At 34.1% G+C, this 72,089-nt stretch overlaps 2 protein-coding genes and 3 pseudogenes across 6 annotated transcripts; all 5 read right to left on the reverse strand.

Moving 5' to 3' along the window:
* Positions 1-4,878: 4,878 nt before the first annotated feature.
* On the reverse strand, positions 4,879-14,673 carry LOC120143822. 3 transcript variants are annotated; one of them, XM_039158052.1, is made up of 7 exons: positions 14,554-14,673; positions 14,198-14,276; positions 7,431-7,492; positions 7,180-7,322; positions 6,411-6,621; positions 5,471-5,643; positions 4,879-4,989 (listed from the first exon to the last, which is right to left on the reverse strand). In XM_039158052.1, exons 1-6 carry the CDS (start codon positions 14,566-14,568, stop codon positions 5,476-5,478), a joined length of 678 nt encoding a protein of 225 aa, XP_039013983.1. In that variant the 5' UTR covers positions 14,569-14,673; the 3' UTR covers positions 4,879-4,989; positions 5,471-5,475. The 3 variants fall into 3 exon arrangements, with proteins under 3 accessions (XP_039013983.1, XP_039013984.1, XP_039013982.1); XM_039158053.1 differs by lacking the exon at positions 4,879-4,989 and having other exon boundaries at positions 5,365-5,643; positions 7,431-7,480; XM_039158051.1 differs by lacking the exon at positions 4,879-4,989 and having other exon boundaries at positions 5,365-5,643.
* A 2,170-nt stretch (positions 14,674-16,843) lies between these two features.
* LOC120143873 lies at positions 16,844-17,296 on the reverse strand (annotated as a pseudogene).
* Positions 17,297-23,229: 5,933 nt separating this feature from the next.
* Positions 23,230-25,206, reverse strand: LOC120143875 (annotated as a pseudogene).
* A 696-nt stretch (positions 25,207-25,902) lies between these two features.
* On the reverse strand, positions 25,903-29,614 carry LOC120143852 (lipid phosphate phosphatase 2-like). 3 transcript variants are annotated; one of them, XM_039158077.1, is made up of 8 exons: positions 29,511-29,614; positions 27,896-28,116; positions 27,682-27,769; positions 27,480-27,589; positions 27,283-27,376; positions 26,555-26,743; positions 26,315-26,374; positions 25,903-26,142 (listed from the first exon to the last, which is right to left on the reverse strand). In XM_039158077.1, exons 2-8 carry the CDS (start codon positions 28,109-28,111, stop codon positions 25,952-25,954), a joined length of 948 nt encoding a protein of 315 aa, XP_039014008.1. In that variant the 5' UTR covers positions 28,112-28,116; positions 29,511-29,614; the 3' UTR covers positions 25,903-25,951. The 3 variants fall into 3 exon arrangements, with proteins under 3 accessions (XP_039014008.1, XP_039014007.1, XP_039014006.1); XM_039158076.1 differs by lacking the exon at positions 29,511-29,614 and adding an exon at positions 29,384-29,494; XM_039158075.1 differs by lacking the exon at positions 29,511-29,614 and adding an exon at positions 28,837-29,171.
* A 26,171-nt stretch (positions 29,615-55,785) lies between these two features.
* Positions 55,786-72,089, reverse strand: part of LOC120143876 — an 18,500-nt pseudogene continuing 2,196 nt past the window's right edge.

Below are 72,089 nucleotides of genomic sequence, written 5' to 3' on the forward strand. Positions count from 1 at the left end.
TAATAAAATAGTGGTTGTTAGTACTATACTTTGAAACTGGCAACTAGATATATTTTCAAATGTTAAGGCATGTATTAGTAGTTTTCGAAGGAAAGTTAATAACGACCTCTCTAGACGTCTCAACATGAATAATATGGCTCGTTTCTTTGTTGCGAAGCATGAAATTCAACAATTTCTCAATACATAAGAGAAATATTGGGCCCAACCATCGCGTGTCAATTGGTTATCTTATGGTGATCGGAATACGGGATTCTTTCATGCCCGAACTAGTCAATGACGGAAGAGAAACAAGATTCACGATCTATTTGATAAATCAAGACATTGGATTACTAAAGATGACAAATTTAAAGAGATTGTAGTAGATTATTTTCAAGAATTATTTACTACTTTCAATCCTGATTAAGAAGATAGTATCCTTGATGCCATTGATATGGTGATAACAGTTGACGAGGTCATTGTTGCCTTTAGGGATATTAATCCCATCAATGCCCTTAGCCCTAATGGCTTACCAAGAAATTTCTTTCGTTTCATTGGGATATTGTGGGATAAGATATCATTGACCTATTCATATAACTTCTTCATGGACATCTGGATATGGCTACAGTTAACAAGACAATTCTCATTTTGATCCTAAAATTCGATGAGCCGGAACACATGAAACAGATAAGGCCCATAAGCCTCTGTAATGTTATCTACAAGATTGTGTTTAAGGTTTCGCTTAACCATCTAAAACCATCTATATCACTCTGTATAAGTGATAACTAGGCAGTATTTATACCTGGCATGCAAATTGCAAATACCATATTAGTTGCTCATGAGTTATTACATTATATGAACTCCTCTAAAAATGGAATTAATAAGGGTGCAACACTTAAGCTAAATATTGAAAAGGCTTATGATCAGGTTGAATAGGGATTATTAAGAGCCATTATATTGAAACTTGGTTTTGCACTGGGTTTTGTGGAGATAATTATACATTGCGTTACATTAGTTACATTTTTAGTGAGGGTCAATGGGTCATTTACTAGTGAATTCTCCCCATCTCGAGGATTTCGTCAAGGGGACCCCATGTCACCATTCATGTTCCTCTTTGCAACACGGGTTATATGCTATGTTTTATAAAACGTTGCGAAACAATAAGATTAAGGGTATTCGTACGAGCCAATCGAGCCCTTGGGTTTCTTTATTACTTTTTGCAGACGATAGTTTGGTTTTCCTAAAAAAAAATCTCTGAGGCCACTGAAATAAAACGAATACTAAATGTATATGTTCGTTCATCAGGACAACGTGTGAATCTTGAAAAATGTCATTTACTTTAGTCCCAACACAATTAATGAACACCATCAACAATTGACTAATGTGTTTGGTATACATGCATTAGACTTTCTAGGGAACTATTTGGGATTGCCACTTTACATTGATAAGAATAAGACTCGTACATTTGGCTATTTGAGCAAAAAGGTCGTCACGAGGGTCACAAGATGGACTAAACGCCTCTTATCCTATATAGGGCGAGAGGTCTTCATAAAGTCGGTAGCTAAGACCTTACCACAATATGCAATGTCATGTTATCTTCTTCCAGAATAGATGCTTGATAAGATGACCTCCGTCATGCGTCGGTTTTGGTGGATGGGGAAAATATCATAACGTGGATGGCCTCTTATAGATTGGTCGACTATTTACAAACCGAAGAGACAATGAGGACTAAGATTACGAGACCTACAAATTTTCAATCTGGCTATGGTTGGCAAATAAATTTGGCATCTTATCACAAATCCTCATTGTTTATAGTCTAGAGTGTTACGGGCAAAATTCTTCTCTACTGGTGACCTTTTTAATGCACCCATTGGTAATATGAGCTCATATGCATAAAAAGGTATTCATAAGACACTTCAGGCGTTTAAAGGAGCTTTTAATTAGAGGATAGGGATGGATATCAATCTAAACTTACTCCGGGAAAGATTGGGTGGTTCAAAAGTCGAGACAGTTTTAGGTGATTATTCTGCACTTCCTATTCAATGTTTTAAGGCTTCTTTGTTTCATAACACAGGGTAAGCAAGATGGGATGAGTCGAAAGTTCGAGAGACTTTTGAAGCTGCTGAAGCAGATACGATCCTAGCCACATCGATTTCTCCTAGTCAAGACGAGGTTCTTGTGAGGGCTAATCATGATTCAGATACCTATTATGTATGTTCAGGGTATTTTTAGCTCCAACAACCGATACACTCAACCGAGCTGACTTTAAAGACTTAGCAAACCAAAACAAAATTGCAGATACTCCCAAAAATATGGGTTTTTTTTGGAGATTAGCCCATGGAGGTCTCCCTGTAGGGGGTCGACTTCAAGCCCAATGTGTAATTTACACAAGAAGACAGTGTTACACGCCTTGCGAGATTGTTCATCTGCACAAGAATCGTTTGCATTGGCTGGCTTACAAGGTACGTTCCTATCTAGTCAAACCACTACTCCTTTACAATGGTTGAAATCTGTGATATCTACACTTGTTATGGAATGTTTTGCAGGATTTATGATTCTTCTTTGGAATATTTAGAATGGTCGTAATACAAAGATCCATGACAATAAAGTTCAACCACCTTGGATCCTAGTTCTTAATGCTCGGATATTACACCAGGAGTTCTTAGCGGCCAAGAAGCAAGCTCTAGGGTGAATGTCTCCTGTGCCCCCCTCCCAGTGCATTCGTTGCACGGATGGGCTGCTCGTTGGCTTCCCTTCTATCCAGGTTATGTCAAAATTAATGTAGATGGGGCCTTCAACCCTCAGCAAAAATTGATTGTCATTTGTGTTATAGCTCGGGACTCTACAGGTTTAGCATTGGGCAGTCTGGCTTTATCGTCATCCATTTGCATCGAAGCGGGTCTTGCAGATATCCATGCTATGATTAAATATTTAAAGTTTGGTCAAGAGAACCATTGGCACCAAGTTGTGTTTGAGACTGATTCGGCAATGGTGGCTAATAAACTGTCACGTGATGTGGTAGATTTGTCCACTTTAGGATTTCATTTGGCTGAAGCTTGATCCATTTTGCAAACCAATGTATCTTTCAAATTAATTTTTGTCTCGTGTATTTGTAATAAGGTGGCTCATGAGTTATCCTCGTGGGCATTTAGATCAGGGAATGCGTTGTTTTTTGACTCGGTTTGTCCCGAGCTAGTTAATATATTTCATGGGCACTCTTTTCCCCTTGTAGGTCCTAGAAGGGGTTTTTAATGAGACTCTTTTCTTCAAGAAGAAGAAGGAGAAGAAGAAGAAGGAGGAGAAGGAGAAGAAGAAGAAGGAGAAGGAGAAGAAGGAGAAGAAGAAAGAGAAGGAGAAGGAGAAGGAGAAGGAGAAGAAGAAGAAGGAGGAGAAGGAGAAGGAGAAGGAGAAGGAGAAGGAGAAGGAGAAGAAGAAGAAGAAGAAGAAGAAGAAGAAGAAGAAGAAGGAGAAGGAAGAAGGAGAAGAAAAGAAGAAGAAGGAGAAGAAGGAGGAAGAAGAAGAAGAGAGAGAGAAGAAGAAGAGAGAGAAGAAGAAGAGAAGAGAAGAAGAAGAAGGAGAGAAGAAGAAGAAGAAGAAGAGAGGAGGAGGAGAAGAAGAGGAGGAGGAGAGAAGAGAGAGAGAGAGAGGAGAAGAAGAAGAAGAAGAAGAGAAGAAGAAGAAGGAGAGAGAGGAGAGAAGAAGAGAGGAGAAGAAGAAGAATGAGAAGAAGAAGAAGAAGAAGAAGAAGAAGAAGAGAAGAAGAAGAAGGAGAAGAAGAAGGAGAAGAAGAAGAAGGAGAAGAAGAAGAAGAAGAAGGAGAAGAAGAAGGAGGAGAAGAAGGAGGAGAGAAGAAGAATTGGGTGACCATTTTATAACTTTTGATAGTCGGGGACTCAACAAAATAACATCAAATAATCAGATAATTATTTTGTAATTTTTAATAATCGAATGACTCAACAAAGCAACGTCCCATAATCGATGGACCATTTGTGTGCTTTCCCTGTTACTTATTAGAATTAAACAAAATCACTCGAAATTTATATTGATCTCAACACCTATAAATGTTGAGGTTCATTTAAAATCTTTAATGAAACTATAACCCTAAATTCTATAAATATTTTATTTTTTTAATCTCGAATTGTGAGTCAGTGTTGCAATAATATGAAAGTACATAGGCCGGGGTGGACCAGCGAATTCATACTCATTTATAGGAGACTGATTTTTTTTTCATTTTAATGAAATTCACAACATGAATTTCGTGTTGATATTTTTTGTCCATTTTGTTGAATGACAGACCAAAGAAGAAAGATAAGTTGGAGAACTAATTCCAAGGTTTATACAAAAGAGATATTGTAAAAGAAAACCACATGACCTCCTAGTCTCATACATTAATGGAATCAGCCCTAAAATACATATCCATGGAAATCATGTCAAACCCAATTATAATTTGAAATTGTAAATATTCCAAAAGAATGTTGATCTTTCTATAATGAAACTTTGTTTTTTTTAAGAAAAGGAGAGATAAAAAGTAATTACGAGAGGAAAAATAATATATATGTAGTAAAATATATCATATATATGCAATCATTAAATTCGTAAAAAATGCCATTATTATTTATTAAGTTTTTTTTTATAATAAAAGCATAATAAAAAAATTAGAAAACTTTGAAGAACTTCCCGTTTTAATATAATTTGAATAAAGATTTAAATTAATTCTTTCCTTTTGTAATCCATTTTATTTGTAAAAATCATCCAATAATTTTCCTTAAAGAAGTTAACTCGATTTTAGAATTTTAAAATTTTAAACTAAAATAAATCTCCCTTTTCTATGTCACTCGTCCAAACACACCCTTAATTTGTATTTAATCGGGCAAAGCTTCACAAAAACAAATTCATTATAGTAGTCGTACACATATCCAATAAGTCATTTAAGCTATGCTAGTCAAATTCATGCCTAATGTACATCAATAATCCTTAGAAGTACCATCTTATATCCAATTCGAATATGAACACCTGAAAAATAAAATAAACGGTCACAAATATCGAATATGAAGACCTGAAAATTAAAATAAAGAGTCGGAGTATCATCTTTAGCTATTCATGCCTTCACAAGTAATTTATCGAAGCAGTCATCAGTTACATTTGTGAGTCTATCAATCATTTCATCACGTCAAGGCTGTGGGAAAGCTTTGATAAAAAGACTATTTATGATCATTTTCAAAACATCATCCCACTACAATTGTGAAATGTGAAACATAAACTTCGGTAAAAGACCCTACAAAGATGATCATTGAAAGAGTGGACATCTTCAAATTTTTATTCAGTATCTGGAAACCTTTCGGATCTTAAGACGGAATACATCAATTCATACAAAATCTCTGCACAGGTTTAATTTTGTAACATGCCATTTTGCTCACCACAGTATTACTCAATTCAGAATTTCAACTTCTTTTTGGTCTAAATGCTTTCATATAATACTATAGAAGAAACATACCTCGATCAGCACTTCTTCACATGCACCTCGATTATGTCATCATCTTCCATTTCTAGACTTGCAGGAGTTGCATCCACATTAATTTTATCACCATCAAAAGAGAACGCTAGGCTTTGCAGGTCAAGCTTAGCTTTATTGGCATACAACCTGAAGAGCTTCTCAAACTTATCATCCTATTAAAATGAAGAAAAAAATATCTTCAACTTATATTGTAAAACAAATTTACAATACAGCACATCCTGTACATCACATGAAAGATAATAGCATTCAAACGGGGGAAATACATGAAAAATACAAAACAAAAAACCTAAGCCATTAAATCAAACATGAAAATCCAGCAAAAAAATTCCAGAAAATGGAGTTACCCTAAGAAGCCAGTTCAATCACAGAATAATCATGAGATTCTATTCTATGTTAGTAAAGGTAGAAATGACTCATTTGAAAGATTCCACAATCAAGAAATGAGAAGTGCATAGAGTAAACCTTGAAAATAAGGCAAATATGAACATGAGCCATGTATGAATGACAAGATACTGAATTAAATTGCTTTTCTAACTACATTTTCATAAACACAACAGATATTTGCCTTTTCAGATGTCCATAATACATACAAGATTTGTTTATTTTGTAAATCTAGCACTGGTTTGCATCTTTATTTTCCCCAGCATAAAGAGGATATGAAACTAGAGCAGATTTCATTGCAAGGCAAAATTTTAACTTGGAAGGTTGAGTCAGTCTTTCATCATATGAATGCAACATGCAATTATTTTATTTCCTCCACTGCTTGTAACTAGGGACTTAGCTAGACTTATTTCTATTCCCACATCTGGAATCAGGCAGCTGCAAAGCAGAGTACTAAACTTTTTCATTCACCTATTCCATAGCCCAGACTGTATGCAATTACCGACATAAAAGATCTAAGTGCAGCAGAAAGCTATACCGTGTATACACGAAATTGCTTCACTTCATCCTTGTTCTGGATCGAAATAACTATTTTGGCCCTTTCAGAGGCAGGAATTGTTGGTTGCTCAGCTACAGCATCTGAAGAAGGTTTCAACGAATCACTCGGTTCTCGTTTTGTAGATTCCTCTGCTTCTAGCAACATGGTTTTTGCAGATTGTGCTAGTGAAAGCAATTCCTGCTTCCTTCTCCTGCATGAATCATTTCACATTAAAATGAGTAAAACAGGTTCCATAGGAAAAAGAGATTACATTAAAGCATTAAGCCAGAAAATAGGAAACATATTGTTTGTTTCAGATCCCACAAAGTTCCAAGATCCTTTGATTTTTTATTATCTCATAGCTCTTAAATCATGTGACTGGAAACTAACATTTTTTACACTATGTTACTCGGACTCGTGTATTAAACAAACGGGTATGTTCAGTTTCTTTTAAGATTTTCCATTATTTTGAGGATTCTTGGAATGTCATATCCATGTATCCATATCTTGGTATGTATTGGACACGGGAATTTCAAGAAAAATGAGGAGTTGAAGCAATGCAAATATTACAATTATGGTTAACAAGCAATAGCAACAATTCTATGCAGAAAACATCATCTCCTGAATCATAAATTACCAGTCCATGTCTAATAATCAGAAATTTTAAACACAATTGAAACACCAGAAACAGGTATGACAAAATTACATGTCTGTGAAGTTGGAAGTAGATTCAAGCTTAAAAAGAGACTCAAACTGCCAAGTACAATACCTTAACTCTTTTATGGTTGAATCCTCACCAATCTTGCTATGAGCATTACTTGAAACCATTGGAGGGGGAGCCAACCAATCCTCCTCTTCAACATTCACAACCTTTATCAGTTCAACATCTTTATCCGAATCTACTTCTGCAACCTAATCCATTTCCAATTCCATAATAATAAAAATAATTAATAAAAGAAAAAAATTATTATGCAAATTTACTTTCATATGTAATATAAGCAAATAGAGCAGAAATCTTACACCGGGTTTAGGGCATTTCCTCCGTTTTGGAGACGGAATTGGTGAAGTATCTGCACAGTCATCTACAATGGAACTCGTAATGATTACTATAACAATTTGAGTACAAAAATTATGATAGAGATAGGTTACACAACCTAAATGCGAACTGTATGCTATTATTGAAATTCAAGAACACCATATGAAAACAAGGCATAACATACGTATATTAATCATGGAAACAGTATAATAAACAGAATAGAACTTTTTTAATTATGATTGAGCTCAATTTTGAAACCTAAATGAAAGTTTTTGTTATAGATTGAAAGAAAAGAAAAGGTTTAGGAGAAGAATTTAGACGAAAGAGAGAGTTGATAGAGAAGAAAAATGCATCATTCATTTCATAAGGAAAATATTGTTTACACAGCAGTTTTATTTTCATACAGGCTGTTACAGGAATCTAACAAATGCCAGCTGCCATTCTTCAATAACAGATTGCCTAACAAACTGATTCTTTGTTATCACAGGTACTGGGCCATCCGGTTGGGCTTATCCTCCTTGTTCTGGCTGACTTTAGCCTGCTTCAACCCATCAGGTAATTTTAATTCTTTTTCCCCTCTTGCTTCATTTCTCTCTTTCAATTCAATTCCCAATTTACTTCCCAGAATCCCTAACCCTCATTCCTCCTCCATCCCCAATTCATGCTCATTCGAATCCCGCTCACTTCCTCGATCTTCCCTTTCTTCTCCAACTACAACAATACCCACCCCACGAGACGAGCCTTGTCCCCAAGGATCAAACGTAGGAAACTGCCCTCGTAAGACCGAATAATCTTCCCAAGTATCATTTGCTTCATCCAGATTTTGCCATCGAACCAAAAGTTGAGTGATTGGTTTTCCATTTCTGTTTACGATTCGTCTCCCAACAACTTTTAAGGGTTTGATTCGGAACTGACCATCATCTTCTATGGCAGGAGGATCTGTTGCAGCACGCGAGGAGTCTCCGATGAATTTCTTCAAGAGACTGACATGAAATACTGGGTGGAGTCTTGATGAGGCTGGTAAGCCTAATTTATAAGCAACTTCCCCTATCTTTTTCAATACCTTGTAGGGGCCATAATATTTAGCTGCTAATTTCAAATTTTTTCGTAGGGCAATTGAAGACTGCCTATATGGCTGCAATTTGAGGTAAACCAAATCTCCAACAGAAAAATTTCTTTCTGATCTACTTTTATCTGCTTGCTGCTTCATTCTGTTGCTAGCTAATTCCAATTGATTTTTAACCAATTGCCTCATATGTTCTCTACTATGCATGATTTCACTGACTGACTATAGAGTAGTATCTGTAGGCCAAACCATAATAGGTGGTTTGTACCCATATAAAGCCTGAAATGGAGTCAGTTTTAAAGCAGTATGGTAAGTGGTGTTGACCACCACTCTGCCTGGGGTAACCATTTAGCCCACTGTCTAGGTTGATATAAACAAATACCCCTTAAATATTGTTCCAAGCATTGATTCACCCTTTCTGTTTGTCCATCTGTTTCAGGATGATAAGCAGTGCTGAAAAGGGTCTTAGTACCCAATTGCTTCATCAATTCCTTCCAAAACAAACTAGTAAAGGTCTTGTCTCTATCAGAGATGGCCATTTGAGGTTGACCATGTAATTTATAGACATTGTCTAAGTAGAGTTTAGCTACCTCTACTGCAGAATAAGGATGTGATAAGGGCAGAAAATGACTGTATTTTGTAAACTTATCCACAATAACCAAAATACAGTTTTTCTTAAAAGAAGTAGGCAACCCTTCAATGAAATCCATAGTTATAATCTGCCAAGCTTAATTAGGAACAGGCAGGGGCTGTAGCAAACCAGGTTTTGCTACATGTTCAACCTTAGTTTGCTGGCAAACTTCACAACATCTCACATAAGTAGCAACCATAGATTTTAGGTTTGGCCAATAAAAATTTGCCCTGATTCTGTAATATGTAGCTTGTGCCCCAGAATGTCCCCCCTGAGCAGAATCATGTAGAGATTGTATAATCTTCACTCTAAGGCTCCCATTAGCTCTAACATAAACTCTCCCATCATATCGAAGAACAACCTTAGAATATTTCCACTTACTGTCAGCAGAAGGAGTAATAGTCAGAATTGAAATCCAATTCTGAGCTAAAGAATCACCTTGGTAGCTTTCTTCAATATCTTAAATCCAAGTAGGCACCAAAACTGTCACTCCCATAGCCAAATACTGAGCTTGCTCCTCCCATCTCCTAGATAAAGCATCAGCAGCTACATTCAATTTTCCTTTTCTATAATGAATAGTATAGTCTAATCCCAACAGCTTTGTCAACCCTTTTTTCTGAATACTGGTAGTCAGTTTCTATTCTAGAAGAAACTTTAAAAGCTCATGGTCAGTCTTAATCACAAAAGGTTTACTTTCCAAGTAGTGTCTCCATTTAGAAACAGCCAAGAGAATAGCTAGATATTCTCTTTCATAGATAGATAAAGCTGAATGTCTAGGACTTAAAGCTTTACTCAAATAAGCAATAGGCCTACCTTCTTGTGACAGAACAACCCCCACACCTCCAGAACTAGCATCTGTTTCTAGATAAAAGGGCTTAGAAAAATCTGGTAGAGCTAATACTGGAGCAGAACTCATAGCCCTTTTAAGTTCTTCAAAAGCAGAACAAGCAGCAGAAGTCCATTGAACCCATCCTTCTTTAACATCTGTGTCAATGGTCTGCTAATAATGCCATAATTTCTTATAAATCTTCTATAATAACCTGTCAACCCCAAAAATCCTCTAAGAGCTTTAAGGGATTTAGGCTTGGGCCAAGTATGCATAGCTTCCACCTTACTAGGGTCTGTAGACACTCCTGCAGCAGAAATAATATGACCCAGATATTCCACCTTAGTCTGTCCAAAAAAACACTTGGACATTTTTGCAAATAACTGATTCACTGCCAAAACTTCCAAAACAAGCTGTAAATGTTCAACATGTTGTTTCATACTGCCACTGTACACCAGAATATCATCAAAGAAAACTAAAACGAATTTTCTAAGAAAAGAACTGAATAATTCATTCATGAGAGCTTGAAATGTAGCAGGTGCATTAGTAAGGCCAAAAGGCATTACCTTAAACTCATAATGCCCCTGATGAGTTCTAAAGGCTGTCTTATAGATATCATCTGGTTGAATTCTGATCTGCCAATATCCTGACCTCAAATCAATCTTTGAAAAATAAACTGCCCCATGTAACTCATCCAACAAGTCTTCCACTATAGGAATAGGAAATTTATCTTTGATTGTCAAACTGTTCAGTTTTCTATAGTCCACAAAAAACCTCCAAGTATCATCCTTCTTTTTAATAAGAAGGCAAGGAGAGGCAAAAGGACTCCTGCTAGGTTGAATAATAGAAGAAGAAAGCATATTAGCTATTTGCTTTTCAACTTCAGTCTTCTGATTGTGAGGAAATCTATAAGGCCTTAGATTAACTGGTGTGGCAGTAGATTCCAGTGGAATTGTATGGTCATGTGTCCTCTGAGGAGGTAGTCCTTTAGGTTCAGCAAAAACCTTGCTGTATTTATCCAAGATAGGTTGCAATTCACTAGGAACAGAGGAAGAGTTTCCTGCCATAGTTAATAGGACAATATGGCCCATAACATCAGAATCCCTTGCAGTCATTTTAAGTAATGTAGCTCCTGATATTTGATGTAATTCAGTTTAAGGCTGTTGACCTTGAATACAAATTTGTTCTCCTCCATGATCAAAACTTAAGGTCATATTATTGAAATCCATCAAAATTGGACTGAATAATTTCATCCAATCAACTCCCAAGACCATGTCACTTCCTCCCAATTTAAGCAACCTAAAATCATGTAAAAAAATATGGCCCTGCATTTCCCGTTGGACCTTGTTACATCTAGCAGAACTGAACAATTGTTGGCCATTAGCCACAGTAATGGCCAAAGGATAAGCATTATTAACCTGTATGCCAGCATCAGCCCATTTAGGAGTCAAGAAACTGTGTGTATTGCCACTGTCAATTAAGATACTCAATGATTTTCCTTGAATAGTGCCCTGGATTCTTAATGTATTATGGCCAATGCAGCCAGTAATAGCATTCATAGAGATTTCCAAATTCTCCCCTTCTTGTTGTTGAAACTGCTCTGCCTCAGTAGGACATACTTCTACTAGAGAAGTATCAATTTCCTCAGTATTCATATTTAACTGCCTGGTTTTACACTGATGACCTGGAATGTATTTTTCACCACATTTAAAACAGAGACTGTTTTGCCTTCTATAATCCATCAGATTTTGTTTTGGATTTGACATAGAAGTAGGTTTTGTGGCTACTGGTAAGGCATTTGTCTTGGATGTAGGTATGGGGTTTGGGTAGGGTGGGACCTTAAAAGAAGGCCTGAATCTTCTACTTTCAAATTATACTGACAGTTCATATAGCTTGGCTTGTTTACATGCTTCACACAAGCTCTTAGGGTCTAAGGCCTTAACCTTATGCTTAATATCATCTCGGAGTCCACTAATAAAAAGTGGCACAAAAGATTCTTCAGTCAAAGTAGGATTCTGTAAAAGCATATAAGGTTGTAGCTCTTCAAACTTCTCCTGATAATCCTCTATAGACCCCTTCTGTATCAACTTAGTAAACTCCTCTACAATATCAGAAAATGATCTATCACTAAATCTGTGACAGATATCAGCTTCAAATTCATGCCAATTGACATGGTGTTTCTGCATTATATACCCATCAAACCATATTTCTGCTTTTCCAGTTAAATACATAGTGGCTACCTCCACTCTCTGTTTCATAGGCACACTGCAAATAGAAAAATACTTCAAACATTTCTGGATCCACCCTCTAGGATTAACTCCCTCAAAGAAAGGAAGTTCTATTTTTGGTCTGTGCCACATACTTCCTGAACTGTTAAATGAGCCCCCTGTACCCCTTTTTTCAGCTTCCAATCCCCACATAACAGGTCTAGTGTTACTGTTTTCCCCCATTTGATTCTCAGACCTACAACTATTCTTAAGGGCTAAACAAGCATCAGGCTTATCCTTCAAAATTCCAGGTTCATCAGTTTTATAGTTGAATCGTGATTTATCCTTTACTACCGTCACCAAAACAGGATTTTTCTCCCCATTTTTAGAGCTATTAGGAGTGTATACTTGATCACCTACAGATTGCTCTTGTTCACCATTTCTGCCCGTTAAGATCTTCAAAATATCCTCCACATAGCCATGATTCGAGTTCATCCTTGCCTCCAGTGCAGTAATCCTATTTTCCTGAGTCTCCCACCATTTAGGTAGATTTGTCTCATTTTGGCCTTGTTTCACCAACGCAGCTAGATCCTCAATCTGTTTCTGAATCCCAGCTAAATCAGTTTCCGCCATAGATTGATTCTTCTTTGGCATGCCCTTAAAAAAATTTCTCTTGCCAGAATCGTAGCTCTGATTACCAATTGTTATAGATTGAAAGAAAAGAAAAGGTTTAGGAGAAGAATTTAGACGAAAGAGAGAGTTGATAGAGAAGAAAAATGCATCATTCATTTCATAAGGAAAATATTGTTTACACAGCAGTTTTATTTTCATACAGGCTGTTACAGGAATCTAACAAATGTCAGCTGGCATTCTTCACTAACAGATTGCCTAACAAACTGATTCTTTGTTATCACAGGTACTGGGCCATCCGGTTGAGCTTATCCTCCTTGTTCTGGCTGACTTTAGCCTGCTTCAACCCATCAGGTAATTTTAATTCTTTTTCCCCTCGTGCTTCATTTCTCTCTTTCAATTCAATTCCCAATTTACTTCCCAGAATCCCTAACCCTCGTTCCTCCTCCATCCCCAATTCATACTCATTCGAATCTCGCTCACTTCCTCGATCTTCCCTTTCTTCTCCAACTACAACAGTTTTATATGCTATTGTCGAAATTCATGAACATGTGAAAACAAGTCAAAACGCAGGTTTATTAAACACAAAGAAGCAGGCATTATAAACATGACAAAAAAAATAGTTGGCCATATTCCCATGTGTAATGGGATAAGGAGGAGGTAAGATAGTAAGCTGCCCCCAATGCCAAGTTGAGAGCAGCTTCCGTGGGAGACCTCCGGCAGTCAGAATTATGAATTGCCCACCGTGAGACTCGATCCCACGACCACAAGGTTAAGAGCCTTGTGCTCTACCAACTGAGCTGGACGGGCAATTCATAAACACGACAAAGTATGTTCTAATAACAAATGAGTCAAATTTCAAATCCTAAGTGTAAATTCTATATGCCATTTTTAAAATTTATGAACACCATATGAAAACAAGACACGACCCGTGTTTATTAAGCATATAAACAGTACAATAAACACAATTTCTATGCTACTATTGAAATTTACAAACACCACATGAAAACAAATTGTTTACCAAACAAGACACGGCATGTTTATTAAATACAAACATAGCATAATAAACAATACAATACAATACAATACAATACAATACAATACAATACAATACAATATAATATAATATAATACAATACATTTGTTGAGATTCATGAACACCGTATGAAAACATGAAATCACGAGTTAACAAACCATGAAAACAGTATAAGAAACACAACAAATAATGTTTAAACACGAGTAATACAACTACCATAATTTAGATACAAGTATTTAATCTCTCAAGGAAGTTAATAATTTAATTTGTATAAATGTCAACACAATTGAAACATAAAAAAGACATACAAAAGAACACAACTCCACGAAAGAAATTTTTAAAATGTTCTTTTTACCGTCGATGCAAACGATATTTAGGGGTTGAACACGGCGGTAATCGAATAGAGGCTCAAGGTCATCCGTAGTTGAATCGGCCTGCAAAAACAAATCGTATTTTCCGTGAAAACAAACAGAAGTTAAGAAAAACGAAACCAGGGTTTCAAATACCACAATAGCGGGGGTGAAGAAATTTCATATCAACAGCGGCGCCTTTTAACAAGATTCTCATTCTCAATAGAGTACGAGAGAGAGAAAGTTCGAGAAGAGGAAGTGTAACAAGCAGTCGAAACGAAATATAACGGAGTGATGAAGATGCAAAAGCAAAGGCAGGGAGTAGAAATCTTCAAGTTAAATTTCGTGTTTCAAAAATTACCTCGTTCACCTTCATGGTCTGTCGGAAACTTGAATGCAAGAGAGTGGATCAGGCACTCGAGATAGAAAAAAGAGAAAGAAGGCTTGTTCGGCTAACAGAGATAAGAGAAGTTTGGGAATTTCAAACTTTTTCAATCTAGAATTATTTATAAAAAAAACACTATTTTTAAATATATATATATATATATGGATAAATTACACTAATCATCACTAAAGTTTAATATTTCTCTTATTTCACTCATTATACTATAAATCCGTCCCGTTTACTCACTCAACTTAATATAATTAATTATTTTGTCACTCTACCGTTAAATAGTTAATGGCTCTAAAAAAATACCGTTTAGAAATATAAAATTTTCACCAAAACAATATCGTTTTGTATCTATATAACAATCAATTTATAACGTCGTTAGTGAGAAAACAGTGGAGTGACCAAAAAACTAAATGTATTAAGTTTAGTGAGAAAATTGAATGAATTTAAAATACAATGAGTGAAATATGAAAAAGAATAAAGTTCAGTGATGATTGATATAATTTACTCTCTATATATAATTATTGGATAAATTACAAGTTTAGTATCCCAATTATCATTTTTATAAAGTATCAATAAAAAAATTACTTCACTTTTGTAGTTTTGTTACTTTTAACGTGTCGCGACCGTCTTTCAGGTGGGCCCGGAAATTGAGCTTTGACTTGAATTAAACGAATTGGAGTCGCCACCAATCATTTATTTTAAAACAAATGGGTTGATCGGATACCCTATTTCTTACCTGATCTGCGTCTTTCCAAATATGTGTCGAGCTCGGGAGTCGGTTACGATCAAGGAAGGATTAGCATCCTTGAACCGTCCTTTCGATACCAATTAATTTATCGGTTGCCTTTATTGCGAAAAAATCAAAATTAAAATTAAAATTTAAAAATTCGATTTTTATACTTACCTTTGATTAATTGAAATTCTTTTAAAAAAATACCGAAAATGTTAGCAAAAAATAAATAAATAAATACTAGATAAATAAAAAGAAAAAAATAAAAACATAAAAAAGATAATAAATCGAAGGGGAAAAAATAAAATGAAATAAAAAATAGAAATAAATAGAAATAAATCAAAGAAACATATTTCTGATAATCATGTTTAAGTTCGTATTGATTTTACCAATGTTATTAAAACCGGACCGGATCGGCCGGATCGGCCGGTTCGACCGGTTGAACCGTGAACCGATGGCCTGTCCGGTCCGGTTAACTTCCAAAACCGGATTAGCACAGAACCGGTAAAGAACCGGAAGAATCGGCTGAAAACCGAGAAAATCGGGGTGAACCGGCTGAAAACCGGCAAAACCGGTTTGAACCGTCGGTTCACTTTTTTTCTTTAAAAAAAATTCGAGTATTGCTGAGCTCGACTCGAACTTGAAAACTTTAAAAGTAAACTCGACTCGACTCAAAAACTCACGAGCTAAAAATTATCAACTCGAAATATAATATTAAAACTTGAAATCGAAAAGGCTCAAACTCAAAAAAAAATTTAGAAGTTCGATTGAAGCCTAAAATTTGAGCTCAATTGAAGCGAAAGAATAGTTCGTTTTATGCTCACCAAAAGGCTCAATGATTTTGAATGTCAAATTACTACTATTATTTATAGAAGTAAGTTGGATGTTCTTCTATGTTTCTTAACCATGTGAGATTGTTTTGTTCTCATATTTTTACTCTTTAAACTTTTGGGATACTCTTCTATGTTTCTTAGCCATGTGAGATTATTTTTTTTAAAACAATTAAATTAAATGACATCATTTGTTATGATTTTTTTAAACCCTAATTTTTATTTATTTATTATAGTTATATAATTATATTTATTATTTAATATGTTTTACCTTAAATATTATGTTGTAGTTGATTTGAATCATTTTATTTAACTTGATTTTATGGTTTTTCATTTATACATATTATGACTTGTGATATTTTTATACTTTTTAATATTGTAAACTTAAAAAAAAGTATTACATATATATTAATATTGTTTTGAATATTATGTAAAATTAAAAAAAATATTATTTTATATAAAATTCGGTTCAACCGCGGTTAAATTCGATTGAATCAGTGAACTAATACTTTAATCGATTCAATGTCCGGTCCGATTTTAAAAACATTAGATTTTACAACGATAATCTCTTTAGATATTGGTTCAGCTTTCAACATAGAAATAAATAGAACGATATCTCTTCATAATAGCATCAGCATCCATGCGATAGATGTAAAGGAAGAGCACTAACCAATGAAAATAATTGCAACAGGCACTTTTAGCCCGTGAGAGCTGAGTTGAGTGCACTATGAACATCGGTTCCGATCTCAGCTTCAGCTTTCTCCAAATCACTGGGTGAACTCCAAAAGTCCTTTCTGAACAAGATTAGCATCGATTTGATCGAGTGGGGCAGCCTCGACAGCAATTAAATCTGTGAATGAGTCGAGATGGATGAAAACAAAACTACTGCTGACGAAATACTTTGTAGTTTCGTTTCCTTTATGCACCGACAGCACACCAGGCTTCAGTTCTGCAATTGTTGCTACATGTCCTGGAAGAGCACCCATCTGTCCGGTTGTGGCTGGTACTTTACCAAATAAATCAGCACTGGAGATGGATGTTGAACGAGAGAATTTCTGCAAAGTAGCTTGAGTTTCTCAACATTTCGCTCAACCACTTCAATGGTTCAGTTGGGTTTTTAACCCCCGTGCTCCCCCAGAACTGATTTCATTCCCTCCTTTTTATATTTAGGAGTAGGCTTTTTTAAAGTGATGAAAGTGGTGAACATGGGAACGGGGTTGAGATAATGGTGGGGTAGTGAGATAATGGTGAGAAAAAGTCAATGAAATGGGGGTTAAAAAACCTGCAAAATTATTAAAAATTATTATTATTAATAATAATAAATAATAATAAAAATAAATAATAAATAATAATTTTTTTAAAACCCGGATAAAAACGGGTGTCTACAATTGCCCCTCTTTGCATATTTTTATGTTAATAAGAATAGGGCAAAGACAAAAAAACACACAATCAGTTTTTGTCCGGTCCTTTAAAATGTGATTGGGCTTCCTGAAATTGGGCCTTTGTATTCTTCTCGGTTTAAATATTTTGGCTTGAAAATTCTTCCAAAAAGTAGTTCCTCAATGTCATCGACCTGAATGAAATCGAACTCTTCAGTTTTTGTTGACATATAGTCCTTCTCGCCTTGAGCTATGTTGTAAATGATGCGCCTTTGAGCTGAATGGAATCGAACTCTAAGGTCTTTGTGTTTTAAGAGAAACGATTTCAAAGGGTTTTTTTGTGTTTCAAGAGAAACTGTCTCCAGGGAGGCAAAATTTTGTTTCAAGATAAATATATTCAAAGATTGGTGTTTCAAGATAAACTGTCTTAAGAGAGGCAAAATTTGTTTCAAGGGAAACTGTCTTAAGAGAGACAAAATTTGTTTCAAGAGAACCTCTCTTAAGAGAGACAACTTGTTTCAAGAGAAACTGTCTCAAGAGAGACAAAGACAAAATTTGTTTCAAGAGAAATTGTCTCAAGAGAGACAAAACTTAGTTCCAAAAGAAGCTGTCTCAAGGGAGACGAAATTTTTTTAATGTACAACATATTCAAAGATTTTGTTTCAAGGAAAACTATCTTAAGAGAGACAAAATTTGTTTCAAGGGAAACTGTCTCAAGAGAGACAAAATTTGCTTGAAGGGAATTAGTCTCAAGCGAGATGACCTCTTGTTTCGAGAGAAACAATCTCAAAGGTGATCGATAATTTTCTTGTTCCTGAAGATGAATGTTGCTGGTGGGTACAATTCCATTCGTCGTGAAGTTGAAACCGCGGATGGACCCTTCGTTGTGAAGTTGAGCCTTGAATTGGATATCCTTCGTCGTGAAGTTGAAATCCAATCTAAAGATGAATGCTGCTGGTGAGCACGATTCCCTTCGTCGTGAAGTTGAAACCGTGGATGGCCCATTCGTTGTGAAGTTGAGCCTTGAATTGGATATCATTCGTCGTAAAGTTGAAATCTAATGTAAGTTGTGCTGTTCCGATGCCAATATCCTTCGTTGTGAAGTTGAAATTGACTCTGAAACTGGAAAGTTTGCTGACAGACACTCCTTCTTGGAGTTAGATATCCTTCTTCATGAAGTTGAAATCCAATCTAGAGATGTATGATGCTTGTGTGCATGATTCCCTTCGTCGTGAAGTTGAAACTGTGGGTGTCCCCTTTGTCGTGAAGTTGAGCCTGGAATTGGATATCCTTCGTCGTGAAGTTGAAATCCAAGTAAGTTGTATTGTTTCGAGTCCAATATCCTCCGCCGTGAAGTTGAAATTGGTTCTGAAACTAGGAAGCCCCTTCGTCGTGAAGTTAAGCCTCAAATGGCACGATATCCTCCGTCGTGGAGTTGAAATCGTAGATGTATGGGTGGACATGATTCCCTTCGTCGTCAAGTTGAAACCGTGGATGACCCCTTTATTGTGAAGTTGGGCTTCGAGCTAGATATCCTTCGTCGTGAAGTTGAAATCTACTCTCGAGCAAATTGTGCCGTTTCGAGTCTAATATCATTCGCTGTGAAGTTGAAATTGACTCTGAATGAAACTGAAAAGTTGTTTGTTGACAGTCAGTCGCCCCTTCGCTGTGAAGTTAAGCTTGTGTTGTCTCGAGTCTAATATCATTCGTTGTGAAGTCGAAATTAACTCTGAATAAAACTGAAAAGTTGTTTGTTGACAGTCGCCCCTTCGCTGTGAAGTTGAGCAACCTCCATCAATTTCTGAATACGCTTTTGAATCGAGTATCTTTCATCTTGAAGTTGAAATTTAACTCTAAAAGCTGTAAAAAATTATGTGTGCTAAAAATTACAAATGTGATGCTCTTAAGTATGTCTAAGATGCATGCAACATGAATGAGTTCTGTTTTTTCTTGGATTGGAGTCTCGTGTTTTGTCTGCTAATCTGGTCCTTGGAATCGATCGTGCCCCATTTGCTTATCGAGCTTTGGCTTTACAGACCTTTCATATTTGAGACTGTTCTGTTTGAAAATCTCATTTTTCTTGTTTTAAGAGGGAAAAAGGATAAAAATTCTGTAAAACATTGTTCGCAATTGAATCAAATTGTAAACATGAGTTCAAAGTATATCAAAGGAATCAATAGCTCTTTTTAATGCTTTCATAGTTATAGCTCTTTGACAAATGTTCAAATGGATGAGTTGACTTCAGGTTGACCTAAGGTTTCAGTCATAAAATGGTCATTTTTTTGTTATTGCAACATGTTTTTCTTTGGCTTGGCATTTTAATTGGATGCGAACAAAATAACGCAACTAGCATGATTAATTACTAGACTTTTTATTTCAGTCCTCTGAAATCTTCCATTTGTTCAAGTTTTGTAAGCTCCTCTAACAAAGGTAGTGCAGAAATATCGGTCTAAAAATGAAATTCCTGAGTGCTCGTGTGAAATTGACTATAACAGGTGTTCCTTAACTCCCTTAGTTCATTATTACCAAAAATTTCTTGTTTAGATAAATTTGATTTAATTTGTGGTTATCTGGCTAGCTGAATCCATAAAGTTGTGGCGTTTAACCAATTTCTTTAGAGGGACAACTTATCATTATAATCAGTTTTATCAACTTAACTGAAGGGTTCATCTCATCACAAAATCTTCGGCCGGATAATAACAGTGGAGCAAACACCGAATTGCCAAGTGTTTGAGCAATGCCATTGTTTGAACGTAATCTACTCATAAGGCCAGGGCTTTCAAGTTTCCTATATAACCAATTGCCTTAGTGGAATAGCTCAGCTTTGTAGATTTAATTTTTTAAGATTGTCAAGAAGAACCTGTTATAGTCTAGGTGTTGTTGAAAGTAAAAAATTTCATCTTTAGAGTTCAATTTTCAAGCAACTGACCTAAACTAGATTCACTTACTCGACTATTCTATCTATAAAGATAATGATAATCATTGAACAAAAAGTATAGTAATTGTCATATGCAAATGATGACACATGTTGTCCGCACCTTATGAAAGGAAAATGTTACATTGGTTTGCAAGAGCAATGTACGGTGTTTGAGTGTATATTCTAGGTAAGGTAAAAAGTCCTTGTTTTAAATCATGTTACTTTGTCAGAGATCTGTAACTTTGAACCATTTACAGAGTTTCTTAATTCAGTTGATATTCAAAGAATTGCAAGTTTGCAAATGTGATTCATTGCTCGTCATCATTAAAGTAACATAAATTTATTCAAATGTTCTTATAAAAACTTGAGAAAAAATGAAAAAACAAACTCAAACAGAATGCCTCAAATAATGAAATGGTCTTCCTCACTTGGATGCCCCCGAGTTGTTGAAGTCGATCCAATTCTTGTTATGTATTTTCTGTACGATTCTCTTGAATAAGGAGTAGTTCTCGATAGGTCACTCTAGGACACCGCTATGATATTCGCAATGAGCGTTCTCATTATACTACATGAGGTACGGAGGCTTCATGGATTTCTCTTGATATGGTGACACCACATGTGCGTCAAACAACTGTTGGTAAAGCTCCTTATATATCATAGGATCGAAATGTTCTCATTTTTTATGAGACATGTGAATGTAATAAAAAATAGAAAAATAATGTGAAATATACAGGAATGCATGATGCATGCAATGTTCGAGGCATTGATCCAAAAATGTGTCTGTTATTAGAAATAATCCTTATTGGGAACAAAAGTGTTTTATCTTTTAAGAGACAAAAATATCCTGACAGCTTCTGACATGTTGACTAGTCTTCTGCCTTCGTCTGTCACTGGTTGAATAACTTTTCGAACCGCTCTGGCTTCTCTGGATGAACAGTGCAAATGTTGAGTTACTTTTTGTACTGACCCAAGAAGTCTCGAATGACTGCATCTCTGACATTTATCTTTTGTTGAACCTATTCTCAACGAATACGTCATTGGAGTCCTCAATTGATAGGAACTATATGAAGTTCATTTGTATGTCTCTTGAATTCGTCAGCAATGGTCTCCAATTTTAGCTATCGTTTTGCCATTGTTGTCTTTGAAGGGATTCCCAAGATCAGTAACCTTCATCTTGCCCCTGCAACCTCTGCCAGTCAGTTCTTCAAAGATAGACTTTCATTGTGCTTGATGTAGACCCGATTCATTCCGAGTCCTTTATAATGCAGCAGAGTGATATACTCTTCAACTGTGGGCACCACGTCTTCTGGATTGAATGTGACACATGGTCGCCTTGTAGACTGTCCTCTGCATTTTCATCTATTGTATTACAACTCATTTGTCCATTAATGCAGATTATTCATGTTTAATAAACACGTTTTTGGTGGATCAACACCTTTTTAAATGATGTGAATGATGAGAACAAAATGAAAGAGAACACAAAATAAAAAGAGTTAGTGAGGTAAATCAAAACAATAAAAAATGAAAAATCCTACCCCACATGATATCTACCCCACATGCTTTAATTCCTATCGGACATGATTTCTATCCCGCATGCTAATTTCAAACAAATCCTAACCGCATATTTGTCTAGTTCACATGCTTTGAACAGAAAATAAAGCAGGAAACGAAGCAACCTAGGGTTTGGAATGAGGTTTTAGGGTGGGCTCTAATTCCTTGTACTCTCCCGGTTTAGGTTCTAAAAAGGTACCCGAGCTCTCCTTGCTGGTGCCCACTTGGGCTTGCCAGACCCTTAGTCCTAAGCCTATTACAAGCTTATGTGGACTAAGTTAAACTCGAGAGGAAACATTCCCTTATGCTATACGGAGAATAAATTCACACGAATGCATCGCTTTCACCCCCACTTAAAAAGGTTCGGAGCTCGGGTATAGAGCGAGAGATGACAATTTTGAAAAATCTGAAATCATTAAAAAACCTCAGTACAACTATTTAATTGAAAAATAATCAAAGGTTAATAATTAGAATCGAATAAATAAATTTAAATTTATAACTTTAGCTAAAAAAGACAACCGAAAATTAATTTCGACCTGACTCACTTACCTGTCCCTAGAGAAGTCGTCAAACTGTCTCGACCGTCTTTCGAGTGGGCCCAGGAATTGGGCTTCGACTTGAATTAAACGAATTGGAGTCGCCACCGTTCATTTATTTTAAAACAAATGGATTGATCGGATACCTTATTTCTTACCTAATCTGCGTCTTCCCAAAGATGTGTCGAGCTCGGGAGTCGGTTATGGTCAATGAAGGATTATCACCCTTGAACCGCCCTTTCGGTACCAATTAATTTATCGGTTGCCTTTGTTGCGAAAAAAATCAAAATTAAAATTAAAATTTAAAAATTCAATTTTTATACTTACCTTTGATTGGTTGAAATTCTTCTATAAAAATATCAAAAATGTTAGCAAAAAATAAATAAATAAATACTAGATAAATCAAAGGAAAAAAATAAAAAAAATAAAAACATAAAAAAGATAATAAATTGAAGAGGAAAAATAAAATGAAATAAAAAATAAAAATAAATAGAAATAGAAATAGAAATAAATCAAAGAAACATATTTCTGATTATCATGTTTAAGTTCGTATTGATTTTACAATGAGAATCTTTAGATATTGGTTCAGCTTTCAACATAGAAATAAATAGAACAATATCTCTTCAGAATAGCATCAGCATCCATGCGATAGATGTAAAGGAAGAGCACTAACCAATGAAAATAATTGCAGCAGGCACTTTTAGCCTGTGAGAGCTGAGTTGAGTGCACTATGAACATCGATTCCGATCTGTGCTTCAGCTTTCTCCAAATCACTGGGTGAACTCCAAAAGTCCTTTCTGAACAAGATTAGCATCGGTTTGATCGAGTGGGGTAGCCTCGACAGCAATTAAATCTGCGAATGAGTCGACATGGATGAAAACAAAACCGCTGCTGACGAAATACTTTGTAGTTTCGTTTCCTTTATGCACCGACAACACACCAGGCTTCAGTTCCGCAATTGTTGCTACATGTCCTGGAAGAGCACCCATCTGTCCGGTTGTGGTTGGTACTTTACCAAATAAATCAGCACTGGAGTTGGATGTTGAACGAGAGAATTTCTGCAAAGTAGCTTGAGTTTCTCAACATTTCGCTCAACCACTTCAATGGTTCAATTGGGATTTTACCCCCGTGCTCCCCCCAGAACTGATTCCATTCCCTCCTTTTTATATTTAGGAGTAGGCTTTTTTAAAGTGATGAAAGTGGTGAACATGGGGCCAAGAATTATGGAGAGGTGGGGTGCTATGAACGGGGTAGTGAGATAATGGTGAGAAAAAGTCAATGAAATGGGGTTAAAAAAAACCTGCAAATTGATTAAAAATTATTATTATTAATAATAATAAATAATAAAAATAATAATAAATAATAATTTTTTTAAAATTCGGACAAAAATAGGTGTCTACATAACGATGAATGACCAAAATAAAATTAAAATATAATATTAAATATAATTTAAAAAAATATAATAATTTAATGAAAAACAAAATAAAAGTGATAATTGAAATACTAAAGGTATAGTTTACCCATAATTTTAATAAGGGTTAGGAACAATTATTAACTAAAGATTTAGAATTTAGTTATTTGTCATTCTACTTGTGGTTTAATTAATATAAATATTTTTTTCAATTAGTTTTATATATTTTATTAGATTAATTTTGTATTCATTATTTTATGACGTAATCAAATAATAATGAAAAACGCTTTACATAATATTTTTTATTTATTATTATATATCAAGTATTATATCTAACGATCATTATTTCACATAAAAATAATTAATTATACTTCAACGTATAAAAAAGTGTCAAATATTTATAATAAATGATAATAATTACATTATTAAAGAATAATAATTTTTATTATTTAATTTATATTTGATGAATAAAAAAATTATTGGTAGTCATTTTAAATCATTCATCTTGATATATATTCTTAGTTATCAATTTAAATGCTATTATTTTATTGACGAAAATTGTCATAGACTATCATAGTTCATCAACAATTATAGTACTAAAATAAAAATTAATTATATTGATGTGATGATCCTTGCCTTGATATAACAGTCTAAATTGAGTTATGATGTAATATAAGAATTTAACTAATTTTTTTATTAAGTTTAAATATTTAATTATTTTTATTAAAATTAAGAAATTATTTAATAAAAATTAAGAATTTAATAATTTTTAAAAAAATATTAAATATTCAAAAAAATATTAAAATTCACTAGAAGTAATTTTTTAAAAAAAAGAAAACGGTCCTCGTTAAAAACTCCTCCTATCCAACACCATAGTGTTGGTCTTACGAGGGGAAAAGAGTGTTCAAGCTAGATTAAATTAAATAAACCGTATCGTTCAAAACCTTTGAAGAGATAATCTCGGGATAAACTGAGTAAAAAAGAACAGCGAATACAAAAAACAAAGAGCTAATTTAGCTAAACAATCAGCAACCACATTACAAGAATGCTAAACTAAAAAAAATGAAAATCAAGAAAAGATTTAAAACAATCTTTGGCTTGCTGGAGATATACCGCTGGTGTAGATATATCTTCCTTGTCGCGAAAAAGCTTATTAACCACAACAGCACAATCAGATTTGAAATAAACATTAACCCAACCTCGTTCTATGGCTAAAGTCATTCCAGTGATGAACGCGTGAACCTCGGCCAAAGTAGGATCAAACATATTAACTTTTCTTCAAAGAAACTTTTAACAATGATAAGAACAACAAAATATGTTACTTTAAAGTTTGAACATACTTAAATTCTATAATTTTCTTGAATTTTTTTAGTATCCTCTATTATTTCTCAAACTACAGTATTCGTGGTTATCAATGTGTTAAAGTGTTTTTTAACATACACATGAAATATTTAAAATTTATTTTTGGAGTAAAATAAAATTTTATTAACACTCTTTTTTGGATAAATCAAAAGTCAAAAATACTCACCTCAATATTTTAAACAAATTAAAAGTGTTCCCAAAATTTAAAAATTTCTACTTGGACAATACGTAGACATATTATTGACATTAGATGTCATATAAATAATAGGACCTTAAACCTGTGATGCTCAACTACATTTTTTGCTTGTACCAACATCAAAATCTATATGGTAAACTGACATTCGCATTCATATAAATATAGAACATTTTGGAAACAAAAACTGAACATAACCATGGCAAACAAGGTTATAACAAAAACATGCAAATTTCTCAAGTACAAGGAAATCGTGAAAATAAATTAACAAATAAACAAAAAGACAGGAATTATAAGGTCCAACATAATATCGGAAACGAATTAACAAATAGGAATGCAGAGAGAAGCAAATCCATATTTCAACATATAATTGTGTGCAAGACCAAAATTACCGTACTTATGACAAACGCTATGTACATCTGATGATTTTATGTAGAGTCTAACAACATTCCATGCTCAATATCTCATCATGCCGTTCGTTCCTTCAAGAATCGGGCTGGAGTCGTGAGTATTGACTCTTGATAACTCCCTCTCATGCTGTGAATCCACATATCCGCCCTCCAGGTCTGATTGTTGTACATTGGCGTTTGATGGATTTGCGTTTTGAGACTCAGCCAACATCTGGAAATACGCATGAGGTCCCCAGCCTGCAGTGTCCATTACGACGAAGACCAAAACAAAGACAAATATATATATCATCCAATGACCTTCTGAATACATGAAAAAACATATATATGAAATAACGGATACCGTATTCCAGACCCAAGTAACATAGTTACATGTAGCCAAAAGAACATAGAGAATGTGGAAGGAACATACCATCCACTTCATATGGCGCTGGAAAGAATTGCAAGTAACAAAATGATGCAACTGTTATCCCTGTAAAAAGAGGTAACAGAACAAAAGGAAACGGACCAGAAGATGTAAGGATCATAAAAGAGAAAATTAATAAGAAAAATGAAGTACAGGAAAGATAACAAAACAAAGGGAGAAGTACTTTTCACAAGACAGAATATGAAGAGAAATTAATAAGAAAAATGAAGTGCCCACGAGACAAACCTAGAAGCCCCCCAGCAAAAACATCTTGCCAGTGATGCCAATAGTCATCAACTCGAGAAATTCCCACTAAAGCAGCAACAAGTAATGGTAAGAAGACGATGCATAGCTTTGCCACATGGCCACTGCGATCAAATACCCGGATTTTTCCAGACAAGTATAACGCAAGAAAACCAAGACCAGCAAAAGACCCTGCATGTTCAAGAAAAAAGTTACTCTAAAGTCATTTTCTAGTTAAAATAAATGCAAGCATAAAAAATTATGACAGAGTTCATATTTAAACCAGCAGGCTTGTATGTATAGTTGTACAAAGAATAAAGTAAAAGATAGAAATAATAATAAAAAGGGGGTTAAAACAAAAAAAGAACAAAAAAAGCCATGTAATAGCACTGAAAACCTCATGTTATGTCCATTTCAAAACATGTAAAGATATGGTCTCCAAGGATCATTCAAATACATGGAAAAATTACGAAAAATCTAGCATATCCATGCTGATTAAATGCTCGTATCTATGTTAATAAGGATACGGTAATGGATGTGTGGGTCTACAAGGGAAGATCAAACTAAATCCATTGAGGAAAATGAAAATGGCGTAAGCACACCAAATGAAAATGAAATGATGAAGACAGATTTGTTGTGGTAAACATATTTAGGGGAAATCCAGTTAGTGCATATATGAAGTGTGACCATGATGAAAATGCTATGAAGCTGGAAATAATTAGATTGCTTACACGAGGTGTGACCACTGGGGAAACTTTTGTGACCTTCCTTGATGACACTCTTTAATCCAGTACACATAACATCCTTTGTCACAGGGTCAAACACCTGCATCATTGATGCAACAATTGCATAATGACAAACTATTGGACTGATTGAGACTTGATTATGCAAACTTAAATTAAAAAAAATCACAGAATAGGATGCTAACCCCTTTTCCATCAGGAAAACAACGCCAGAAGAAGTCTGGACGAGGTCGACCAACAGCATCTTTAATAGCATCAGTTATAACACCAGTGATAAGCACAGAAAAAAGAAGGCCTGAATATACAATAAACACCAATTGTTATTAAATGCAAGTACATTCAGACAAAATATGAACTTTCAGAATCTCAAGGGAAAAGTAATGTTACCCAGTATTGCATGGTGTAGATCATAAACATCCCTTCTGATGAAATAGTATACAAGAATGATAATAAATGGCAGCAGTATTGCAAGCATCTGTTGTAAGGAAGAACATAAGCATTATACTTTAGTATTGTCATTGACTGAATCTGAACAAACTCTTTTGCCAGAAAGTAATTATAGTATGACGGTATATCTCAAAGGCTCAAAGCTAGAACATACAGGAACGGCCCAAAAGGGAACAGTATTGTCTTTCAGTGGGTATCTCAGATCAGTCATCATATCCTCTCCAACAAAGCGATGAAATGGTTCTATAACATTTAAAATGACCTCTATCACAATGAGAAGCAAAAGAATGAGCCAGTCATGCATGTGAATCCTTGCAACTTTCACCCCATGGGACTTAACAGTGTGAGCACCCAACTGGATCTCTGGCATCCTCACTGATTTTAAAACATACGGAAAAGGTTAATACATGACAATAAAAACGATATTTATAGGATACAAAAGAAAAAGAAAAAGGATGATATAAGAATACAGTAAAGATTAAAATTACAAAGACATAAAACAAGAAAACAAGGATCATGGCCATGAACACACCAGTTACAGTAATAGGCTAATAGGACAACACAAACCAGCAACAACAATGAAATAAAATGCTAATTTCGCAGAAAGATGAATTTTCTAGTTAAAAATCATAATTCAGTTCCAGGATGAAACTAATCGCCAGGGACCCAACCTAGACAGCTAATAAATCACTACAGCTTTGCTCCTGTCCATATCAGGCCAAGGACCTCAAGCCACTGTTGAATTGCAGTTGAAAAGAGAAATCAAATGTTCCACAAAAGTCATTGTTGTTTCAGTACAAATAGAACTAAATCTGGCAGACAAACACAAAAGAACTAGATTGCTCCAACTCATCATGTCTTTTTAAGTATTGTACCAACACCCATATCCAAAGTCCAACTCATATGATATGGGTATGGGGATAAACTTAAAAAAGAATAATTGATGACACCCATGTTAGACAAATACTAACATAGCCAAAAATGCGAAGGCAACGTTTATCTAATTGTAGAAGTAGTTTCCGCTACAAGTGGATCAAGGAAATGAAAAGGAAAACAGCAATGGATGGTTGTTCAGCACAATTCAATGTTGGTTACTTTGCTTCAACAAAGGGCACTTCGCTTCAGACATTTCTACAAATCGGCGTTCCTCTCAAGAAAGAAGCTTCACAAATCCAAAGCACAGCTAAGGAGTCAACACCGTTATCCAACGATTGCAATGTTGACTCTACAACAACAAGCATGCCTTTCTCAGCTGTTGAAAATATACATCAAAGCTATCGACTTCATCTAAAACCTTGCCTTATCAATAGAAATGCAAATCGATTAGCCAAACGAAGCTTGTTCAGAAGGGATCATAAAAATTTAAATAAAACATGCCCATCCAATTCCAGAACGAACATCAACAGAATCATTGCTTTAAAACTCATGGATTAAACAAAAATTCTGCGGAAAAAGAAAAAAAAACATAAATAGAAATATTGTGCAAGCAGTTATGTCCTATATTCTTCTTTTTCTAACTCCAAAAAATTAGGAAGGAAAAAAAATCAAAAACAAAGAATCAAGAAAACAAACAAACAGATACTCGCACCAAACTGTCATCAATCCAGAGAAGTAACAAGCAAAACTCCGTTTCGAGTTTTACCTTCGTCTTTCCGTTTATTTGCCTTAGATTTCACAGCAAACAAAAACAAGCAAAAAAAAGCTCAAAAAGAAAAGGAAAGTAAAAGGTTAGTTGATCTAACAGAAACTAAGCGATAGTATGAACCAACCCGTAGGAAAATCTGAACTGTTCTTCAGTGAATAAAGATCCGATCAAAGAGACGAACGAACGTAGTTACAGTCGACAGCAAACTAAAAAGCGCGTTAAAGCTTCTCTAATTCATCTCTCTTTATATCGTCGTTCCACCGCTTTCAGGAAGCTTTAAATTTTAAATCGCGTTGAAAATTTATGGCATGCTGGAAAAAATCATTTTCTTCTTCTTTTTTTTAGAAAGAAGGAAAAAGAAAATTTCAAAATCGCGTCCAACTCGATGTGGTGGAACTGATGGGGACGGACGGACGGGCTTTTTATTTTTTTATATTGGGTAAACTAGACGTTTAGTGCCCCAACTATTTATCTTTATTTTTTTTTGTCACTCAACTATTTTTAAAAATCATTTTTAATGTTATATTTTTGTTCCATTTTAGTACCTGCCTTTAAAAAATTAACAGAATTGATTATATGAAATTTTTAAAATTTTTCAATGATGACATGATGGTGAAAGATCATCATTACCATTAATTTTTTAACGATAAGTGACTAAAATGAAATAAAAATGTAATATTACGTATGATTTTAAAATAAAAAATAGTTAGTTGACCATAATGGAACAAAATGAATAGTTTAGATACTGAATTTGTTGTTTACTCTTTTTTTATTTTGATTTATGTAGTGAAGTTGTTTTTTGGTAAAGCTCTATGTGGTGAGTTGGCGTACCCACGCTATAGTCAAGGGACACGAATACGAGTTTTTATATAAAATAATAATTAAGAGAGGCACATGATAATTTTGAACTGATTAAAAATTTAATATATAAAATTTCCCAAAATAAAAGATTCTACAACAAATAGGATATTAACGCAAGAAAAAATTATATGATATAGAATAAATCGAATACAACAAATAAAATTTTTCAAATTTTATATAATATTATTTTTAATATTTATAATAAATACACATATTATCATATTTAATTTTTATATAAGAAAGGGTAAAAAATTATTTATGATTGAATTTGACACTTAATGTCAAGTAATATTAAGTGATACAAATATTTAGAATTATGTCAAAAAGGGTTTAAAAATAAGTTAAAGAATTAAAAACATGCAAAAAAAAAAAATACTATTACCAACATTGATAGAGTTGAGGAAAAACTATTTTTTTTATTTTTAGGTATAGATTTATATGAGTTGAGTTGAGTTATATTTTTTTATTGATTCGAACTTGATATGATTATTTTTTATTTTTCATTTTTTATTTGATTAAATTTGAATTTAGGAATGTTCTATCTAATTTATTTTTTAAAGAAAAAAATTACAACTTACTTGAGACATAAATATATATTATTAGATAAGTAAAATATAATAAAAATATAAAAAGTTATTATTATAATTATTCTTAAATATATAAAAAAAATAATTATATTTTTATTAAAGTCAATAAAAAAATTATCCTAAACATAAGTTGGATCAAACATTATACTTCAAAAAACTGATACAATATAAATGCAACTTTTTAAGAAAAAAACCAATTGTAATAATCATTTTTGAAAAATTCAAAAAATCAAATTTAAAACAAATATTACTTTATTTTCAAATATTTTGAAATTTTGAATTAATTTGGAATCGTCATCGACCTTTAGGTTTGGTAGGTCGAATATCTAAAAAACGTCTTTTAAAGCATGTTTAAGAAAAATCATTTTTTAAGATAAAAATTAGTTTGCGTTTACCAAAACTTCATTTTAAAGGGTTAGGAGTCGGTTATGCGTGGGAAGGGTAAGCACCCCACAATGCTCAAAATTGGTACCTGGTCACTTGTACGTTGTCGTTACAGTGAAATTTGCAAGTTCGAGATAAAAATTAAAATATGTTCCTTTGTATCGAACATTGATTAATTATTTCAAAACACAAAATTTCACAAAAATGTACTCAATTTATTTCAAGTTCACTTTTTGGTCGAATGTTGTCAAATCACACTACTATTAAGTGGTGTTTTTCATGCCCATTCTACGATAAATGTTCTTGTAACGCCCTGAATCTCGGGTTAGGAGTTTCGGGCTAGTCCGAGAGAGGTTTTAATAAGCCCATTAGTTGCACGAAGACCTTAGTCCAAGAATTTTTGTGTTTGGGCTTGGGTTGAGCCCAATAAACTATAAAAATGAGTGGTTTAACCTTAGCATAAAAGGGGAAGGACCAAATGAGAAATTAACCCATTTGTTTGAAGAAAGTTGAATTCTCATTAATTTGGGATTATATCACATCTGGCAAGCCCCCTTTTTTTCATCCCTTTGTTGTCTCTTCGTCTCCACCCTTCACCTCATTTTTTTCTTCCTCATGAGCCATAGAAAGATTGAAGCTTTAAGAATTCCAAGTATCCCTTGAGAATTTCAAGGTAAGAACTACAATCTACATCTTCCAAGCTTTCATTCAAGCCCCCATTTGTAAGATTTTGGCTTAGTTTTCCTAAGGTGAGTTTTAGTGGGGGTTTATGGAACCTTAGCATTTTAATCCATTTTTGGGAGATTTCTGAGTTGTAGGATCGTTTCTAACATCATCCTAAGTTCCAAAATGAGTTGGTAACTCATTTTCCTTGTTTTGATTAGTTCAAGAGAATGGAGAGAGTTTCAAAGTTGGAGGCAAAGAGAAATTGGTCCTTGGTTGAGCTAAGGAAATTTTCGGTAACTAAGGATCAAGGTAACACGATTCTAACTTGTCCCTACCGCATGTAGATCATTATATGTGCATGAATTGACTAGTTAAGTTCATGAAGTATGTTAGAGTAATCCATGGAAGATTCCATGTTTGATGTTTGAAAGCATGAAATATGACTCGTTTTGACCCCTAAGACCCTAAATAAGACTTTGTTAACATTACTAGCTTTAGGGAAAATGAATGAGTAGGACTTAAATTCAATTTTGTGCCTAAAACAGGGCACTCTAGGTCATCAGTATTGGTATTGGAAGAATAATACCAATATTGTTCTTCATGTAGTGTAAAAACAATGGTAAATTGTGAGGACATTATCGATACTCCCTTAAGGGGTATCGATACTCGTGATTTGGTCTCGATACTCAAGGGGTGGTATCGATTTCGATGGAAAGTTTAGGATTTCAGCAGTCATTTTTTGTACTGATACTCATGGAAGTATCAGGTACTAGAGTATAGTATCGATACTCCCCCACAGGGGGTATCGATACTAAGGCATTTCTCATAACATCGAAACCATTTTTGGTATCGATACTCAGGGTGAATATCGATACCCCAGGGTCAATATCGATACTATTGGGGCAGTATCGATACCATCGTTGATTTTTGGGCAAATTGGTTCATTTGAAATGGTGTTCAAATTTGGGTGTTTTGAGATCATACAAGCTTCAAGTATTTGATACAAGTAAAAACAAGTAAGTTAACTAAAAATACACTTAGAAATCAAGCAAGTTAGGGTGACATAAGATTAGCCTTTGTGTGATACTCGGGAAACAATCAGGACACCCGAGTTACTCTAGCACTTGACGATCGTTCTCTATTTGTAAAATATTTAGAGATTGTCTGATCAGGTACACATCCGATGCATGTAAAATTTTAGATTGCACCTGACTCTCGAGAACATGTATCTATGGGTTTGGGAAGTGAGCGTTCGATGCACGTAAATTCTGGTCGTCACTCCAAAACTCTCAAGAAGGCGGAATAGACGAGGGAGATAAGTTTCGGTGCATGTAAAATTTCAGCTCTTACCCCAAGGTTGTTCCGTCTCTGGATAGGCTGGCGTGTTGTCTGAGTGCACGTAAATTCCTCTGACCATATTGATAGGCCTATCTCATGTTTGTTGTGTGTTTGTCTATGTATATTCATGCGCTCATATGTTCATGTAATGGATGCGATCGATTGGTGGAAGACCGTTGAGTTGGCGATGGAGCCAAAGAGACCCATTTGGGATTTCTTCCTGATTGAGTTTAGAGAGAAGTGCATTGGAGAGTCTCATACTGATGATTTGAGGGATCATTTTCTACACTTGACCCAGGGCGACGTGACCGTAATAGAGTATGAGAAGGAGTTCCTTAGACTGAGCAGATATACGTCAGAGCTTATTTCGATCGAGGCTCACCATTGCAGGAGGTTCAAGGAGAGCCTCCACTTAAACATCCTCACACATTCGTCTAGGGGTAACTCAGAGTTCAGACCATGGAGGTAGATCTAGCTCTCGTATGAGGTCCTTGTCATTAATTGCTGGATCAAGTACCAGTAGGTCTGAGTAGACACCAGGTCACCTAGTGTGCTCGACTTATGGACAGAGGCACCCTGGAGAGTGTTATCAAGTGATAGAAGGTTTCTTTAACTATGTGTCTTTGGACCACTTTATTAGAGACTTTCATCAAGCTTAGAGTTTAGCCCCCATCATCTTAAAGATATGTCTCATCTGTTCAGCGAGGTCGGAGTTCCTCGAGGGGTGACCGATCCGCTTTTGGCAAGTGTCGCTAGATCAGAGACCTGCTAAGAGCCTAGAGTGGCCTCAAGCCAGTATGCCATGTGAGCGTAGGTGGAGTGTGATGTTGTTGATGTGATATCATGTATATTTACAACATTCTCCATTCTTGTTACTACATTAGTAGATTTGGGTTCCACCCACTCCTATGTTTGCTACGATCTAGTTTGAAAAAGAAATATTCTAGCTGAAGATTTAGAGATAGGGGTCCGTGTGTCCAGTCCCCATGGGTTAAATGTATTAGTTTACAAGATTCACTATCGTTGCCCCCATAGAGTTTCAATGTGAGATATTTTTAGCCGACTTGATAGAGCTATCGTTTCAGGAGTTAAATGTGATCTTTGGCATGAATTGGCTTACACAGCACGATACTAGTTTTAAGTATAAGATGGTATAACTTATACTTCGTAAGGATGATGAGACCAAGGTAGTGACGACCTACGAGAGATCAGAGTACACCACCAACGTTGTTTCTGAACTTGGGGCTTAGAGACTTTTGAATCAAGTATGCGAAGCCTTCTTGGATCATGTGGTAGACATTCGAGTTTTTGCTTCAACACCTGAGGATATTCGTACTGTGCGAAAGTTTCCCGATGTATTCCAGATGAATTATCGATACTACCACCTGATCATGAGGTTGAGTTCGGTATTGAGGTATTCTTGGGCTCAACTCCGATTTTTTATTTCACCCTATCGTATGACACTGACGAAATTGAAAGAATTAAAGAACCAAATACAAGAGTTGTTGGAAAGGGGTTTTGTTCAATCGAGCGTTTTGCCCTGTGGATCGTCGGTCCTCTTCGTAAAAAAAAGGATGGGTTGATGTGGCCGTACGTTGACTACCAATAGTTGAATAAATTAACAATCAAGAACTGTTACCTCTCCCCAAGATAGATGATCTCTTCGACCAGCTCAAGGGAGCCTACGTGTTCTCCAAGATAGATTTAAGGTCAAGATATTACCAATTGAAAGTCAAGGATGTCGACATAGCCAAGATAACTTTCAGGATGAGATACGGTCATTACAAGTTCCTAGTGATGCCGTTTGGATTCACCAATGTCCCGGTGACATTCATGGATTTGATAATCGAGTCTTCCACCCCTACCTAGATCAGTTTGTGGTGGCCTTCATCGATGATATCCTTATGTATTCTCAGTCTAAGGAAGAGCATGATCAACACTTTTGCATCGTTTTACAAACACTTTGGGTGTGTCAGTTATATGCCAAGTTTGGAAAGTGTCAGTTTTGGTTGACAGAAGTTGCATTTCTGAGTCATGTAGTAACAGGTGATGGCATTAGAGTATATCCCCAGAAAATCAATACCATGTTAGAATAGGAACCGCCTAAGAATGTATATGAGATACATAGCCTCTTAGGCCTCACAGGGTATTATCACCACTTTCTCAAGTGTTTCTCAATTATTACGGCACCATTAACCAAGTTGCTACAAAAGGGAGTTTCTTTCACCTGGAACGAGAAGCGCCAATAGAATTTTAACTGTTTGAAGGAGATACTCACTCAAGCTCTCGTTTTTTGTCTAAATCGGAATCAAATAAAGACTTCACTGTATTTAGTGACGTATCGCTAAACGACCTAGGATGTGTCTTGATGTAAGAAAGGAAAATTGTGGCCTATACGGCTTGCCAGCTCAAGCCTAACAAAAGAAACTATCCTACTCATGATTTGGAACTTGATGTGGTGGTTTTTACATTGAAAATTTGGAGGCATTACTTGTTTGAGGAGAATATTCACTTCTTCATAGACCACAAGAGCCTTAAGTATTTGCTTACTCAAAATGAGTTGAACTTGAGGCAACATAGATAGATAAAGTTATTAAAAGACTATAATTATGTGATCGACTATCATCCGGGAAAATTGAACATTGTTGTAGATGCCTTGAGTAGGAAGATCGTGGTGGAATTACGAGCTTTTACTAGTTCGTCTGAGTTTGACAGACCCAAGTAGTTTGTTAGCTATGCTGGGGGTTGAACCTGAGTTAGTGATCGAAGTTAAGTGGTTGCAGAGTGTGGATGAACGATTGAAGACCTGATTAGAGAAAGTCCTTCAAGGAGAGGCTCTAGGTTTTGAGTTGCATAATGGAAACGTACTATACTTTAGAGGGCAATTGTGTGTGCCAGTAGATAAGCAATTACACGACAAGATTCTTCATGAAGCGCATTATAGGCCGCTTACAGTCCATCTGGGTAGTAACAAGATGTACCAAGACCTTCGACCATTATACTGGTGGTCGGGCGTGGAAAGGGACGTGTATGAATTTGTTGCTAAGTGCTTAGTGTGTCAACAAATTAAGGTGGAACATCAGGTCCCCTCAGGAAATTTGCAATCGATTCAAATACCGCAGTGGAAGTGGAACAGATGATGATAACTCTGTAAAAAGGACATATTTAGGGTCTTTTCACTCAAGTTATTGACTAAATAAGAACTCATATAGGATCATATAGATGCATTTAGGATCATATAGTTGCATGTGGTGGAAATATATTTTGCAATGGTATTTTATTTTGAAAACGATGATGTGTTATGGGGAATATGCTTTATTTGATGATGTGTAGGATTTGGGAGCAAGGATGAGTGAGGAGAATTATCGTGTCAAATTGGGAATGCTGAGGAGAATGCAAATGCCAACTAGTACGACATTTCGGAAGTGAAAAAGACAGGAATATATTTTTCAGCTAGTTGTCCTTATCTTCACGTGCCTTCAGCTGCCAGACACCCAGGAGGAAACATCTGCCACCTTGGTCGGTTGATATTGTCTGTACGTACGCCCAACTATTAGCCGTCCATGAGGGGACCACTGGCACCTCTATACTACCCTTCATGGGAAGGGAACAAACTTGGGGTATCATTGGAATTTTGACACAAATCCCTAGGTTTATTCCCCATTATAAATAGGAGATGAAGCCACCAGATTAAGGAGACTGGATTTTACACCATTTTGAGCTAAAAAAATCTTGTGAAAAGAGTGAACAGGTGGTTGGAAGAAAAAGGTTCCTCATTTTTTTCGTCATTCGTTATTGCAGTGGTATTCCTCTATTAACAAGCTAGAGAGAGTGGCGAGCTAGACATCCAAAAGGAGCTAGCAAGATAAGGTGGTTTGTGGCTGCCAAGGGGAGCTCCGGCAGTGCATGTCAAATTCTTTGCCTCCATCCCTTTGCTGCTTTTATCACTTATCATATTTGGGTTGCATGGAACGAATGATCTTCATGCCTTGTTGCTTGGAATATTCGAACCCCACCATGAACTAGCTTTATTTGGTGGGAGTTCACTATGGATGTTTAAGCTTTTTCTTTAATGGATGGTTGTTTTTCTTTATGTTCTTATTTGTTTTTTATTATGGTGCTCAATGTCTTAAGGTTGTAGGAGCTATGAAAGTAGCCATCCCTTAGGAAAATACTTAGTGATCGAGAGAAACTAAGTAGGTAATCTTTAGTGTTCGAGAGAAACTAAGGACGATCAATATAAGAAATGGGGTTTAGATAGTAACTAGACTTAATTCACCTTTAGACATAAGGCTAGGATTTAAATCGACTAAAACGAATAGTGCTCGATCGAGAGGTTAGATGCTAGTGCTGACACCGAGTGGTATTACCGTGACATATTCTGTTGATCTGAACCAATGGGATACCTGCACCTGCTAACGCCAAGAGTTATTGCCAAGGCATTCTCAACCTATCGAGTTCCTTGACTAGAGATAGCGTAGGGCACCTTTAGTAAACTATGTCAGGTAAGTAAGACATAGAAGTAAGACCATCCTGAGAAGATATACTTAAATTTCCTAAGTGACTCATATCATTCTTTCTCGTAGTAGCTTGTTGTGTGAGGATTGTCAAGTTATTCTATTCAAATCCAATGTTTACATTTTTTCCTTTACATTCTCATTTGATTACTCTACACACAATCTATTTTGCCACGACATCCCCATTTTCTTCTACATCACACTATCATTCTATCCCCACCAACATACATTTCATTTAGCTTCAACACTCTCATTAGTATTTACCATCACACTAACTATACTTAGATTAAGTAGTTATTTGCTTTGATTGAACTTATAAATTTCCTCCAATTCCTGTGGATACGACACTCACTCATTAATGTATTAATTATTTGATTGTGTACACTTGCACATATTTCACGTCCATATTTAGTACTCACAAAACGCGGACAGGTGACCATGGACTTTATAACTTATCTACCGATGATAAGATTTAGGCATGATGCAGTTTGGGTTATAGTGGACTGACTGATTAAATCTGCTCATTTCCTTCTAGATCAGATGGATTATTCGCTAGAATGGTTGACTCGATTGTATATCCAGGAGATTATGAGGTTGTATGGGGTTCCTATTTTGATCATATATGAAAAAGATCCACGTTTCACCTCTCGATTCTGGAAGGAGCTACATGGAACTTTGGGCACCAAACTGTACCTCAGCACTGCTTTCCATCCTCTGACAGACAAACAATCCAAGTGAGTTATTTAAATCTTGGAGGATATGCTTAGGTGTATGGTTATAGATCTAAAGGGCTATTGGGAAGATCATTTGGCTTTTGTAGAGTTTGCATACAACAACAGTTATCTAGCAAGCATTCATATGGCCCCTTATGAAGGCTTGTATAGGTTCAAGTGTATAACTTCATTGTGTTTGATGAAACTCGGTGAAGGTAAGATTGTAGGTCCTGACTTGATCCGGGAAACCAAAGAGAAAGTTCAGTTGATTCAGAGTTGACTGAAGTAGGCTTTTGACAGACAGAGGTCATACGATGACCTGAAGCGCAAGGACATAGAGTTTTCAATGGGAGACAAAGTGTTCCTTAAGGTTTCCCCGTGGAAAAATGTACTTCAATTTGGATGCAAGGGAAGTTGACCCGTGTTTCATCAGACCATATAAAGTATTAGAGAGGGTTGGGTCAGTGGCCTATCGCTTGACGTTGCCTCCAAAACTTGAGCGCATCCACAATATGTTCCACATTTCCATGCTTCGAAGATACTTGATCCGATCCATCCCACATCATAACTATTAAGCAAGTTGAAGTAAGGCAGAACTTGACTTACAAGAAAGAACTGATCAGAATCCTTGTCAAAAGTATCAAGGAATTGAGGAGCAAAAGAATACATTTGGTGAAAGTTCTATGGAAGAACCAAGGCATAGAGGGGGCAATATGGGAACCCGAGGAGGATTTGCAGCTTCAGTATCCTAATCTATTCTATTTAGGTAAATTTTGAGGACAAAATTTCTTCTTAAAAGGAGAGAGTTGTAATGCCTTGAATCCCATATTAGGAGTTTTGGGCTAACCCGAGTGAGGTTTTAATAAGCCCATTAGTTGCAGGAGACCTTGGTCCAAGAACTTTTGTGTTTGAGCTTAGGTTAAGCCCAATATACTATGAAAAATGGGTGTTTTAGCCTTAGCATGAAAGTGGAATGACCAAATGAGAAATTAACCTATTTGTTTAGATCAAAGCTAAAATATCATTAATTTGGGATAATATTGTACCAGTAAATGTTGCAGTTCATACACAGGAAAGATGTATGTGCAAAAAAAATTTCTGTGAACAATGAGGAAAATAGTAAAGATTCCACGACTTTATCAATCACATCCTGACTTTCCCATTAACCTATGTTCAGCTTTAATGTACCTCTTCCATGTGAGTATGAGCATGTCAAGTTTCTTCAATTGAATATGAACTAAATTTGTATTTCAAATAAATTTTCAAATGAAGGTTTCGACACTCTTACCATTTGTATCAATTTTTAAAATATCGAACTAATGTCATCAATATTCTTTAACTTAAAGTATCTACCCTCATGATGCAATAGCCTGGTTAAATAAATCCTCTAACCGGTTGCTCCTAACTGTGAATTAAACTACTTAATTTATAGGTTGTAACCTTGTATATTATGAAAAACTAATATAAACCCAGTTTATTATTTAACATTAGAGGTTGCGCTTTATTCTTCTATAAATTGGTTACCTAATAGGCCGAAATTATGTATATTATCAAACTATAGATCAAACATGGTTTCCTGGATAACATTATAGATTGTGCATTGTTGTCATATTGAATGGTTAAGAAACCTTCTACAAAAATTAATGGAAAGTAATACAAACCAATTAAGTTATGAGGCTAGGGTTTACTTGGTAGGGTAACACATAAGTCTATAAATAGAATCGTTGTCCTCTCTCTCCCCACTCGCACAACATCAAACATTTTTAATTTTTTTTTCCAATTTACTTTATCTTCTTATACTGCTCTGTGTTTTCTCTTTTGTTCTTTCAAAAGAAATAATGGATTCCAGAAGGCATCATCTTTTGGTGGCATGTAAAAACTTCGGATAGTTAACGTCGGTAGATGATAAAAAAACATCTATACACCAATGTTTTCCTTGAAGCTATCAGCTATATCTTTCTTAACATGAGGCAAGGTCTGTTTGTGCATCTTTATGCGACTCTTTCTTATAAAGAGATCATATTCTGGTGGCACGAAACATCGCATAACTACTATACATACGTGTGTCAATATTAGTGCGAGAAATTCTGCCACCAGAAGATGATACTTTCATAAGGCAGAAGTCCTTATAAATCAGTATCTTATACAATGTCTCTCCGTCTTCCGACTTTTCTGCCTTGCTAATTGTTGTGCATTGTTTTGTGGGAACATAGTAGGTATCCCTTTATACATAGTAGGGTTTCAATTCCATCTTGATATTGGAGTATTGTTTTGTGGGAACATAGTAGGTATCCCTTTGTACATAGAAGTCCAGCTTTAATACGTTGTTTCAATCTAAGTTCAATTTTCCTAAGGATATCAATACGTTTCAATATGCATCCGATACAATTTACTTCGAATTATAAGATTGTACACTGTCTGTACTTTGTATCCATACTTTTAGTATATGCATCAATAAATTTTTAACTAAATCCACAATAAACCATATTACTACTTCAATAAAGAATGAAGCTGGAAAACATAATATGCAAATATGCAAGTTGATCATACTACAAGAATCTCCAAATTAGCACAACCCTTAAATTAATTTACCTAAATACCAAAAAATGGTTGAAGAACCATCCAAGTTATGATCATTTCTAATCTTACACAAATCATGTCGTATAGTTCAATAAAAACAAAAATAATAAAGGCAAGATAAAAAAATTGTACATAGAAGCTTCACAATTGGCCTTCCTCAACTTCTCTTCGACCTCCAACAATTTTGAACCTTCATTCACACAACATTTTCTTTTGCATTTCAACAATACTTGAGCAACCTTCAACTCCAGATTCTCTCTTAACAACATGTTATTTTCTGTCATAACTTCAATAAGAATGTCCTTATCATATATCTCTATAACATCTTCATTAACCCAACGAAAGAAGCTGCATCCATCCTCATGTATCACATTTAATAAATTCATTTAAAACATACAACCAAAGAATTAACCATCATTAAAAATTATGGACACTGCCATAGTTCATCATTCCATGAGCAAGAACTAACTTGAAACTAATTTGGTAACCAAAGAATCGCTGGCCTTTGCTTCTTTTCGGGAAGTACAAATTACAGTTTTGTTCCCATAGTCGCAGAAAATTTCTTTATAGTTTCTTCCCTATGAGTTTGAGGAAGACTTTGCAAATGACATCGTTCACACAACTGAATGAAACAAGAAGTCAATAAAAAAAAGCAAAAACGCTAATTGAAATGAAATAAAAACCCTAAAATCATGTTTATAAGTAAGACAAAACAAGTTTATATAGTTCAAATAATTCTTATTATTGAAACCTAAGGAAAAATATGCCTATAAATATAACACTTTAGGTCGTGCCTTTATAAGTATAAATCTAGTATAATTTCCACTATATCCATATGCAAATAAACATCGAACTTTTATATTTCGAATATATTTGAATAATGGTAGTATTATATTTCAATTTGAACTGTATCGATATGCATATAATAAGAATCAAACTTTTATAATTCGAATATTTATTTGAAATTAAAGTTATTTACAATATAATGAAACTTCTAAAGGAATGTCCGATACTATAACAATTACGATTGGTTGTGCACATAATTTTCCAAAGAATGAGTCGATACTTTGATGATCAGTATCGATTTTAATATAAGAAGCCATGTAACGCAGTTTTATATAACAATACAAGTAGCGTCTTTTTATATTGTCAACAGTGTAAGTTATATATGTGAAACCAACTTCATTAATGACATGTAAGACAAAAAGAGTTTTATTTATAACAATATTGGTAGCGCATTTTTATTGTGTCAACCGTTTACGTGATATGATTGAAACCTTTATTATTACGAAACTATAAGAGATAACAAGTTTAAATTTTAACAATACATGTAGCGCCTTTTTTATATTGTCAACCGTGTAATTTATATGTACGAAACTTGTGTCATTATGGACATGTAAGACAAAACATAGTTTTATTTATAACAATAAATGTAACACCTTTTTATAGTGTCAACCATTTACGTGATATATTTGAAACATTTATTATTAAAAAACTGTAATAGAAAACATGTTTAAATTTATAACAATTCAAGTTGCACCTTTTTATATTGGAAACCATGTGAGTTATATCTGTGAAACCTATTTCATTATGAACATGTAGGACAAAACATGGTTATATTTATGACAATACATGTAACACCTTTTTATAGTGTCAATCGTTTACGTGATATGTTTGAAATCTTTTTTATTAATAGACTATAAGAAAAAAAAGTTTAAATTTATAACAATATAGGTAACACCTTTTTATATTGTCAATCATTTAAGTTATAAGTGTGAAACCTTTTTTATTATGAACATATAAGACCAAGTAGGGTTATATTTATAGCAATATAGGTAGGGCATTTTTTTACTATCAATCGTTTACATGATAAGTTTGAAACCTTTTTTATTAAGAAACTGTAAGATAAAGCATGAGTAAATTTATAACAATACAAGTAGCGTATTCTTGTATTGTCAACCGTTTAAGTTATGTGTGTGAAACCTTTATGATTATGTAAGACAAAACAATGCTATATTTATAATAATACAGGTAGCGTCTTCTTATATTGTCAACCGTTTAGGTTATAGGAAACAACCCATTGATATTATTAAATTTAATATAAATCTAGTTTTTACTGTAATGTAATAGGTTTTTATTCAGTACATATGTATCGATATTAAATACATAAATATCGATAATTTCGAAATGATTTAAATTTTGTTGTTTTCATTGGAAATCTAAAATATTTCCTCGTCCCGCCCATTACCTCCCTCCCGTCTTATTTCCACTCGCCCGCCATACTCTCTCCCTCACATTTGATATCGCATACACCCAAAAAATTACAGCATTTTTCCGACATTAGTTTTTCTCCCGGCTGATTATGCATGAGAGCAAACTCTCTGTCCAATTTTTGCAGGATATCCATAGTTTTCTGCTACAACACATAAATTGGAAGTTTTTTTAGAAGAAGTCCAAGTATTGTTTATGGTTTATATTTTACGATTTTTGGGTGGCAAGCTTGTCGTTGTGTTATAAGACTGTGATTGTGGATATATATGTTGTAATAATTTTTTCTCTTTCGTCTTATAGGAAATCCATACCATTCTACAACACATACATTTCAATTGTAACACTTAGGAAAACATGTGCATGTGTAACAGTAAATGTTCTATTTCATACACAATAGAGATTCATTTATTTCTTACTTTTCAATGAACTCTGAGGAACACAGTAAAGATTCCATGACTTGATCAATTAAATTCTTACTTTCATGTGAACCTAGTTCAGCTTTAATGTACATTGTGCATGTGAGTAAAAGTCTATTAAGATTCCTCAATTGCATAGAAACTAAATTTGTAATTTACCAAAATTTTCACACTAAAGTATCGACAACTCTAACCATTTGTATCTATTTTTAAAAATTTCATCTCATACCATCAATATTTTTTAACAAAAATTATCGACCCTCATGATGCAATGTTTTGATAGTATATATATATAAATATTCTTAAATAAAAATACCGAATTTTGCATATAAATATTAATATTTCAAACTTCAAACGTAATTTAAACGTTCACATTAATTGAAAGTATCAATCATCGTGCATTAAGTATCGATATTTAAAAGATTGACCTACTTTATTGTATTATTATAAAGTATTAAAAAAATTGTTTGCTTGAGTAACGTATCCGATTGTGCATTCGTGTTATTTTAACTGGGTCAATTATAGTATGCTACTATGTATATTATGAAAACGTTACACAAACTTGGTTTGTTGAATAAAATTATAGGTTGTTCCTTGTTCTTGTGATAACTGGTTAACTTATAGGCTCAAACCTCGTACATTATGAAAACATAAAACAAACCTAATTTCCTGGGTAACATTATAGGTTGCGCCTCCTTGTTATGTTAACTGGTTAAGTTATATGCTGAAACTGTATACATTATGAAAAAGTAAATGAAATCGGTTAAGTTATAAGGAAAGGGTTTTCTAGGTAACCCAAAGTCTATAAATAGGATCTTCTTCCTCCCTTGTCCCCTCCTCACAAACAAAATTAAACTTTTCTTTCCAATCCCAATTTTCTATTATAATGCTACTTCTTTGTTTTCTTTTATGCTATTTCTCATAAGGCATCCTCTTCTGGTGGCATGAATACGACTACTACTTATAAAGAGATCCTCTTATGGTGCCATGAAACCTATCAGAACTCTTATGAATACTTATACACATATTAGTGTTATATATTATGCCACCGGAAGAGGATGCCTTCATAAGGCTAAATTCCTTGTCTTCTCCATCTTCTGAGCTTTTTGCCTTGCTTCATTAACAAGGGGAAGTTTTATTCACTCAAGTTGTATATGAATTCAGTGTAGATCAGTGACTTAGGTTGCATATGGTTCAAAAGGATCAAGTCATGAACAATTATCGATCATAAGATCATAAGTATATATATATTATATTTATCGAAAAAGTATCACATAAAGTATCAATATTTTATATTTCGCAATGCTTTCTTGAATAATAATTTGTCTCCCCATGAACGCTACAATATATATCTTAAATAAGTGATTTCAATTTAACTTCACTTACAGGATCGATACTTTTCATGACAAGTTCAATACAATTTATTTCGAATGTGGAGATAATATATTGTCCTGAAAATGTATTGATACATTTGATATCTATTTCAGTATCATTTTAAATTGTGTGATATATCTTAAATAATTACTTTCAATTTAAGTTCATTTCCAGGATCGATACTTTTTATTGATAACTCCATTTATATGTTTCAAACTGTTTTAAGTTAGACAAGAACCCAAATGAAATTGGAAAAGAACCTTAGAAACATGTTTATAAGTAAGACAAAACAAGTTTATATGTTTGAATCCATTTTTGTTATGCAAACTCAACATAAATAGGTTTACAAGTATAACATTATAGGTAGTGCCTTTTTTATTTTCAACCGTTTACGTTATATGTTTAAAACCTTTTATATTATCAAAAATAATACAAAACATGTTTATAAGTATAACACAATGTAGGTTGTGTTTTTTTGAATTTTCAATCGATAATATTATATGTTTCATGTCGTTTTTATTATCAAAATGTTAGACAAAACATGTATATAACTAAAACATTATAGATAGTGCATGCTTTAATTGTTAACCGTTTACGTTAAATGTTTGAAACCTTTTTAATATTAATGCAAAAGTAATACAAAACATGTTTATAACATTATAGAATGCACATTTGTTTAATTGCCAACCGTTAATATTATATTTTTCAAACTGTTTTTATGCAATAGTCAGACAGAATGAGTTTATAAGTCTAACATTATAGGTCGCGTCTTCTATAATAATAATTATGTTAGTATTTTATATTCCTTAATTTTTTATATAATAATAATTGTTGTTTTCATGGTCCTAATAGAAACAACAATATTTATTTAAATTTAAACTCAAACTCAGGTTGTAACATATTAAAAAATAAAGTTGCTTCATGATCCCAAAAATAATAACCATAACAACTACAGAGGTTGGGCCTTGATTACCAAACTTGGTCGACTGAGTTAAGAGGACAGTTCTTCTTATCACAATTGCAGTCGATTTGTTTTAGACCGTAAACCTCGATCTTGTTGTGGCACCACGACATTAGGCCTACAAACCTTCGAATCTCTGAATAAATACCTTCGAAATATATTTTCATATAATTTGTGGGATTCAAAGCTTTCACGATTCGACGTCCTTATTCTCTTAATTCTTCAACCCCATAACACATTGAAACATGCCATAGACATCTATGGCTTTATTATTACTTTTATCGGTTGCTTGCTTCAAACAAAGCATATTGTACTCATAGGTCTTTCCACTGAAATAAGCATACATGTTTGTTTTGTATAACGCTTCAGGATTATTACTAGCTTTACATCTTTTTTGAAAAATTATCTCTGTTTGAGCCCATGGAATGATATCAATATTCTTCATTGAAATGTTGCGATAGATGTAGTCGTTCTTCGAAGCTTCAAGAATATTCTTGTAACTCAACCGAATATTATTGAAATCGATGATTGAATTACACGGCACATGAATAAAAATTTTCCACAACAATTCCTCTGAGATTGATTCTACAATATTACAACATACTTTCTTTGCCATTTTTTTGAAAGAGATAATTACTAAAAACCTTAACTCTAAACCCAGATGTATAATTTTCCTTGCAACCTTTCATTGCCAACATTTCATTGGGACCTCGCGCTTTGTACTTATCATTAATTGAGTCTGAAACAATTTAATGTTTTTCTTTCCATTGGCCTTGCCAAGGTGACGATTCACCCACCATTTCCCCAAAAGTATCTATCTTTTTATCAATTTTTTAATTTTTGATTGGTGAGGCTTTTCAAATGATTTAAGGCTTTTCAAATGATTTAATTTTAAATTATGATATTTTTATCATCGTTTTCGTTTTCAATTTTTACAAGTATCGATCATTAACACATAAGTATCAATATTTTAATATTTGATCTTATCTTCAACTTTTTTAATACTTAAAATATCGATATTATTATATTATGTATCGATACTAATTGTTTCGATCTTTCTTTTCGTGCAACCGTACTTATTGATAACATTTTATCGTGGAAAATCTAAGGCTCCATCAACTTAAACTCTGATAACATTTTAGACGCAACCTATTTTATTATTAAAAGTATTAATATTTCAGATTGCAACATGCTTTCTTATTGAACCATGATGTTCTTTGGCACAATCTATTTCTTAGTAACACATGACATTCATGGGCGCAACCGTATTTCTTATATATGTTCATAATATTTTTAGTTTTAAACTTATTTTCTTATACTCGGATAATCGAAGGCCCCATCTGCTTAAACTCTAATAATATTTTCGATGCAACCTATTTTAATATTAAAAATATTTACATTCCAAATTAAAATCTATTTTATTTTTTAACCATTACATTTTTTAACACAATCGTATTTATTATATATGTTCATAATATTTTAAAGTTTTAAAACTTATTTTCTTAAACAGGGATAATCTAAGTCCCCATCAGCTTAAATCTAATAACATTTTCGGTACAACCCTATTTTATTATTAAAAGTATTAACATTACATATTATAACCTCTTTTATTATTGAATCATCACATTATTTAGCGCAACCGTATTTCTTATATATGTTCATAACATTTTTAACTTTAAACTTATTTTCTTATATTGGATAATCCAATACACCATCAGCATAAACTCTAATAACATTTTCGGCGCAACCTATTTTATTATTAAAAGTATTAACATTCCAGATTACAACCTCTTTTATTATTGAACCATGACATTATTGGGCGTAACCGTATTTCTTATATATATTCATAACATTTTCAATTCTAAACTTATTTTCTTATATTGGGTAAACCAAGGCTTCATCAGCTTAAACTCTAAAAATATTTTCGGCGCAACTTACTTTATTATTAAAAATATTAACATTCCACATTACATGTAACACTCATCTCCCCGTATACCTTTCTGTACACGAGGTACAAATGTCACATCGCATTATAAAACAGTTCTTAATTTGAAAACCCATAAAATTTTGTTTTTACGATTTCTTAAAACATAACAATTTTAAGATACAACAAAACATTGATTGTAATATGTTACAAAGTTCTACTTAATTAAAAATTCAGAGCATTTTTAGTACTTTAATTACATTCCAAATAAGTTTTCCAAAATAAACTGGATTGTCCTATTGTCACTGATGAGTCAACCTTAATTGATGATCACCGCTGCTACAACTGCACTCCTTACTCAGCTATTCTATGCCTTTACCTACGCGTGAAATCAACACATGTTAAGTAGGTACTTAGTAAGACATAATATTGTAAAGAAACAATAATGTATACTTAAGCATATTATGGTTATTTGATTTTGAACTAATTCATATCATCTATAAGGATTAGATAATTCCTTATTATTGCAACCAAATTTCTTTCATACTATTATCATAAACATCCTTAGTATGTCCAACATATTTTTCTTTCATGTACATTTTTTTTCTTTAGTAATTATTTGTTAATTTCATTTATGGCATCCTTTTATTCCTTAATGCATCCTTTCATGCATTTCATTTATGGCATCTTATCATGCCTTAATGCATCATTTCATGTATTTCATTTATGGCATCCTTTCATGCCTTAATGCATCATTTCATGCATTTTATTTATGGCATCCTTTCATGCATTTCATTTATGGCATCCTTTCATGTCTTAATGCATCATTCCATGCTTTTCATTTATGACATCCTTTCATGCCTTAATGCATCCTTTCATGCATTTCATCTATGTCATCCTTTCATGTCTTAATGCATCCTTTTATGCATTTCATTTATGGCATCCTTTCATGCATTTCATTTATAGATTCATTTTAGAGCAGTTCATACTCTAAAACTCATTCATAATATCTTTTTCATACATATAATAATAACATATTAAATACTATAAAACATACATTAGCTTAAAACATTCCAATTTGAATCATTCCGAATCTTCTTCATCTCAAATAATTCCAATAAATGTACTCACATAGTAATCCCCGCTAATAATATGTAAAGATGTCTAGGTAATCAACAACTTTATCTTTCCCCCTTTTCTTGCTAGATTCAGGAGCTTGGTTAGGATCTACCCAAACATCCATTGAAGACATATATCATACCAAATGTTAGTATATTCTCTAACATTTATACTTTAATAATATTCAAAAGTACCATTACTTCAATTTCTATCACAATTCTAGTATATCTTATAGTTCCAGACTCAATAGTATCGATACCCCTACCATGATATCGATACTTCTATACTATGGTATCGATACTTTTCTCTCAGTATCGATACTACTACACTATGGTATTGATACTCCCTTTCGATATCGATACCATTTTGGCATTATGTTATTCATGGTATCCATACTTCCCCATGTTAGTATCGATACTCCATCAGTATCGATACCACTTACATCAGTACCGATATTGTTCGTCACATTTCTACCCATTTACACCTATAGTATCGGTACTGTTCTATCAGTACCGATACTATTGCCCATGTTTACCCTTTTTCAGCTCGATTTTTACCAAATTTTCCCTTCTAATCTTTTACTTTTACCTCCAACAATACTATTAAACTCTTCTCTGTTTAACCCAACTAACTTTCCTTCATTTAGCCTCTTATAACATATAAACTCTCCATGGAACATCTCAATCGAAGAATCATATCAATTTTTCTAACATGTTTTTAATCCTATCCAATGTTTATAAGCTCTTATTCACTCATTTGACAAGTCAATTCTACTAATAAACCTCAATAAAAACTCATATATCAACATATCGTTCAAAAACCCATTTCCTTAAATCTAATATAAAACATCCACCACATAGTTTTAATCTTCTTTAATCATTCCTTAAGCTTACATATCATTTTATGTTACAAAAACAACCCAAAATTTAAAAGAAGAACTAACTAATTGAAGTTCACCTTATGCTAGAGAGGAGAGGACTACCCACGTGAGTGAAGAAGAAGAAGAATAGAAATAGCTTAACTTTCCTCTTTCCCCTTTAAAATCCCTAATAAGGGATATATTTTAAATTCATTCTCCCCCTTAAAAGACCAAAGTGCCCTCTTAATTTATTTATTGTTATAATTTAGTCTAAACAATATTCCAAATCATTTTCTTATCTTTTACCACTTATTCAAATAAAATCTTAAATTTTCAAATCTTTTTAATAAAGTTCCTGACCTGATATTTTGGGTATTATAATTCTTCTCCTTAAGAAAAATTTGTCCCCGAATTTAAAGAAATACCTGAACCAAAGAGGTATGGAAACTGCATTCTCATATCTTCATCTCTTTCCCAAGTTACTTATTCAACCTTATGATTTTGCCAGAGCATTTTAACTAAAGGAATATTTTTGTTACGCAATTACTTGTTTTCTCTAGCCAGGATCCGTATTGGTTCTTCTTCATAAGTTAAATATGATCGGATCTCTATCTTCTCTGGTGTGATAATGTGGGACGGATGTGATCGGTATCTTCTGAGCATCGATACGTAAAAAAACATTGTGTATCTTATCCATATTCTGAGGCAAAGCTAATTGATTTGCTACTGGTCCGACCCTTTTCAAGATCTCATAAGGTCCAATGAATCTCAGACTCAGCTTTCTTTTACGCCCAAATCTCAAAACTTTCTTCCAAGTCGACACCTTCAGAAATACTTTATCTCCCGCTTGAAATTCGATTTCTTTTTGTTTCAAATCAACATAATATTTCTATCGATCGAAGGCTATCTTTAAATTGCCCTGAATAATTTTTACTTTCTCCTCCATTTATTTAATTAACTATGGTCCAACTAGGTCTCGGTCTTTTAGTTCAAACCAATTTAATCGTGTTCGACACTTTCTCCCATACAAAGCTTCATATGAGGCCATCTTAATACTCGATTGATAACTATTATTATACGTAAATTTTGCTAAAGGCAAATACCTTTCCCATGATTCTTTAAACTCAATCACACATGCCCTTAACATATCCTCTAGTATCTGGATAACTCGTTTTGACTGCCCATCTGTCTGTAGATGAAAAACTATGCTAAATTTTAATCGATTACCCAAAGCCTCTTGCAACGACTTTCAAAATCTTGAAGTAAACCTTGGGTCTAGATCGGACACTATTGAAATAAGCACTCCATGTAGTCTAACTATCTCCTTTATATACAACTCCGTAAACTTATCCATCGAGTAATCTACTCGAACTGAAATAAAATGACCTGTCTTGGTCAATCTATCTACAATTACCCATATGGAGTCCTTTTTACCTGGTGATAAAGGTAGCCCTGAAACAAAATCCATGGTATCTTGATGCTCAGCTTTCACTTGCTGACATGTCAAACATTTTGCCACAAATTTCGATACAACTCTTTTCATACCAGACCACCAACAACGACTTTTTAAATCCTGATGCAACTTATTTCTGCCTGGATGCATCATCAAAGGGATATAATATACCTCATAAAGAATGTATTTCTTCAAATCATCATTATTGGGAATGCAAAGTCTTCCCCAATAATATAAACATCCATCATCTCTTATTTCGAAGTCTTTGGTCTCTTTCCTTTTGACTTGTGCCATTCTCGCCAAGCATTTCTCATCTTGACCTAGTAGCTCTATTATCCAATCCAAAAACATCAGCTTTAACTTAATCTCAGCAATCAAGACACTATCTTCCTTTAATGACATATGCGCATTCAAAGCCTGTAGAGAGGTAAAAGTCTTTCGAATCAGTGCATCTGCTACCACATTCTTCTTTCTGGGATGATAATCGATAATTAGATCATAATCCTTTAAAAGCTTGATCCATCTTCTTTGCCTCAAGTTCAGTTCTTTCAGAGTCAACAAGTACTTTAGACTCTTGTGATCCGTATAAATATGGCACCGCTCACCATAGAGATAATGACGCCAGATTTTCAATACAAACACAACTGCTGCCAATTCAAAATCGTGCGTTGAATAATTTTTCTCATGATTCTTCAACTGTCTCGCGGCATAAGCCACAAATTTTCCCTCTTATATCAGCACACACCCCAGTCCATTATGGGATGCATCACTAAAAACAATATATTATTTACCTAACTCAGGTTGTACTAGCACGGGGGCCTATGTTACTATTCTCTTGAGCCTTTAAATACTTTCTTGACATTTCTCTGTCAAGACAAATGGCATATCCTTTCATAACAACTTAATTAGTGGCAACGCTAACATTGAGAAGTTCTTCACAAACCGTCTATAATAACCATTAAGTCCCAAGAAACTCTGAACTTTAAAAACATTCTTTGGGGGTTGCCAGTCCACTATAGCTTGGATCTTTCTTAGATCTACTCTTATGCCTTCTGTGGAGACTATGTGACCAAGGAAAGCAACTTTGTCTAACCAAAATTCGCACTTTGAACATTTGGCTTACAATTTCTTCTCGTCAAGTGTCTGAAGAACTACTCGAAGATGAGTATCATGTTCCTCTCTTAACTTGGAATATACTAAATTATCATTTATAAATACCACCACAAATTGATCCAAGTAAGGTTAAAACACTCGGTTCATCAAGTCCATGAATGATGCAGGTGCATTAGTCAAACCAAAAGGCATCACTACAAATTCATAGTGCCAATACTGAGTCCGAAAAGTTGTCTTTAAAATATTATCCTCTTTGATCTTTAGTTGATGGTACCCGACCTTAGATTTATCTTAGAAAACACCGTTGCTCCTTTCAATTGATTAAATAGATCATCAATCCTCGGAAGTGGATACTTGTTCTTTATTGTTACTTTATTTAACTGGCGGTAATCAATACATAATAACATAGACCCGTCATTCTTTTTCACAAACAGCACAGGTGCTCCCCAAGGAGAAACATTGGGTCTTACAAATCCCTTATCGAGTAACTCTTGTAGTTGGGCCTTTAATTCTCTCAATTTAGTCAGATCCATCCTATATGGAGCCATAGAAACAGGTTCGATACCTAGGTAAACCTCAATCCTAAATTCTACCTCACGATCTGGGGGTAATCCTGATAACTCCTCGGGAAAAGTGTCCAAAAATTCTCTAACCATATGAATATCATTTACTCTAACTTCCGGTATTCGAGTATCTATCACATTGGCTAGAAAAGTTATACATCCATTTGACATCATTTTTCTTGCAGTCATAGCTGATATCACATTTGGTGGTGATTTCTCTTTTTCGTCGATCACTATGATTTCTGAACATTCTGCATCTTTTAGAAACAAGCGTTTCTTACTACAATCGACCCATTCATAATGTGAAGACAACCAATATATGCCTAAAATGATTTCAAATTCATCTAAGGGTAATTCCATCAAGTTTTTCGGGAACACAATCCCTTGGATCTTTATAGGGCATTTTTTACATACTCAAGTTACTCTCGCACTGTGACCCATAAGGTTTACTGCTATCATCTCACTAACAATTAGTTCTAAAGAAATTCCTCTAGATCTAACCAATCTTTTACTGATGTATGAGTGTGTAGAACCAAGATCAACTAAAATAAATACATGCTCCTCAAAAAGATGGAAAATACTTGTTATAATTTCAGGGTCATCCCGATCCTCATTAGTCTTAATATTGTAAATTCTAGTGACTCCCTGAGTCTCTTGTCTCTGCATTAAATCCGATTGTCCCCTGGATTTACCCCTTCATCTCTTTCTATTTAAGGCTGCCACCGATCTTTTAGATTGCGCCGAATTTTCCCCAGATTTCTTAGGATAATTTTGAGCAAAGTGACCAGTCTCGCCACATTGAAAACAAACTCCACTAAGAAGTATGCATGTTCCACTGTGCAACTTGCCACATGTTTAACATAGAATTCTTTCCCCAGATGCTCTACCTGTGCTAGCAGCAAAAGACTGAGATTGTCTATTTTTCTGTGAAGCTGTTGTAGAACTATCTCTAACAGTATATTTAGAATTAAAGCCCTTGCCTCTTTTAACATGATGGGGAGTAGAAGGCATTCCCACTCTTTTCCCCGTCTGTAAACTCTGTTCCGCATCTAAAGTATCTTCCTAAGCTCTTTTAATAGCTTTGACTCAATTTATGACTTCTTGTAAACTCGGCAAGTTCAAAGCCAACATCATCTTTTCCAACTTTGGCCTTAAACCCTCTATAAACCAATCACGTCTTGCTTTATCATTTAGAACGACTTCAGTAGCAAAATGGCTCAACTTGTTATACTCAACCTCGAACTCATATACGGCTCAATTACCTTGATTCAGATTAAGGAACTTTAATAGCATTTCCCGTCTGACATGTTCACCCACATACTTGTTCTTGAATTCTTCTAAGAAGAATTGCTAGGTCACTTGCTCCGATGGTGCATACATTATAGTATTTGACCTCCATACCCGAGCTGATCCTCTAAGTAAATATACAGTTCCACCCAACTTTTCCTGATCCGAGCACTGAAGACTTTTGAGCTTTATTATAACTTCATTTAGCCATAAGTTGACCTTCATGGGACCATCACCCTCTTCTCCCCGAAACTCTGGAGCTCCCAAGCTCTTCAGCTTTTTTGGCGTCAGTATGGAATTAATGGCTTGCATGAAAGTTTCAAACTCAGGCATCGGAATCCCCTGAGGTGCAGGTGCACTAGCATTTTCAAAGGGGAGAGGCTGTTCACTATTAGCCTCATAACTTTCACTACCAGTTCCTTCTTGCATCTCTTGTTCCCAACTCTTCGCGAATTCAAAGATTCCGACATCTATTATGACATACATAATAATAACATTACAATTAGTAAGGATGTCATTAATTTCACTCTAATGACATCATACCAGTAACAATGACAATCTTTGTAGCATGTAATCCCTTTTCTATTTTAAAATAAAATTGGTTTCACCCGAGAATCAGCTAAACCTGTGGCTCTGATACCAATAAATGTAATACTCATCTCTCGTATATCTTTCCGTACACGAGGTACATATGTCACATTACTTTATAAAACAGTTCCTCATTTGAGAACCCATAAAATTTTGTTTTACGATTTCTTAAAACATAACATTTTTAAGATACAACAAAGCATTGATTGTAATATGTTACAAAGTTCTACTTAATTAAAAATTCAGAGAATTTTTAGTACTTTAATTACATGTCAAATAAGTTTTCCAAAATAAACTGGATTTTCCTATTATCACTTATGAGTCAACCTTAATTGATGATCACCACCGCTACAACTGCACTCCTTACTCAGCTAATCTCTGCCTTTACCTATGCGTGAAATCAAAACACGTTAAGTAGGTACTCAGTGAGACATAATATTGTAAAGAAACAATAATGTATACTTAAGCATATTATGGTTATTTGATTTCGATCTAATTTGTATCATCCATAAGGATTAGATAATTCCCTATTATTACAACCAAACTTATTTCATACTACTATCATAAACATCCTTAGTATGTCCAACATACATTTCTTTCATGTACATTTTTTTCTTTAGTAATTATTTGTTAATTTTATTTATGGCATCCTTTCATGCCTTAATGCATCCATTCATGCATTTCATTTATGACATCCTTTCATGCGCATCCTTTCATATATTTCATTTATGGCATCCTTTCATGCCTTAATGCATCCTTTCATGCATTTCATTTATGGCATCCTTTAATGCCTTAATGCATCCTTTCATGCATTTCATCTATGGCATCCTTTCACACCTTAATGCATCCTTTCATGCATTTCATCTATGGCATCCTTTCATGCCTTAATGAATCATTTCATGCATTTCATTTATATATTCATTTTAGAGCAGTTCATACTCTAAAACTCATTCATAATATCCTTTCCATACATATAATAATAACATATTAAATACTATAAAACATACATTAGCTTAAAACGTTCTAATTTGAATTATTGTGAATCTTCTTCATCTCAAATAATTAAATAAATGTACTCACCTGGTAATCCCCGCTAATAAGATGTAAAGATGTTTGTCTAATCAACAACTTTATCTTTCCCCATTTTCTTGTTAGATTCAGGAGCTTGGTTAGGATCTACACAAGCATCCATTAAAGACATATATCATACCAAATGTTAGTATATTCTCTAACATTTATACTTTAATAATATTCAAAAGTACCATTGCTTCAATTTCTATCACAATTCTAATCTATCTTATAGTTCCAGGCTCAATAGTATCGTTACCCCTACCATGGTATCGATACTTCTATACTATGGTACCGATACCTTTCTCTCAGTATAGATATTACTACACTATGGTACTGATACTCCCTTTCGGTATCGAAATCGTTTTGGCATTCTGTTATCCATGGTATTGATACTTCCCCATGTTAGTATCGATACCCCATCAGTATCGATACCACTTACATCAGTACCAATACTGTTCGTCACATTTTTACCCATTTACACCTATAATATCGGTATTGTTCTATCAGTACTGATACCATTGCCCATATTTACCCTTTTCAGCTCGAGTTTCACTAAATTTTCACTTCTAATCTTTTACTTTTACCTCCAAGAATACTATTAAACTCTTCTTTGTTTAACCCAACTATCTTTCCTTCATTTAGCCTCTTATAACATCTAAACTCTCCATGGAACATCTCAATCCAAGAATCATATCAATTTTTCTAACATGTTTTTAATCCTATACAATGTTTATAATCTCTTATTCACTCCTTTGACAAGTCAATTCTACTAATAAACCTCAATAAAACTCATATATCAACATATCATTCAAAAACCCATTTCCTTAAATCTCATATAAAACATCCACCACATAGTTTTAATCTTCTTTAATCCTTCCTTAAGCTTACATATCACTTTAAGTTACAAGAGCAACCCAAAATTTAAAGGAAGAACTAACTAATTGAAGTTTACCTTATGTTAGAGAGGAGAGCACTACCCACGAGAGTGAAGAATAAGAAGAATAGAAATAACTTAAATTTCCTCTTTTCCTCTTTTAAAATCCCTAATAAGGGATATATTTTAAATTCATTCTCCCCCTTAAAAGACCAAAGTGCCCTCTTAATTTATCTATTGTTACAATTTAGTCTAAACACTATTCCAAATCATTTTCTCATCTTTTACCACTTATTCAAATAAAATCTCAATTTTTCAAATCTTTACACTAAAGTCTGACCTGATATTTGGGGTATTACATTACAACATTTTTTATTATTGAATCATGACATTATTGGGCGCAACCATATTTCTTATATATGTTCATAACATTTTCAGTTTTAAATTTATTTTCTTATACCGGGATAATTCAAGGCTCCATCAGCTTAAACTCTGGTAATATTTTTGGTGTAACTTGTTTTATTATTAAAAGTATTAACATTTTAGATTCAATATTTTTTTTATTATTGAATCATCACATTATTGGGCGCAACTATATTTCTTATATATGATCATAACATTTTTAATTTTAAACTTATTTTCTTATACTGAGATAATCCAACGCTCTATCAGCTTAAACTCTGATAACATTTTCAGCGCAACCTAAAATGTTCATAGTATTCATAACATTTACTTTCGATAACTTATTTTCTTACTGTGTAACACATTATATTGAAAACTGTTATGTTAATCCGGATAAAAAAATTCCAATTTCATATTATAACATTATCAGTTGCGCTTTTAACCGGTAACATTTTTTGTCGATCAAGCCTTTTTTAACCTTATTTTAGACGCCTTACAGCAGAACCTGCCAATTTGTTTTATTGAATGAGATATATATTATTATGGTTCTTTCAAATAAGTTGACTAAGTATTTAGATGCGATAAATCAATTTTTATGCCTATGACCAGAATTATGATTGGACGAAAATTAACATTTTGAATTGAAAGTTTGATAAAACTTGATTTTCGTTAATATTTAGCTTTTAATTAACACTAATTTTATCAATTAAAAAAACTAAGGTTAAACGTTAACTGCTTTCTTTCTGTCCCTTTTTATCTCTTTACAATTGTGTGAGTTTCTATAGATCAAATTAACTTTTTCTTTTTTGTTTATTCGACGGGGTTTTGATGCTGGTTGTCGACTGTTGGTTGTATTTTCTTTTTTTCTTTTTAGTTTTTAATGAAAATAATTATATCTTTGTGACATGTTTATCTATACTTTTATGGCACTTTGATCTCTGTTTTTGTGACACATTTTTTGTACTTTTTTCGTTGTTTTTGTTTATCTTTTTTCTCATGGTTAGATTCGATATCATCATGCCTGATCAAGATTGTGCTTATTTGTTATCATGTTGATCTTCTCTACTTTGGATTCTCGGATTGATTTGGATATGCGTTTTGCGTTCGTGGATAGTTTCTCACGTTGCTTGAATCTGATTTGTGATTTGTCAGTGGTCTTTCAATAGCTTCATCCCTTTTTGTGATGTTTGCTGATGCAGTCAGATTTGTTCGTATCTTTATTTTTCTCGAGCATTGATTAGGTTTTTTAATGTTTTCCTTCTTTAGTCCTTGTATGATCGTATGATCTAGGTGACTAGTTTTTATGTCAACGGTTATAGAAAAATGTTCTAATTATAATTTAGTTTACGGTTATGCTTGTAAATCTTCATTATAAGACTGTATATTTTCTATTTTTAATTAAATGAGTGGCTTTCTATAAAAAAAAAAGCTTTTTTATTAACACTAACTAATAAATTCATAGGTATAAGGGTTTTGTCCTAGTTTTATCTTCTTCTTTTTACTGTTATTAGTTTATTTTTTTGTGATAAAAAAACTAGTTATGAAACGTTTTTCTTTATCTTTATGACACATTTCTCTATGCCTTTCAGCACATTTTTAATTATTTGATTTTATTTCTGTTTATCGTTTTTTCTAAGTTATATTTGATATCATCACAACTGAAAAAAAATAAGGTTTATTTGTTATCATCATGATCTTGCATGTTTTGAATCCTCGGATTGAGTTTGGATATGCAATTTGTGTAAGTGGATAGTTTTTTCACATTGTCGTATTCTTATTTATGATTTATCGATAGTCTTTCAATAGCTTAAAATTTTGTAGTTAGTTTATACATACGACCATATCTATTCGTAGCTGCCTTTTATTTAAGTTTATTTGATTATATTTTTTTAACCTTTTATTTATATTCCTTGTGTAATCTGAATTCACTAATTTTTTTTTGATAATTCAACATTTAAACTTTTGAGTTTTTAATAATTTTAATTTAATTGGAATTGGACGTGATTGTATTATTTCTGGAAGTCGGTCTAAGGAGATCAATATTTATTTTGAAGGGACTGGACAACCCCATCAAATCATTATTATGGAGGTGTCAAATTTCTGCAGTACTTCTCTAACCGATTGATATGTTAGAACATATACTTATAGTCATCCTTGATGATGATGAAAGTTTTTACATTTAAGTTGGAATTCCATCATTTACAATCTCTTTTCTTATTCTCAAACTGAACCGAAATGTATATTTACATCCACATACATAAAAAAAACTTACGAATTTTAAGATTCGGCTGCAATTGTTTGCTGACAATGTGGTTCACCTTCTTCCTAGTTCTATATCTTCTAATCTTGAAGTTGATCCATAATCCAATTCTGGTGCTGAAAAGTTATCTTCATTCGACGGAGGTGTTTGATTTACGACATGAACCTCCGTAGCCTGCGCAGTCAGCGCATTCGTAGTTTGTGCAGCGGCATTCACAATGTCATTCGAGGATTCCTCCACAAGTGCATCAAAATAAGCATAAGGCCCCCAACCTGTAAAACATACATCAATATATCTTTGCAGGCTTCACACATAAGATCCTTGAAATTAATCTAATATTTCGATCAATCGATAAAGAAAGATTAAGAAAGCAATACAGTCCATTAACACTGCTGCAAGAATGATAAAGGAGAAAGAAGGGTTTACCATCATCATCGTATGGGTTGGGGAAGAACTGTCGGTAGCAAAATGTAGCAACGACAAGGCCTGCAACAATTGAAGAATTCTAATTTACTTCAAAAACATACACGTGCTGCTGTGCATCTATAAGAAGAATGAAAAATACCTATGAAACCACTAGCAAAGACATCGTTCCAATGGTGCCAATAGTCGTCAACTCGAAAAACGGCAACGAGTGATGCAACGAGCAGAGGAAGCGATATGTCCTTGGCGATCAAATACTTTGATTTTTCCAGATAAGTAGAGTGACGAAAAACCGAGCCCTGCAAATGACCCTGCAGTGCAAGTGCAAGTTCCAAGTGTTGGAATGGTGGCATAAACAAAGAAGGAAAGATTACAGGTGCCTAATGAGTTTAGCTGTTTGTGAATAGCTCGAACTCAATTTGATCAAAACTCGATCAATGTTTGATTTAGATTGATTCAACTTAAATTCAAGTTAAGTCGAACAAGATCCAATTCGACTTGATAAGTTCACAAACAATTTATTAATTTTTTATAATTACCTTAAAAAATTATTCCATTTAATAAAGTCTAATTAATAATTACTAATTTATGGAGTAATAGATAATAGGAAATATGTTAAATTACTAATTATTACTAATTTACGAATAAACAATAAAAAAGTTACTAAATCATTAATTTATAAGATTTTACATATAGTTAAAAAGTAAAGTAAAAATTTTGGTGAGTTATCGAGTCAAGTTGAGCATCGTACAACGAATTGAATAATAAATTTTTAAACAAGGATGAATCAAGTACTGTAAAACTTACTCTCGATATGCATCCCTAAGAAAGATGGAGTAGTACTTACACGATGAATGACCGCTTGGGAAGCTCTTGTGTCCTTCCTCTATGTCGGCTTTGTTTCCATGACAAACAACGTTACCCCATCGATCATAAACCTGAGGAAAATTTTAAACCAGTAGATTCATGATGTTCCATTTTTGGCAGTGAAGAAGAATGTACTTACATCTTTCCCGTCGGGAAAGCAACGCCAGAAGAAATCCGGTCGAGGCCGACCCACGGCATCTTTGATTGCATCCGTGATAACAGCAGTAATCAGTACCCCAAACAACAGACATGCCCTTCAACGTGGTGATCAAATCCATTAAATAAAATACTCCTGGTTTATGAATTCTTAAAGCACAATGGCTATTACCTAAGACGCTGTGGTGCAGATCATGCACATCTCTCCTCCGGAAATAGACGAAGATAAAAACACATATCGGTAACAAAACCGAGTAAATCTGAATCAAACACAAGGAAATGAATTCTCTGAACATTATTTTTATAGTATAGGATGAAACAGTAAATGCTTAGTGGAATCAACGTGAAACCAGAAAGAGGGTAGTATCTTACAGGAACAGCCCAGACTGGGACAGTGTTGTCTTTCATGGGATACTTGAGACCAGCCATCATATCCTGTCCAACAAACCGATAAAACGGATGGATGACGAACAAACCAACCTCTATAGTAACCAGAAGCATTAATATTAGCCAATCATGTAAATGATCCCTTGCCACTTTGGCTCCGTGAGTTTTAATCGGATATCTGCCGCGCTGGGCGGCCAGCTGAGCTCCCTCCAACTGCAACGGCGACTGCTCTTGCTGTTCTCGCCGCCGCTGATGATGCAGCACAGAATTCATATATATTAAGTCATATAATCAGCACCAAGAAAGAAAGATGGTCACAAATAAATGTATAAATTGACGAATCAATTTTATTTGATTTTCTTCTGATCAAGTGGAATTAATGAAATTTAAGTCGATTTTTTAAAAAAATTTAATTACAAATATATACAATATTATTATACTATTTGATTTTAATCTAAACAATTTTTTATAATCATATACGTTATATGTAGATATTTCTTCACATTTTCTATATGTGATATACATATATCATATATAGTTAGAGGACTTGACTCTAACTTAAAAAATAAATTCAATAATTACTAAAACTTTTGTATTATTTAAGCCCTATTACTCAATTTATAATTTTTTAAGGCTTAATGTAAAAATAAGTATCCAAACACGAGACATATGATTTAATAATAATAATTAATCAAAAAAGAAACAAAGCGACAGGAATCTTCATCTTCCAAAATTCAAAGCAAGAAATAGAAAAGACGAGATAAGAAAGCCATTATAAGGTGAAATCGAACCAAAATTAAAGCGAAGGAAAACTTACCGGCCGTATAGTAGCATTCATATACGTAACGGTAATGTTGTATGTATAATTAGTAGTATTTTTTTCCTGGAAAGTCTAAAACTTTCCCGAGAAAGATATGGAAAATCACAAACCCAACAATCTCTTTTTTTCTCTCTGGCTCTACTTGGAGTCGGTTAATTTGAAACAAGAAAGACAAGGCATTAAACGAGAGAGAGAGAGAGAGAGAAAGGGTTGGCTTTGAAGTGAAATGAAATGAGCGGGTGACGGATAATTTATGCAGTTTTTATTCTTCTGTTTTGGTGGGATGGATTGTGAAGGGCGGCGAAGGGAATGTCGTTTTGATACTTTGCTTTGTTTTCAAACCAATTCCCAGGGACTGGATGTTGTGAATCTATATTCTATACTTTTATTATATTAAGCTATTAGTAAATTAATGTTACTGATTATTGTCAAAAAATAATAATATTACTGATTAATCGAATGATAGTTTCATTTTAAAAATATTAAAGTAGTGCAAAATATAGGCTTAATGCTCAAATAAGTGTCAAAACTATATCTTTTATGTCAATTAAGTGCCTCCATTTTTTTAGCACATCCAGATGTCTAACATTACAAACGTTAACACTTTAGGTGTCCGGACCATCAACGTATTTTTCCCATTAAGTAACATGTATCACAACCTGATAATTTTGAAATTTATTTTATAAAAACTATTAAAAATATTATTATATTTATAAAAAAACCCTTAACTTTTCTTATATTATAAAAGAGTACCAAAATCTCAAATCCTAACTTTAATCCGCCGTCGCCGCCCTCTCCGGCCACGACCACTGCTGTCGATGTAGTCCTTGTCATCATCCTAATTATATACTGTTGTAGTTATTGTCGATTCACTATAAGAATCGCGTGAATTTATCGTCAACCGATCACGATTTCACATGCGTTTGTATATTAACTTTAAATTACAGTCAATCAAAAAACGGCGATTAAAAGTGCACTTAATTAAACATATCTTTCTTTAAAGATATATTTTGGTTCCATGAATTAAAAATATTATTGGTGTTAGTTTATACAAACATAATTTAAGTGTTAGTACTTGTTTCTTAGCTAGAGTATCTTTCTTTTTAATTTTCTTATATGAGTTCTTTATCATGATAAATCCACTATTATTGAATTCCACTTGATTGAAATTTACTATGAAAATATAAAGAGAAAATAACCTCAGTGACCAAAAATGCCTTATAATATACGATTTTAACCAATTTTTTTAGATTTTCCAAAATGACCAACTAAATCGCAATGCGATCGATAATTCGCAACGCAATCTCCGGTATCGCAAATCAGTTTCCAGATTCACAACGTGATTCTGACTATCGCATTGCAATTTTCCAAATTCGTGTTGCGATTTTCCTAATTCGTAACGCGAATACGTAAATCGCAACGCGAATCTGACTATCGTAATGCAATTTACATAGCGCCATTCGTATCGCAACGCATATTTTTTTTTTCAAATTCCAAACACGAATATATTAATATATCGGAACACTGAACCATCCACAGTATATCCCGTAATCGCAACTCATAACCTAAAACCCTAAATCACAACTCAGTCTCATCTCCATCTCTCACTCTCTAAGGCGACATCCGTCCCCATCTCCGACGAAATCAGTCCCCATCTCCGACGATATCAGTCTCCATCTCTGGCGAAATCATTCACGGTCAGAAATGGAAAATCAACCAAATCAACCACCGAGGGTTAGTTTTCTTAATTATTTTTATTTTGAAATTTTTGCATTATTATTAGGTTTTTCATATTGAAATTGATGATAAGTTTACTGGTGTTTTCAATAATAGATTAACCATTTCACTTAGATTGCTTATTAAATTCATTCGATTGTTGCCAATATTGCTAAACTGTTTAGTCTTTAACCCTGTGAAGTTAGTAGTTGTCTTTGTTTTGTCTTTTGGTTGAAATAATGCAATCCATTCAAGTTTCTTTCAATTTTAGTATTTGAAACCGAGAATGACTATCGCAATGCAATTCTGTCGTTGCGATTTTCATTTCGCGTTGCGATAGTCAAATTCACGTTGCGATTGTCATTTTCGTGTTGCGATTTTCATTTCGTGTTGCGATAGTCATTTTCGTGTTGCGATTTTAAGTTTCAGAAACTATTCTTCTTCTGCAAATTGAAACTTGAATGAATTGCATTAATTCAACCAAAAAACAAAGACAAATACTAAATTCACAGTGTTGCAAATTTAAGTTTGAAGAATAAACTACTACTCTTTATGTTTATTGTTCTTGTTATATCTTCACAGTGTAGTTTTTGGTATATCTAACTTGGTATGTTTATTGTTTTTGCAGAACTTTTATTCGGCTCAATTGACCTTAAGAAATAAAGTAAGCCTGGCCAAAACAATTGCGTCGAAGCTTTCACCTGCACAAAGAAAAATATTTGAGGATACTTGCTTCGGGCCATGGCTGAAAGTACAACATCCGGGTGGAGATGCTATGTTGACCCATATGTTTCTTCAAACCATGACTAGCGATCTACCAGAGACTATACAACGTCGTGATGAAGAGATATGGTTTGATTTTCCACTGGCGTATACGTGTTTTGGGCGGGAGGAGTTTTGCTTAATCACCGGTCTACGCTTCGGACACGATGATGTAGATTGGTACACTAGACATATTACCCGCCTATCATGGTTTTCCTAGGTTTTTCCTGAGCTGTCAACGGAGAAGCCGAATTTACACATGGAAAACTTGACGAGAATATTGAATAAGAAAGATGGTTTTACTCGGATGGATGACTTCGATGTTGTCCGAGTATGCCTTCTAATACTTTTGCAAGCCGGCTTTTTAGCCTTTCCCGCTATGCAGACATATGCATTAAAAACTTCTAATGATATTCCTAGGGCTATTTCCTGGAAGAGGAAACGGTCCTTGCAGCAATGGGATGATTTACTACCGTATACTACAATAAATACTGTAAGTTAACACAAATACTACCATATCTTTATAAACAAGTTATTACTAGTACACGTTTAACTTTGTTTGAGCTTTTATATTGTTAGGAGGCCAACACTCCATTACAAAGGCTGACACCCACGGAAGCTGAGCTTACCACTGATTGGTGGCAAGCTAGTAAGCGTTTTTTTGATGGCACGGATGATGAGCAACCACCACTTCGAGAGCCATCACCTCACCTAGAGCCATCACCTGATCGACCCGAATATACACCTCCACAACGAGAGTCATCACCTATTCTGTCACATCATCGAGCCTCTTCTCCACCATCACCTCATGATAGGCGACCGGCAAAGATGCCACGACGTTTATCTCCCTGTTCTCCACCTCCACGGGATGAGTTAGGGGAGTTACATAATGAGGTCAATGCCTTGCGTGAGGAGGTCGGTACTTTACGCGATGACAATGGTGCATGGCGTGTTGAGGTGTCTACTTTACGTGGTGAGATAGCAGCTCTACGTGAGATTGTAGTATCGTTGCAGAACGAGGTTCATACTCTACGCAACGAGGTAAGTTTAATATTTTTCATATTTAACTTGATGATATATTTACTCGTAATTTCACTTAGATTGCTTAGTAAATTCATTTGGTTGTTGTCAATACTGTTTAACTGTTTATTCTTTAACCCTGTGAAGTTAGTATTTATTTTTGGTTGTCTTTTGGTTGAAGTAATGCAATCCATTCAAGTTTCAATTTGCAGAAGAAGAATAGTTTACTTGAAGAATCAACTACAGGAATCAACGACAGGAATCATATATGTTGGCTAATGGACAAGCTAAACTTTATCCTGCATGGTGGGAGGTCGATAAGGTTAGTATTTATTTGTTTAAATATTTTAAAGGTGTTCATAAATAAGTGTGCAATTTGAATTATTACATTTCGATGCAGGTGTTTATCCCTGTTTTGGAACGTACTCATTGGCTTCTCGTCGAGCTTCAGCTCCCATCCCTAAAGATAATAGTATATGACAGCATGATAAATTACATATCATTGTCTGATTTGAGAGATATTATTAAGGGATGGAGCTCTCATTTGGCTAAATTCTTGGATGCAATTAATTATTGGACTAATTCTGGAAACAAGAAGCCAAAGAAGTTCAATGTTACAGTTATCAGAGACGAGACCGCGTCACAACAAACGAAGGAAGCCATAGGGGATTGTGGTCCTCTCGTATGCATGTGCTTGGAGTGTTTGACGACAGGAAGTACACAGTTTCTACCTCCCACCGATAGAGATAGAGGTGCAGTAGGCTTGTGGTTTCGGCATTTTATGGCTAGAGCGATATATGCGAGATGCTGCCTACCTGCATCCGCGTTATGAAAGTGTCCATAAACAATTTGTAAGTCAAATGCAAGTGTTGTTAAACATATATACTCTTTTTGGTTTGAAAATGTTTGGTTAAGTAGCTAGAATTCAATAATTTGATGTTTGTAGGTTTTAGATGTGTAGAAACTGTTGTTGATTCAATGTTTGGTTTCTGCAGGTTAATCCTGAAGTGAGCTGCGTGAAATGGATGTATGGGTGCAAAAGTTGATTCAATAATTGATGAGGAAATAATTCTTATTATTATTTTTTGATTGTTTAATTGATTTATAAAAGATGATTTGTAAATGTTGATTTGTTTAATTGATGTGTACATAATTATTATTTGTACTTGTTTAATTGATTGAAATGTAATAGTTGATTTGTTGATTTCAATCTGCATTATGTTGAATGCAAAACAGACTATCGCAACGCGAAAATGACTATCGCAACGAGAGAATCGCAATGCGAAATGAAAATCGCAACGAGAGAATTGCAATGCGAAAATGAAAATCGCAACGCGAAACTAAATTCGCATTGCGATTTTCATTTTCGCATTGCGATTATCTCGTTGCGATTTTCATTTCGCATTGCGATTCTCTCGTTGCGATAGTCATTTCCGCGTTGCGATAGTCATTTCCGCGTTGCGATAGTCATTTTCGTGTTGCGATAGCCATATTCACGTTGCGATAGTCAAATGAATGTCTAATAAGTGATAACAACTGAACATATCATAGCAATGTTCAAACTCAAGTTACTAATACATGCCTAACTGAAAATGTTAAAAGTTCACACATAATATACACATAATACAACGTTTGCATTTAAAAATCACCTAAGTTAACAGTCCCAAAAGGTGAAGCCGGTTGTGATTGGGATTTTGATGAGGATCCATATTTTGTTAGAGGAAAAGATGATTGTGATGGCACTGGTGATCCACATGTCAACCTTGTATGACCATTTTCCTTGCACCGACTACATGTCGATCTCTTCTTCTCTTCACCCTTAGACGGTATAAGATCGTGACTTTTTGGTCGGTCAGGTAGCCTTCTGTCCATGGCTGGTGGCAAAACTGTTTGTAAGTCATCTGGTATGTCCCACTCAGAAGGATGTGGAATAGGGCAGACAATCTCGACATAAGTCTGTCGATATACTTCTGTAGTGTAGCAATCCATAGCGTATGCGCTTGAATCATCTTGGTTTAGATGAAGAGCAACTTTTATAACATGGCCGCACGTATAACCAGATGTTTTCCATTTCATACAACTACACGTATTTGCATTTAGATTGACAAGCCCATTTAAGTTATTATCCAGTACTTCAAACAAAGTGTTTGAACATGGTTCAACTCTCCATGACGTTGACTTCACAACACGTTTCGTTATCTTTTTTTCAGTCCATGGTGTAACACGATGTTCCAATTTCCTGTAAATTTAAATAAATAATACTTAGTAAAATATATGATAAGTTACGAATTTAAAGAAATAATACCTGTATGGTTTCTTTTCTTGTAGTACCACTGTTGAATAGAGGCTCGAAAAAACTCTATTAACATAGTAATAGGTAATTTCCGGGAATGACGACTTAGAGCGTTGATTGATTCTGCACTATTAGACGTCATGAAACAATATCTTGCTCCAAGTTGATGTACTCTTGACCATCTTTCAAACCCGACATCTTCTAGTGTTTGAGCACACTGAGGCAAAACACGTCTTAAACAATTTATATGGTTATTAAAATCCACTTCCCGATAAGCTTTTACAGCCTTCCAGTATGTCCATTTGTGATTTTTTATACTAACAGACCTTGATTTTAGATTTCTATACAAATGAACACCACAAAGTCCATGAAAAGCATCTGGGAAACACCTTCTAACAGCGTTGTCAATTGAGTTTTCCCTATCGGATATGATTGTCAGATTACTAATAGGACCTATGCAATCCCTAAGATGCCCCATAAACCATGTCCATGAATCAGAGGTTTCAGATTTGCCAACCCCGTAAGCTATTGGCAGTATCCCATTGTTAGCATCAATGGCTACTGCTAATAAGTTTACTCCAAGGTATCGACCTTTTAAATGTGCTCCGTCAACTATAATAACTGGGCGCATGCAAGTAATAAACGAACGAATCTACAAAATCATATACACAAGAAATATAATCATTTAAATGTGAAATGCATGTAACTAACAAAAATGAGTCAACAAAATTATATTGATTTACTAACCGCAGCACCAATGGCGATAAACAACAACTCAAAGCGTCCATCTCTATCTGTTTTGATATGAGTTACCGACCCAGGATTTTTCAGCTTTAAATTGTGACAATAAGCCGACAGTTGGGCAAACGATGCTTCTGGCGACCCCCTCAACAATTCCAAGGCATAGCATTTGGCTCTCCAAGCTTGAGAATATGAGATACTAATCTTGAACCGAGCATTCATGTCAGTCATAATTTCATGTCCCCGATATACCCTGCCATTCAAAAACATTAACTCAGCCAGAAAACCACCCAACACCTTTCTGTTTGCCTGTCTATGGTGAGGAAAAACTTGGGTTCTTGAACATGTATGTTTATCAATAAAAGTCCTAACTTGAAACATTTCGTAATCTTTTATCCTCTTTGCAATCATACGCCACGTACAGTTTTTGTCAATCATACACCTTGTTTCGAAACGATATTTGCTTGATTTGTTAACTTTTAGTTGATATCCATCTTCCACACATTTCGTATACAAAGTTATCTTCAAGTCTTCCTTTGTATCAAAACAATCATCTTTCTTGATACGAATAATTTTTGTGTAACAATCAACTGCTATCTTTACCAACTCTTCTTCCGGTATCTGAAGTAATTCTGGAATATTCCAGTTATACTCCCGTGGCATTTTCTTCGGGGACTTTTCTTTGGGGATTTTTTCTTCTTCTTTTTCTTCTTCAGGGTTATATGAATTACAAAATGGATGTTCAACATGTTCATTTACAGTCGTAACTTCCTCCTCATTATCATCAACAACATCTTCCTCGGCAACTGCTGTTTCATCATCAAAATTCGGGTATTGACCAATATCAAAATCATTACACGCAGGGTCTGTTTCTTCTTTTGAAAAATCATCAAAATCCGAGTATTGGCCAAGATCAAAGTCTGGGTATTGACCAAGATCAAATTTTGAATACTGACTAGTACTCACAATTTTTTCTGTTGGCTCATCATCGTCTAACTGGTCAATACGAAAACCGGAATTTGGTGCTGAAAGTTGATTGGGATTTGGATTAGGGAAATGTTGTGGGTTTTGAGATTGTGTTTGGTATTGGAAATGTGGTGAAACAATATTTTCTTGGTGATGAAATTATGGTGGAACCATTAAATTTTGAGCACCATAAACTGGGGTTGAAAAACTTAGTTGATTACTACCCGCTACTGACTCAACTTCACTACTTCTAGGTTCAACAACATACAATGTAACATCATCACTTGAAACACTAATGTAAGCAACGAATCGTTCAACATCTTCATTGTCGGTTAACAAATAAACTTTACTATTTCTCTGATAAGATAGCCTAAATCCACTTAGGGGCTCTAAATTCAATTTATTTGCAACACGTAACATTAGAGTTTCATAAGTTAACTTTTTTAATGACAGTTTTAGTTGAAGATTCATGGGTAAAGGCATATATTGTAAAACACCATGAACATTCTCCCATGACCCTCCAAAACACAAATCTATCCAAACATGATCAAAATTAGATGATTTCATTATTGTAAATTAATTTACTAAACAAACGAGCTGCGAAACTAAAACATGTTGCCAGATGGGGAATGATGTCGTTGGATATAGGAACGGATGTCGCCGGAGAGAGTGATAGATGGAGATGGAATGAGTTACGATTTAGGGATTTAGGTTATGAGTTGTTGCTGATGCGTAGTTATATACCCAAAACATTTGTGTTGCGAAACTAAAACCTGTTGCAAATTCAGAAATCGAGTTGCGAATTTGAAATTCAGTATTACGATAGTCAGAATCGCGTTGCGATAGTCAGAATCGCGTTGCGATAGTCAGAATCGCGTTGCGATAGTCAGATTCGCGTTGCGATTTACGTATTCGCAATGCGATTTACGTATTCGCATTGCGAATTAGGAAAATCGCAACGCGAATTTGGAAAATCGCAATGTGATAGTCATAATCGCGTTGCGAATCTGGAAACTGATTTGCGATACCGGAGATCGCGTTGCGAATTATCGATCGCATTGCGATTTAGTTGGTCATTTTGGCAAATCCAAAAAAAGTTGGTTAAAATCGTATATTATAAGGCATTTTTGGTCATTATATATGTTTATATCTATTAAAATTAAAGATTTTGATTCACTACAATATTTAAATGGTTAGTTTTAGAAAATTATAAATTTAAATTTTGTTAAAGACTTTTTGATGAAAATATTTAAATTAAAATTGAATCAAATAAATATTTTCACAACGTCCGCAAACTTGACTTTTACTTTATGTGGAGCTCATGAATGTCACATTTGATCACTAAGGTAACCTTAGCTTTATAAATTTTGGTAAGATGACTTACTTAAAATTTTAAAATAATTTATATAGAATAAAAATACAAAATTAGAACTCTTTTATTAAAAAAACAAATACATGAATAAAACATTTATAACATAACTCGGGTAAAAATCCTAACATTTGCATGTCCATTTAAGTAATCATTATTGTACTCTGTTATCTTCACTAAGATTCATATGGTGATATTGTTGTCCCATTACTGTTTATAAAACTTGTAACCTACGAACGAAAAACAATTTGAACGATAAACTTACGAAGCTATGTGATTCACAATTATTCTAATGTTTTATGAGTTTCATAAATATAAACATATGTGTACATATCATGAACTTATAACCAGTAAACATTTATTTTTACTATCTTTAATCATTATCAGGGTTTAATTAACTTATTTAATATCTAGAGTAGAGCTGGGTATACGGGTTACCCGCCCGTTTAGTCCGCGGGTTTTGACGGTGCGAGCTTAAACGAAAAGGTTTAAAAAGCCCGCAATCATAATCGGTTTTGAATTCTAAGGCTTGCGGCCCGTCCATTTAACCCGCGGACTAAACGGGGTTACCCGCGGCCTGTTAAATAATAATAATTTTAAATGCTTTTAATGCAATAAAAAATAAAGTTCTAACTTGCTACACCTTTAAAAACGATCCAACAACTTGAAAAAGAATGTAGCAACAAAAGTTTCACTAAATCTCAAGATAAACAAGTAAATAAATAACATCATTAAGTCTCAATAAGTCTAAAATAAATAACACCAGAACACCATTAAGTCTCAATAAGTTTAAAATAAATAACACCATAACACCATTAAGTCTCAATAAGTTTAAAATAAATAACACCATAACACCATTAAGTCTCAATAAGTTTAAAATAAATAACATCATAACACCATTAAGTCTCAATAAGTCTAAAATAAATAATACCATAACACCATTAAATCTCAATAAGTTTAAAATAAATAACACCATAACACTAATAAATTTAAATAAATATT

The sequence above is a fragment of the Hibiscus syriacus genome, unplaced genomic scaffold, assembly GCF_006381635.1.
Source record: "Hibiscus syriacus cultivar Baekdansim isolate YM2019G1 unplaced genomic scaffold, ASM638163v2 tig00110864_pilon, whole genome shotgun sequence".
In the NCBI taxonomy this organism is placed as follows: domain Eukaryota; kingdom Viridiplantae; phylum Streptophyta; class Magnoliopsida; order Malvales; family Malvaceae; genus Hibiscus; species Hibiscus syriacus.

Bases quoted from the DNA above. Each gene is read 5' to 3' on its own strand.
- LOC120143852 (XM_039158075.1), bottom strand. From the start codon at position 28,870: ATGTCTGAAGCGAAGTGCCCTTTGTTGAAGCAAA. The intron at 26,744-27,282 runs GTAAGCAATCTA...TTGAACATGCAG, and splicing joins CCCCAGTGGTCACACCTCGT to GGTCTTTTGCTGGTCTTGGT. The intron at 26,375-26,554 runs GTTTGTCTCGTG...CTCTTTTTACAG, and splicing joins TTTTGCTGGGGGGCTTCTAG to GGATAACAGTTGCATCATTT.
- LOC120143822 (XM_039158052.1), bottom strand. The intron at 6,622-7,179 runs GTATTGTACTTG...TGATTCATGCAG, and splicing joins TCAACCATAAAAGAGTTAAG to GAGAAGGAAGCAGGAATTGC. The intron at 5,644-6,410 runs GTATAGCTTTCT...TCATTTTAATAG, and splicing joins AGCAATTTCGTGTATACACG to GATGATAAGTTTGAGAAGCT.